The 68,562-nt window shown below is 38.7% G+C and overlaps 2 protein-coding genes across 2 annotated transcripts; both read right to left on the reverse strand.

Moving 5' to 3' along the window:
- Positions 1-6,198: 6,198 nt before the first annotated feature.
- LOC149256628 (10 kDa chaperonin 1, chloroplastic-like) lies at positions 6,199-43,608 on the reverse strand. Its single transcript, XM_089460803.1, has 7 exons — positions 43,319-43,608; positions 43,140-43,225; positions 42,970-43,020; positions 7,207-7,272; positions 7,055-7,102; positions 6,739-6,768; positions 6,199-6,590 (listed from the first exon to the last, which is right to left on the reverse strand). Exons 1-7 carry the CDS (start codon positions 43,428-43,430, stop codon positions 6,522-6,524), a joined length of 462 nt encoding a protein of 153 aa, XP_089316929.1. The 5' UTR covers positions 43,431-43,608; the 3' UTR covers positions 6,199-6,521.
- Positions 36,888-39,709, reverse strand: LOC149256629 (uncharacterized). The gene is made up of 2 exons (XM_089457481.1): positions 37,944-39,709; positions 36,888-37,783 (listed from the first exon to the last, which is right to left on the reverse strand). Exons 1-2 carry the CDS (start codon positions 39,700-39,702, stop codon positions 37,137-37,139), a joined length of 2,406 nt encoding a protein of 801 aa, XP_089313607.1. The 5' UTR covers positions 39,703-39,709; the 3' UTR covers positions 36,888-37,136.
- Positions 43,609-68,562: the final 24,954 nt, after the last annotated feature.

Genomic DNA, 68,562 nt, shown 5'->3' on the forward strand with positions numbered 1-68,562 from the left:
CCAAAAAACACAATGTTTGCAAAAAAATCAAATTCAAATTCAAAGATTTTAAATTTGTAGCTTAAAATTTGTCAAATACCTTTAACCCTCTCTCACTCATATGACTAAATCACTATTTTCATAAATGGGTGATTCATTTGCATCCTCAGATACCATTTTTGCTTCATTTATTTGAGTACCCCTTCCAACTTGTAAAGGTCCTCATCTTTGTGGCATTCATTACCTTTACACCCAATAGGCATTTTTAATGCTCTACTTTAACCTCTAAATTTATAACCACCAAAATCCAAAATTCCTAAGGAAATTAAACTATTTTTGAATTGAAATACATCTTACCTTTGTCAATGTCTTTACAATACCATCAAACATTTTAAATTCAATGCTCCCCACCCTAGTAATCTTACAAGCAACATTGTTTCCCACAAGAATAATACCACCATCAACAACTTGGTAAGAAGAAAACCAACACCTACATGAACACGTGATGTGAAGCACTAGAATCTAATAATCATTCTTAACGAAATTTTAAAATATTACAAACGAATAAAACTTCGTCAACCATACTTGAACTTGTCTCAACTGGATTTGTTTCCTTCTCGCCTCTTTCACAAATCTTTCTTGACATGTCTTGATTTATTGCAATATTAATATCTTGACTTACCACTTCTACATTTTGACTTCGAACTTGATGCACCTCTCAAATTCTCCCATTTTTCCCTCTATCAACCCCTAGCCACCATTGCTTCTAGTGTGAAGGTTTCTATATTGAACCCTACAAACATCCTTGAGCACAAGGCTCCCACAACATAATCACAATAAAGAGTGTCCTCTCAAATTCTCCCATTTTCCCTAGTTCAACCTCTAGCCACCATTGCTTATAGCGTAAAGTTTTTATATTGAACCCTCCAAACATCCTCAAGCACAAGGCTCCCACAACATAATCACAATCGAGAGTGTTTGTTGTGTTAAAAATAATACAAGTGATTAAGTAATCCCAATATTCAAGTAACAAACACAATAACATAAGTACCTTGTCTTCATCTTCAATTTTTACGTCTATATTAGTTAATCCAAATTAAGAGTACTAAAATAGTCAAATAACCAACAATTATGATACCTTTATCATTTATAGGCTATATAGTTGCACCTTCAAATAAATTTAATTTGTCAAGAATATTATCATGTAAAAGCTCTCTATTCCACTCCAAGCATCTATTGTTACTTCCTCTCCAACAATATATTGAAAAGAACATAATCTACCAAACATGACAAAATGATGTTGATAGCCCTTACATGTTGATCTTCGTAGTCATCATCAATCATATATGCAAGTTTTTTTTTCTCTTGCCTCCAAAGGCCCTTTGCAATCATTGTTACACCAAATCATGCATCCACAACTCAAAGCTATTCTTTTCATTGAACTTTTTTACCTCGAACTCTACATTTGAGATTTTCACCGTTGGAAAAAACACCAAACTCTTAACACAATCAATTTATTTATTGTCTAGAGAACCATCGCACAACTCTCAAAACCACACACAAGCCCCCCACCATTTTTATTTTCTGTTTAAATATACCTCCGCCAAATCAAAAAACTTCCTCTGAATCAAGCCTTTGAATTGACACACACACCAAAGTGACAAACCAAGTTGTAGCCTCCACTAAATCATGCACAAGTAAATCTCTAAACTCTAAAACTTTCACCAAACTGAACAAGGTTTCCACTTAACCTCCATGTTTTGAATCATGATGCCACTTGTTAGAAACATGAGCCAAAATTATAAACTGCTATATGAGATGAATGTGAAGAAAAAATGAAAAGTAAAACACCAAAAACATAAAAACATTCAAATAAAAACACAAATTTACATGGTAAAACCCTAACAATATGTCAAAAGAAACATCTACAAGGCAAAATATTAATATTCTTATTGCTCAAGAATAAAGATAACAAATAAATATTACAATCTTTTCACACCAAACACATAAAACTAACAAATATCACTTTAATACATTTAATTATCTTCTAACATAACTCGCACCACTAAATTTATTATATGAACTACCACCAAATGTTTACCACTATCATAGATCCATCTTAATTCTAAAACTACCAAGCACAAAGAGGAATAAAATGTCTCATGCAAATTTCTTTTCAAGTGCAAAACTTGAGAAAAGATTTACAAAGATTTTATTCATTTCATCGCTTAGCATTAGTCAAGATAGATTTATGCTAGTTCTTAATAATATTATTTATATTATATAAATTTCTCATTTTTTATTTAAACTTTGAAATAATATCCATAGAATATCCATACAAATATTCTTAGCTAGAAGATAGTGTTTAAATATATATCTTTTTTTTTTGTAAGCTTAGGTGGGACCTTCTCATTTTCGAGTTTTTACATGTCCGTTATTCACCCCATTTCCAGGGAGGGTAGCACAAGAATCGAACCCAAGATCTCCGGTTCGGTGAGACTTCATTTCCACGGCCATTGCCACTTGAGCTACCCCATGCGGACATGTTTAAATATATATCAAAAGTACTTATAACATTATTTTTTTCAGAATTAATTAAAAAAATGTTGAAAAACTAAATTAAAATGAAATCTTTATAAAACATTTTGCTTGTAAAATGAATTATGGTTTTGAAACATGTGATATTGATAAGTCATAGTATTGTAAAAGCCTCATGAATAAGTCATGGTTTTGTAAAAGCCTCATCGATAGCTCAATTGGTAGAGTTTTCATTGCTAAGTACCTTGTCAATTGGGAGGACATGGGGTCAAATCTCTTCAACGCCCTTGGGATTAGGGCCGACTAGATTAGCCGACAAGTAGATCCCTTCAGGTGGATCTACCCATAGTATTACTCGTGGATGTAGCCGTTGTAACCCACAATTGAAAAAAAATATATCTATGGTAAAGCAAAGATAGTTGGATGTAGCATTTGTAACCCACAATTGAAAAAAAAAATATCTATGGTAAAGCAAAGATGAATATACGTGATTGAGAATGTAATATTGTTATATTGTAAGCTTATTGTAAATATTAAGCCTTTGTATTCCGTGACCCACAATTGGAAAAAAAAATCTACGGTAAAGCAGGGATGACTATTGTTATATTGTAAGTTTATTGTAAATATTAAGTCTTAAATCTACGGTAAAGCTATTGTTATATTGTAAGTTTATTGTAAATATTAAGTCTTAAATCTACTGTAAAGCAGGGATGAATATTGTTATATCATAAGCTTATTGTAAATATTAAGTCTCTGTATTCTATGGCCCACAATTGGTAAAAAAAAAAAACTACGGTAAAGCAAGGATGAATATTGTTATATTGTAAGTTTATTGTAAATATTAAGTCCCTGTATTCTGTGACCCACAATTGGACCAAATTAATAAACCCAAAAAAAAAACTACGATAAAGCAAGGATGAATATTGTTATATTATTATATTGTAAGTTTATTGTAAATATTAAGTCTTTGTATTCTGTGACTTAAGAAATTTAAACCAACAATAAATAAAAATAAAAAATCTACAGTAAATAAACAGGGATAAATATATGGAATTAAGAATGTACTATTGTTATATTGTAAGTTTATTGTAAATATTAAGTCTTTGTATTTATTATTTAAATTTAAATATGGTTACAAAAATATTATTTTAATTTCTATGGTAAAATGAATCTTAATTTATAATTACCATTTATATGTTGCATATTTTAATGTGATATATATATATATATTATGATTTTCTTTTGTACAACAAGTATGGAAAAACATAAAACCATTTACACATTTCTCAGGGGAATGGAGCGGTACTGATCTAATAAATGCCTGGATAGAATGGGGCAATCAGAATAAGGGCTCGAAAGCAGTGAACCTTCCCATTATAGTCAATTGGTCCATTTGGAAGACAAAGAACCAATTGATTTTCGAAGAGAGGACTATCCATTGGCCCCTTATAGAAGCTGGCATTATCTCAGCATTCAACGAGCTTCCTGATCCGCCTCCCCCAAAACTGCGCAGAACAAACCCTCCTCCCATCATCGATCAGGGTACCCCATGGGCATTTTTTGACAGAGATGCCAATGTTCAAAGCTGTGGGGGTGGCTTCATCCTGCATATAACTGAAAATCACTCCTACATGATAAAAGCGGGATTGGGTGTTGGAACAAACAATTTCGCTGAGCTCATAACCTTGCGACATCTGCTGCACTTTGCATTAAGCCATCATTGCACTAGCATCAACATTTTCGGAGATTCACAGATTATCATAAATTGGTTCAATAGAATTTCTACATGTCACTCGCACACACTCAGCGTCATTCTTGATGAAGTCTTTCAACTCAAAGAGGCATTTAACCACATCACTGTTTCTCATATCTACAGGGAACATAACCAGGATGCTGACAAATTTTCCAAGGAGGCCGCACTGATGGAGCAAGGATTCTGGGAGATAACCGAGTTTTTGGATCAGCAGGAACAAAAATTTTATCATCACCCGTATATAGACCCGGCATACCCTACAACGGGTCTACACGCGACTTAATTATATAAGCAGTATGACAACAGCATTATATATGTCAGTTTAATGTATAAATCTTTTTTGTAACAGACTGAAGGATGCCAAAAAAGGCATCGAAATCTATACAGCCTACATAGAAAATCTGAGCAGAAACCAAAGCAGCATAGACATGCAATTTTGAGTAAAATGTACAGAGAATCAGTGAAACCAAAGCAACATAGACATGCAATTTTGAGTAAAATGTACAAAGAATCAGTGAACATGGCATATGCGTTAAGCATCTACATATGTAATCTTTCATATTAATGAAATGTTACAGATTTTTCCAGTGGAAAAAAAATATTATGATTTTCTTTTATCTTAAAAACCGTTTGTAATTTTATTAATAAAAATAAAATTATATATAACAGATTCAATTTTATTATTTTTATTACTTATTAAGTTTTTATTATTAAAGCCCCAAGAGTTAGCTCAATCGGTCAAATCAAGTGCCTCGCCAATGGGAGGTCACAGGGTCGAATCCCGAAAGCTCTTGGGTTGTTGATGCCTTCGGGTGCGTCCACTCAGTGTTGAACAACCCTGGATGTAGCGGCTACCCATTGACCTGGGTATCCGTGAACCAAAAGTGAAAAAATATATATATATATATATATATATATATATATATATATTATTAACTATTATTAATTTTTATTATTAATTGAAATTGAAAAAACATTTATTAATTAAACAAACATTTAAATAAAATTATATGTAACAAATTCAATTTTATTATTTTTTTAGTACTTATTAACTTTTTATTATTAATGGAAATTGAAAAAGCTTTTATTAATTAAACAAACATTTAAACTACAGCCTAAACATCTCCACCATTTTGGACTTATATTACTTTTAATTTTTTATTTTTTTAATTAAACCCACATATAAATTAACCATTTAGACCACGACAAGTTCGCCCCATACTGAATTTACTTTTGGTTTAAAAAGTAAACTCAAAAACCTCCATTCTGGACTATATATTATTTTTTATTTTTTTAATTAAGCCCACACATCTAAATTAAACATTTAGACCACTACAAGTTCGCCCGACACTGAATTTACTTTCGGTTTAAACCATAAACTCAAAAAGCTGCCCCATACTGAATATACTTTTGTTTTAAACCATAAACTTTTTAATTGTTGTCATAATCGCTACAGGTTTGATCAAAAGCAAGTTATGTACGGTAGCTCAAAACTCTGCTAGCAAACAAAGCTGTAAGTCAGAAATTTAGTTTGAAATTCTCTTTATTTTGAGTGCAACTCGCTTTTATCAGTAATAGTAAGTATATAGGTGGAATAGACTTGGCCAATTGCCCAAAACGCATAATATCCTACTAAGAGAAATATTATGTTCTAAACATTGGCCCGAAGGTCCACAACATAAAATATGTATGGGCAAAGTTACACTGTATATGCATCTCCTGCACCGCACATTGCATGAAGCAAATGATTTGCAAGTATGAAGAGGGTTCATGGCACACTCTATTTTCCACTCCAACTTGGAACGAATTAGCCCTCAGATTTACTGGCACAAGCTTTGCTTGTTCATAAAAAATCACAACATAATAACTGTACAAGGTCTCGGGGATCCAAAAGAGACGGAACAATTTCTAACAATAGCACCCACAGATTAGTAAATAGTAAACCTGGAAGAAATGCTCGCCTTCTGGTTTAGCTTTCTTAAATCAAGAATGAATACCAGCACTCATTTTCTGATAATAAAAAAACTAGGATCAGACCTTTGGTACAAAAAGGTACTGAATTAAATAGCGTCGGACCCTTCGTACGAAAATGGTCATTTAGAAAATGGAGATTTTATTAACTTCTTTAACATATAATGACACTAGCTAGAACATACTACAACGGGCAGTTATACAAAATCATGTTACAGTCTTTTGCATGTAAAACCCAAACATTTGTTCCAAGAACATGTTACGGCAATGACGATAATTGTTACTCGACCACTGCCAATAAATCCCCTGCACGGCAAAAGCAATGCTTTTCTGGTGTGCCCAAGTTCACCTACAATTGACATTCCACCATCTCAACACGGAGAAATATCAAAAGAACGACCAAATACCAAAAGGTATTTCATTGTTCTGTGATGCCTGCATGCAAATATTGAACAAGCTCTAAGATCCGATACAAAAGCGAAAAAAGTAATACATACCTCGTAGGCATTTATATCTGAGAACATAACCTGCAAGCACCAATAATTATATTAAATCTCTGATCATGTTAGTAAATGAACCTCTTTAGTTTTGTCGGTTGGGTTTAGCTCGGGTGGTTGGCAGGAATGATTGTTATCCTCCCCACCCAGAGTCAATCCCAACAAGTAATATGATGATGTTTGATAGAAGTAACATGATGATGTTTGATAGAAGTAGCATGAACCTTCTTGTCGAATTCAAAAGTCCCTAAAAGACCAAAACATGTATATTCTCATGAACAGATTTTACAGAAAAGCAAACAAACAAAAACATCACCTTTTTCCCTGCCTCGATACTTCCGGCCTCTGACCCTACTGAAAGAACCTGCCACAAGAATCAGCAATATCAATCGAAGAACTGCGTTCCATCAGAATCATCCATTCTGCGTTAAACTACAATTCAATGACATAGAAATGTAGAGGCCACACCTCCCCCATTAGATAGTGTTCAAATTTCACTGCTGCTTTGGGCAATAACACACCTCCAGCAGATTTCTGCAAGCAAAATTATTCGAACCAACTAAATTCAATCATTCAAAGATGTAAAAACAAAGCTTGAAACACACTATGAAATGGCCAAATCGTTCAATCATAACACTGCATTCAGACGTTAAGCAGGGCAAAACCAAAATGCACCACCAACCAAATGATAATAAGAAAAGCTCGAGTGCTTAGAAGAGATGGTGTACAGTAGTCAATGTTTGAGTTATATAACACTCAACAATCTACCCTAATCAACTGAAAGCAGATGGTGTGCAGTAGTCAATGTTTGAGCTATATAACACTCAACAATCTACCCGAATCAACTGAAAGCAGAAAACCTACATAAATTTCAGTATTCAATGTTGTAAGCAAAAGTTCGGATGCTCATTCTAAGTTTTTTTCTCAACCTCTTGTTATTCCACATATTGGTTTAGAAAATCACATGTATGTTTTAAGTTCCAACCCCCAATCTCAGCAAAAACTTGATATTAAAATCGAAGTTCGTGTAGTTATATTGATTCTGTGAACATTTTAAACATGGCTTTCTTCAAATGAAGCCTGCATAAATCCCAACTACTATATACAAATGTCAGGGTCAATGGCATTTATCTCAAGCCCCGAATCAACTGAAAGCGGAAAACCTACATAAATTTCAGTATCGACATGTATGTTTTAAGATCCATCCCCCAAATCTCAGCTCAAACTTTATATTAAAATCTAAGTTCGTGTAGTTATATTGATTCTGTGAACATTTTAAACATGGATTTCTTCAAATGAGGCCTGCATAAATCCCAACTACTATATACAAATGTCAGGGTCAATGGCATTTATCTTAAGCCCATAGACACCCCTTTCCAGAAATACAATTAATTCAATATTCCAAAAGACCATGATATGCTAGAGCATAGACTTGAAAAGCATAATAGATTTCAATGAAAGAATCAAGGCGAGGTCTGCAACACACGTAACAAACAAGTCTCGTTTTGTTTGTTTGCATGTCAAATTTAAACCAAATCACAAATGCACCATAACTAATGAGGATAAGATTGTGTAACCATGATGATAAAATGGGATAGATTCCCTTTTATAATTTAAATCGAGCATAATAATACCATTAAGCCCAAGAATCATACATGGCCATTAAGATACGGTCTAGTTACATGTCAGTGAAATATTTTTGAAACAAAAGAAACGACTGGAGGCTGGTGTGAATCACAAATGAACCTTCGATTCCTGTAATGTAACCCTCGACTCTTGCCTCAAGACAAGTCTGGATTGAGCAGGGACAAATGCCAGGGTGTCAGTGTCGGGCAGAGAAAAAAAAAACCAGCGTCGAGCTTTGAATACTACGTGTGCTGTTGAGGAAATTTGAATGAAATCTAATCTAGCATCAGGTGGATCCAGTGGAAATGAAAACCATGCGGGACAGGTGATATGAGTTTAATTTTCTTTTCACTTTGCCGAATCCCTGGTCGAATTTCAAATTTTCAACAAAGACACATAGTTACAGGTTAATTTATTCACCTCGGAATTAGGGTTTCAGATAAAAGTTTAGGATCGGTTTAAGATTCACCAAACTAAGGCCAAATTTGTTTGGAGATCCTTCAGATTCAACGTTTTTTTAATTTCAAACAAAAAATGTGTTTAATGCAGTGACACAGGATTACATCATGGTCAGGCCAGTCAAGGCCATACAACAAAATTAAACCAAGAGATTGTGTGGTAGATACTCATCGAGTGTAACAAAGCCCTCAGAGATGGCTGCACATTTGAACCCTAGGGCAACTCCCATATACGCATGAGACCCAAGGACCGTAGTAACCAGATTTGACTCTTGGACTATGCAGATGGCTATTTTGCCAGGAGGAACAAATTTAAAATACACTCGTGATGTAGATATTGTAAATATTTTGTACAAGTTCCCAGTACGGAGCCGAAGTCTAAGGCCCATAGAATGATAAAGTCTTGTGTTATGATATCAGTGATTACCGTGATACATGAACTATGTATAAAAATGACAAAATGAAATATAATATAAAGTGCATATGATGGATGTCTTGCTAGGAGTCAGAAAGGCCTTTGAATCAGCGAGAGGGATTATAATGTAGTGAGAGAGAAAACACAGGAATTTTTCCTTTTGCCACGAGTAACAATAAAGAATTCTCTCCTTTAACTTTGGAATACTTGTCCTTAGCCCGGAAAAGTAATTTGACAATTTAAAATACAATCGTGATGTAGATATTGTAAATATTTTGTACAAGTTGCCAGTACGGAGCCCAAGTCTAAGGCCCATCTAGAGAATGATAATGATAAAGTCTTAAGTATCATGTTAAGATATCAGTGATCACCGTAATACATGAATTATGTATAAAAATGACAAAATGAAATATAATATAAAGTGCATATGATGGCTGTCTCACTAGGAGACAGAAAGGGCTTTGAATCAGCGAGGGGTTATAATCGAGTAGTGGGAGAGAAAACACAGTTTTTTCCTTTTGCCACGAGTAACAAAAAGAATTCTCTCCTTTAACTTTGGAATACATGTCCGCCTGGAAAAGTAATTTGACACCTCCCATATGCATGCAAAGCTTCATGCAAAAACTGCACCGTCCATTTGGCATTCTTTTCTGTTGGATAAGCTCGCCCTCCCATCCAACTGAATCTCATTTTTGGTCCTATCGGGAGAATGGTATGCTATCATGGGCAACAGGCATGACTGCTACGTAGAAATCTGAACTTATTGGAAGAATGGCTGCCACAGAGTAAACCGGTACTGGTATTGAACTGTAAATATGCCAAACATTTCCCAAATTCACCAGTGGTTGCCCTGGCAAACAAATTTTGTAAGGCTGCATTACCCTGCCAGTTCTCCGAGCAAGATACCAGCAGCCTAGGATCCTCTGATAGAATATTTACCCGGACAATGAAGGATTTCATGAAATAGTGTAAGCACAGAAGGGGAGTGCCCGAGCCAGGTTTGAGAGGTGTCTGAAAGGAAATATGCCTGGGCATTGATGAAGTCTCATTGAGGAACCTCAGAGGTAGGTGTTAGATTTTGGCAAAAGTTCTGCAGCACTGTACACAGTTTGAGTCAGATAGGGTGCCTGTAGGCAGACTTCACCCTTGCTGTTTCATAGCCTGGCACCAGGGTGGTATCCACGGCAATACCTACAGCTGGGATGAAAATCATTCCTATGCAGTCAGTCTCCTTGTGCACAGCTTGATGAAAAAAAAGGTTTTTACATTTAATTGCATTATACAATGAATTATTTTATAATGTTTAATAGTATGCTATGAATTAGCCTCAAGGGATAGCTCAAGGGATAGCTCAATTGGTCAAGCCCCCGTTGCTAAGTACCCTGCCTTTGCTAAGTACCCTGCCTTGGGAGGTCACGATGTCAAATCTCCTCAACCTCAATGCCCTTGGGGTTAGGCCCGATATATTAGGCCGCCTTTGGTGGATCTCTGTGGATTATTGCCCGCGGGCATAGCGGCCACTATTGCCCGCGGGCATAGCGGCCACTATTGCCCGCGGGCATAGCGGCCACTCAGTGGCCGCAAACCATGGTTGCTTGACAAGTTACTAAATAATATTACAACCAAAACGAGTAAAAATTAATTTCAAAAAAAAAACTTGAAAAATAAATAAATAATTATTCTAAATAAATAAATAAAAAGAGTATGCTATGAATTATGAATGTTATGTGAAAATGACAGAATGCTATATGCTTAGCTGTTGTGAGCTTGCATATTGCTATGCATTTTATGTTAATGATGAATATCATGCAGTTAGATTTGTAAGCTGTAGTTGAATGAAGAATCGTAGAATTGGAGTTACGGAAATGGCATATAGAATCAAATTTCTGTCAATGCATATCAAATTCCACACATAGTATGCATCAAAACTGTGGTAAGAGTCGTTGGAAATTCTGGATGGAAACCCAAATTGATTTACAGTCAGCAATCAGACTGGTTATACAAGAAAATTTTGCATTCGGTAAAGTGGGTACCCTACTGGAATCATGAAGAGAAGGGGCAGGTACACCACAAGGGTACTTCAAGAAAATGCTGAACATATAAGCAGTAAATTGGGAAATATTGCATATGAAAGTACTAACAATATTCAAAAACCTACTCTACACAGGAACTTCATTTGAACCATAATTACAGCACCTCCTCTATATAGCTGAAACAACGATACTCAAGGGAGATCTTGAGAAAACAGTTGTTGCAATAGGTATGTCGTATGCAACATTAGTTCATCAAGCAAACATGTAGCATCAAGACATCACGTATTACAACAATATCTGAACCAACATGTTCCACAGATACATTTGTCCACATGAACCTATGTAGTACCAATTGAGTTCCTACCACAATCAGTCAAACCAAGTCTACTAGCTTAAACAGTTTCCCATTCCAATTATCATGGGCCAGGAACTTAGTGAAATATTTCCATCTACCTTGGCTAAGTACAACAAAAACATGCTTTCTTTCTCACATAGAACACGAAATCAATAAGATTTTATACTATTGCATGAGCCTAGCAATTTGCAGTGCTACTGCTACTGAAGAGCTCAAGGACATTATCTATATTAGAACAATTTCGGAACCTTGCTTTTGTGGATTGTTTCAGATATCACTTCTCTGGATCTTGAATGTTTATCTGTAAAGGTGCCCTCACTGCTCTACGTCATAGACCACTAGCACCCTTAAATTATAAAACTGCGTATTCAACATTTGGTCTCTTTCTAAGAGCAAAAGGCTAGATGGATAAAACAAAACGACAGAATTTACAGCTGTTGAGAGGACTTTAATGAAGTACACAAGCAAGTACCATAATACCAACTTCATATAGGTGAAGCACATAGATGGGTGTATACAAAACGATGTGCATGCACTAAATAAGACAGTAACAAAGATGGGTCGTTAACCAAATTGCCCTGGTAAATCAATGAATGAAGATACAAATAATGGCCATTGAGAAGACAAAACTACATGAGTTGTGATATAACTTTTTAACTAAACTCGTAAACTCTATGCTGGAGCAACAGTTGCTTTATTAAACAGACAACTGACAATTAACTAGGAAGGTTCTGTCCAATACATGGATGAAGTATAAATTGTAAGAAAACAAAAATCATAATCAGTTGGTTTGTGACATAAAGACCATTTGGGTGAGAATATTGAAACACCATTCCATCAGAACCAGGGTATTGCGGAAAGGATATATTCACAAATAATGGGTTATAAATTTGAGATTACTGTATCGCATTGTAAAAAGGGCCTATTTTATGTTGCATTTCAATTATGAGAAATGTAAAATGTGTAAGTAGAATTTAATTGACTAGATATCCAATTGCCCAATATATAAAACTGATAGGCTAGTTGTCATGGCTAGTTAGATGTATGATGTCCAACTAAGAATAGACAAAATCCTAACAGACCAACCTGAGGTATTAATCAGGTTAGTCCAAAGCTTATCAAGATGTGGCCAAGAAGTTTAAAGCTACAATCAAACAAAAATGACCATCCCTGAAGCAGAATGACTCATAAAATAGGGGCAGGATGATACTTCAAGTATACATTTGCACCTAGCCCAGTTATTGCCATTGCTACTGCACCGCTGAATTGTAATCCATCAAATGTGTAGATTATGCTCACAAGCATCAAAGAATGCCTGAGAATCAATTTCTATCCATGAAGCCGGGTTTCAATCTTCACATTAAATTGTCTCTAGTTTCTAAACAGCAGCTACGAACCATTTAACTCCAGATCTATCAAGCACCAAGAGGGATCAAATGACTCAAGGTGTAATCTTTTTCAATGGTGCAAAACTTGTGAAAAGCTTTGCACCTTGAAGGATTTGATCCTATCATGGCTCAATAGAGCCAGGGTTAAGATGGATCTAGGCTGGTTATTATTATCAAGGTATATTATTTTTAAATATGAAATGTCAACATGATGTCAGCATTACACTCACTCACTCGTAACACAAATCCTAGGCTGCAGAATGCACCTCTCAGCTCAGTTATATTACACACACATATGGATCTGAACTAGAGTGTAACCACATACAAACATAGCCCAATGGTTGGCAAATAACTGCAAAGTTCATGCCATAATAGTGGAAATCGACCTACACATAAAATGATCCGGATTTAAACAAGAACGCAACAAATGACAGATATAACCATAGATACAGAGATGCAGCAGAAATAATACTTCATTTCATTAATGTAAAATACTGATATATGCTTACAAACAGAAATTGAAATAAACTAGCTCGGGCGATGGTAGCTTATCTCTAAGGAGAGATGTGGCGGCTACATGCCTCTGAACTGCGTTACAATGAAGCTCAAGGGCCTTTTCATTATTGAATAATAAGAGAAAACCCTAAACAACCAAAACCCTAACCCGAAGAGATGTAACACCCAAGAGTTTATGGGCCCCATTGGGGTTAGTTGGGCAGCCAACTTCTCGAGGTCGTGGCTTGGTCATATTATCTCCGTTTGACGCGCATGATACTGCATTGGAAAGATCTCTAATGATTTTATTAAAAAATCATTGGTAGTAGATTGCCAAAAAAACGTCATTTAGGGCCTCAAAATGGCCCTAGAAGTTTAGGACCCAAAAAACTACTAAAAATAGTAAATTGTGCTACAATTAAGGAAATTGAAAAACCGAAAGAGACAGTTGTGGGCTAAGTCACCGGATTCGCCGTTTTTTATCCATAAAATTCGAAATTCGGCGTATTTGAAGGGCAAACGAATAAATTCGTTCGAGTTCGCCATTAAATTCAGCGAACTCGAATTTCATAACGAATTCGAATTTCAGCCGAATAAAATCGCGATTAAATTCGTTTTGATACGTTTAAATTCGCCTGAGCTGATTAAATTCGTGTTTTTTTTCGCGCCCGCGGGTTTTAGTTAGGTTTCATTGACTCGGGTTGTTTTCGACTTTCATTGCCGCCGCTGGTCATTGCAATTTGCAGACGCATCGATTAAATTCGTTTTTTTCACGCGTTTTACGCTTTAGGTTGCGGCCCGGGGGTTTTACAGTTCGATTAAATTCGTTTTCGAGCCCAGCTTTGGACGTGGTGTGATAGCCTTTGGTGCTTAACTATAAAGGGTACCGTCGTAATACGAATTTACAATGCAACTCAACTGTCCACGATACGTCGATGTGAGCTTAGTGCTACTGGTGGTTTTTGCTGCACTTATTCGTCCGTGAAAAGCATTTCCCATTTCATACTATGGTCCTTGTATAAAATATAAAATGTGGTTAACCATTTTCATTTAAATGAGAGTTTTGAGAACGTTTGTAATTTCATAGAATATATTATAATACAATATATCTTAAAATATGTTTTAGTATAATAAATTTTCATTAAGATCCAAATGGTTTATTTTATTTTTATTAATTTTCTTATATTTATTTTATAAGAAGATAAAATATATTGCAGTTGTTTTATTTAGGTGATTTTTTAGGATTTACCAAAAATAATAATATAAACCTATTTTGAATAGGTACTAAAACCTACAGGGTGTCAGTAAGTTGTAACCACAAAAAGCTCAATTCGATAGATTCAAATTGCTCATTGTTGTGTGTTAACTCTTAGCTTTTTTTTTTAATTTGAGTTTGGAAACCTTGTATCACCCATATTGGACAATGAAAATTCTTTAAAACTATTTTTGTATATTTTTTTATGCCAATCTATCTTTAAAAGATTGAATATTTTAAGATTCAGATGTATTTTATTTTTTGAACAGTTATGAATGGTTGCTCACAGGACTTGCTGGTAGCTGCCATACCATTTCTCATATGCATATCTATCTTTAATATACATTTTTTTTTCGAATTTCTATATGTCGAATTTTATCGACAAAATTTTAGTTGCCGAACTTTATTCGAATTTCATGGTCGCCGAACTCAAACTCGAACTCGAACCTGGTGACTAAGGTTGTGGGGGTCCAAGTGGGATAGGCGGGTGGCCATCAACATCCACCTGGATCATTCCTCCCCCATTAGGAAGCAATGGTCCCCATTGTGTTGAGTGCCTCCATGAGATGGGGAAACTTTTGTTGAACTTGGTCCCTAGTGAGCTGTTCTGCAATCTCTGATGTGTCCAATAATGGTGGGAAGCACGGTCGAGAGCGGTCCACATTGAACACTCGATATAAGCCAAGGAATGGGTGAATGTTGTGCTCCAAATCATTGTTTTCCGCAACCTTGGTAATGGTGTAAGGACCATATCAGAGTGGTCTGAGCTTCCGATGGGCTCTTGTAAGGCGTTCTTTCTACAAATGCAACCAGACTTTGTTGCCCACTTAAAACTTGTGTGGCACCTAACGCTGATCATGGCGCTGCTTGTACTTGGAATTTTTCACAAGGGAGCATCGATATATCGACCTGTTGGGTAGAGGTGCTCCGGGAGTCGGATCGAACGAATGCTTGACCTGACAGTGTAACGATACCCCTTGTCAGTGAGGAGAAGATTCCCTGTATCCTTTCATGATCGTATCCACCTGCTTTTGCTACATGGAGGAACCCTTCCCAGGGGCCAATCGATGTGGCTATGATCTTCCCCTTACTTTGAGAGTGAACCAGGAAGAAAATAAATTTCCTAGTCTCGGAGATGATCTTACTGCCTTTCTTAGCAAAGATCAAAGAAGTGGCGATAGGTGGGGCTACCTCCGGTATCCTGTATAATGTATTACACAAAGAAATAATAACAGCATGAGGCCTTGACTCATACACAACATGTCGCTTCCACAAGTAGGGCTGGCCTAATAATACATGACAAACATCAAGAGGTGCAACATCACACAATACCTCATCTGTGAAGCGCTTGAGGTTGTAGGGAAGGCATCATTACTGGCGGAGTCAAAGATCTCGTCCTTGGTGAAGCCACCCGATGTTGGACAATTGTGGGTGTGGTATGGTCAGTATTCTCAGCCGCTTCACGACCTCTGCTGAAATGAGGTTCTTTTGGCTCCCACTGTCACCAAGGAATTGCAGCGGCGAAACCTTCACCCACATTTGTGAGTGGAAAAGACGCTCCCCCTCCTCTGGATCTTCGGGCTCATTCTTTTGGATCTTAGCGGTGGCAACAGTGATGCTAGGCTCCACATCAATGATCTGCTTCCCTTTGTCATTCTTCTTATCGGGTTCTAACTCAAGGTTGAAACATGCATCTGATTCTGAAGCCTTCAACTCGGCCACCAGCCACTTCTTGGTCTGACACTCACTTGTGTTATGAGTGGGGCGCTTATGGAACTCACACCACTTTCCTATGCCCTTCTTTGACTTTGTGGTGTTGTTCTTTTCTTGCGGCTTCGACGAGTTGTCTTGGGTGCCTTGTCTTGGCTTTGTCCTTGGTTCTGTGGTTTGGGGAAGCCTTTCTCGTGCTTCGGATTCACAACTCCAAAGTCTCACTTGTTTTGTTTAAACTTTTGCTCGATCTTGACAACATATCGGTATGTCGTGTCGAGTGATGAAATGTCCAAGAACTCCATCTCGTCCTGGATGTACCTGTGTAGGTAGTCGCGGTATTTGAGTACCAAATGCCGCTCAAAATCCTTGATACCCAACTTTGTGCGAAGTGTATGAAAAATATTGGTAAACTCTAGCACGTCTTGGTCCCTTCCCTGCTGCAGTGTGGTCCACTTTATGTAGTTATCCTCATAGCGTCCGACAAGGTGGTACTGCTCCTTGATGGCATCCCGGAACAAATTCCAAGTAGGTGCGGCTAAAAACAGTGAGGTTGTACTCTCATCCTTCTACTCGCAGTAGGTTTCCCACCAGTGCTTTACGTGGGGGGCAGCTTTGAGAAGAGCAAAATTAATCTTTTCCCGGCTGGAAAAATCATGAATAGAAACATATCCTTCTAGCAGATTTAACCATTTATCTACAGTGGCTGCATCTATCTGACCCTCGAATATGGGAATATCAAAGTGAACTTGTACCGTAAAAGGTGTGGCACTTCGGAGTAGCTGTTGGAAGTAGATGTGTTGCCCATGTATAGCCGCTGAAGGATCTAGGCAAAGTTGTCCATCATCGCATTCGTACGTCGCTCGAGGGCTTCTTTGAGCAAAATTTTGATAGGATCTCATGCCCCCTCGTCTTTCTTTTCATCCGCCATGGGAAGTCGTCGGGATTTGTGAGACTGGTATTGCAAAGGTTCGACTAGTTCAAGCCCTAGCTCCTTATGTCCCAACCTCGTTGGGGACATGCAAAGAAAAACAGAGAAAGAGCAGACCGCTCTGATACCACTGATCCGGATTTAAACAAGAACGCAACAAATGACAGATATAACCATAGATACAAAGATGTAGCAAAAATAATACTTCATTTCATTAATGTAGAATACTGAAATATGCTTACAAACAGAAATGGAAATAAACTAGCTCGAGCGATGGTAGTTTATCTGAGGAGAGATGTGGCGGCTACATGCCTCTGAACTCCGTTACAATGAGGCTCAAGGGCCTTTTTATTATTCAACAATAAGAGAAAACCCTAAACAACCAAAACCCTAACCCGAGGAGATGTAACACCAAGAGTTTATGGGCCCCGTTGGGGTTAGTTGGACAGCCAACTTCCTAAAGTCGTGACTTGGTCATATTATCTTTGTTTGATGTGCATGATACCCCGTTGGAAAGATCTCTCTAAGGACTACGACGGAAAAGACAATTTTATCAAAAAACTCGCTCACAGTAGATTGCCAAAAAAACGTCATTTAGGGCCTCAAAACAGCTCTGGAAGTTTAGGACCCGAAAAATTGCTAAAAATAGTAAATTGTGCTACAATTAAGGAAACTGAAAAACTGAAAGAGACAGTTGTGGGGGTCCAAGCGGGATAGGCGAGTGGTCACCAACATCCTAGATCATAAAATAATCATTTACTGAACAAAACAAATTTGATATGTCAATAAAATTAAAAATTTATATGGTTGTTGCAACAATTACAATTCTAAGTTCAACACTTGAACACCCAACTCACCTTCCCATATCTGCATCCATGGACATAAATGTAGAAATAGACATTTTAGAATGATGGAAAGGGCTTGGGATAATTATAATGATATTCTACAGAATATTTAAACCTGCCATGTAGAAGACAAATGATTATTAGCAGTTGTTAAAAATGCAATCAGAAGATGACCCTCTGCTTGAAAACAATGTTTACCTCGGGTCCCTGTTGAACAAGGACCCAAGTCTACTTGAAGATGATGATCAAGCCAAAAAGAATACAGAACCTCAACAACTGGCACTCAACTCTGTTGTTTTTTCATTTTGTGGAAACACCATTGGACAATTTTTGTTTATACTAGGTTACAATTAAAAATCATTACTACAAATATGTTGTCTTTCTATTAATGACTTATATGAATGACCATTGATGAAATGTGTTGTTTTTATGATTTTGGAAGCAATCTTCAATGTTGAATGTCAATTGATGAATGGATTGGTTAACAATGGATTGATTTGAATCTAAAAACGAATCTAAATATTGTAGATTTACAATTTTACATTAATTTCGATTCTTTACCTATGTTGTTGTTGAGCATGCATGTAACTGACCTCCAGATACAATCCCAAAAGATGACCTTATGCTTGAAAGCAATGATTACCTCGAATCCCTTTTGAACAAGGGCCTAAGTCTACTTGAAGCTCATGATCGAGCCAAAAAGAATATGGAACCTCAACAGCTGGCACTCAACTATGTTGCTTTTCATTTTGTGGAAACACCATTGGACATTTTTCGTATATAATTGGTTAAAAATCAAAACTTGTAATGACCAATATGTTGTCTTTCTATTAATGAATTATAAGAATGAATACTGATGAAATTTATTGTTTTCTGACTTTGGAAATGTTACCGCTCAAACTAACAGGGGGCTCCTAAAGGGAAAACCGCTAGATCAAAGGCAACAATGGAGACTTAGCCCACTGTAACCTCAGCTAAGGCTCCCTACTCTTTACAGACTTTCACCAATGGGAGGAGACCCAATGTATGGAATGTCACTTGTGAAGGATGAATCAACAAAAGGATGTGAAGTGACCTTAATGATCATCTTCCTAAAAGTAGGTTAAGAATGGAGCTTGCTTGCTCTTCAAACAAGGTACAAAGTTTCTTAAGAGGTAAGGATTTAGGGCTAGGTTTAAGGAATGTGTCTTGTAAAGGAGTTTCCCAATCCCTAAAATCCTTATTGAATTTGATTTCCCAAGTGGTTCTTGCAGAATTAACTTTTCAAATGTATGGGACCACACAGGACCATGTGGACCTAGCCTAGGTTAAAACAAGAAGGGGAAGGATCAAAACAAGAATTTTCACTTAGAGGTGTCAAATTGATCCTATGAGGTACTAGCTTAGGGAACACCGGGGCAAAGTTTGATCTCAAAGCTAGGGCTTGGGATATCTCACACTCCCACCATCAAAATTTCTTCAAATTTGGAGGAGACCTTGAGGACACACCAACGCAATAGAGGCTAGGAGATTGCACTTTTTCTATGGCTACTTTGTCGGGAAAGCGATGCCCTTGGATCAATGCCTAATTCCTTTTGGGGATATGGAGTTAGGAAGAATTGTGAAAAAGGATCTCAATTCTAGATCAACAAGGCTCTATGAGCAACTTCATCCAATGTTAGGGCAGAAAAAGAAAGTGACCCTAAAGCGTTTATACTTTGCTTGCAAATGAAGATGGCTTATCAAGATAACTTCGATCTCTAGGACAGTTCGTTAAATAAGCATGGCCCATACATAGAGATATGCTATATAGAAAAATAATTCCACAATGAAGCAGTAAATGCATGCAGCGATTAGCCCTAAAATAGCAAAAATCTCATCCATGCTCCAATTCATCCTCCAAGAAAGAAATGTGAAATTCTCAACAAAGAGAATGATCCAATCCAAGTGATGATACAAAATGAATTCATGTCTCTCCTATTTATACACTCATTAGGAGTTTGAATTACCTAATTTGAGCCTACATTAGCCCATCAACTAAAAATAATGTGCAAATAACTATTTATTGGTGACAAGCCCACCAAACTAGCTCATAAACAAAATAACAAGCCTCCCAAGAGGTCGAATAATCAATAATGCATGTCGTTGGGCTCTCTAAGAGGCCTAATGAAGTCCATAAGTGCCAAAATGATGAGTTGGAGTTCCAAAAGTAATGGACAAGGGGTTAGCTAGGCAAAGGTAAACCAGGTGCATCTTCCTTGTCCAATAGGTGAATCTCGAGCAATCTCTAAACATCTTTGGGGATCCATGGAGTGTTGCCTACTATCGTGGAGACCCAAGGCTCTCAATGCACACCCTACATGTGCCAATGTAGCCCTTTGGAGGGTTAGGACCCCGTATAGGGAGACTAAACCCAAGATGGAGACCATCTACAATCCTACATAAGATCCAATGTGTTTCCTAACCTTCCAGTACAACAAGTCATAAAGGAAATAGAGTAAAAGAGCTTACATACCATGGACAACAAGTGGGGACTTCATAATGGTATGCCCTTCCATAATGTGCTTTCGCATGTGCTAATGTCTCCAAGCTCCAAATGGGGTTAACCAAGTATCCCGTTAGGTGGTTTCTACTTCTAAAGGGGATAATATGTCTGAGGTACATCCTTTAAAAGGTGGTGGCATGTGGCAAAAGATGAATGGAGTAGGGAATGAAAAGGGGTAGCCCTGTGCCACATGTTGGGGTACAAGGGTAGCTAGTAAAAAGGAAGCCCACACTTCGGTATATAATGTATAGGAGGGAGCAATCATTGTACATGAGGTGCCTCGGCCTTGATTTTTCCACCCTTCTTTATGTCTTTTTCCTTTTATGATTTTTCTTTAATTAATGGGTAAGAGCATGATGTGTGAGATATAGCAGTGGATATCGTTTTTAAGGTAGGGCAGTTCATTGCCCAGCGGGAATTGGGACAATCATGGTTTCCTAAATGATAAAGGAGGCTAATCTAGGGCCTGTAGGAACCAAGGTGATGACCATGAAGATGTGGTGGAGCTCATGTATTGGCTTTTTCCCACGTGCTAAATGTGCTTGTCCTGGCCATCTTTTGCATTTTGTGGTACATTTCCTGTTGAATGTGGCCAATTATACTTTTACTTTTCTTTTTAACTGCATCAACCTTTGGGGCGTCATTCCAAGCTTGACCCAAGGTGTGGGCAAGGGGAAGGGGAGAGCTAACGCTATGTCGACCCAGTTGAGGAATGTGGAGCCGAGTGGGAGAAATGATGTATGGGGTTATAATGAGTCGAAAGGGGGCAAATATATGTGGATGAGGGAGCGGGACCACACAACCAAAATCAAGGTTTCCCCTAAAGTAACATCCCTAAAGCCAAATGGTTAGTAAAATAGATCCCACGAGACTAGAATCCAAGGTTAACATCCAAAAGCGGTCTAGTGGACGAGCACAGACCTAACCCATTTTTTCCGTCGAATCCCCCCATTAATCCATGCTTAGAAGTATCCATGATAAGCAAACTACAATATTCAAGTACCAAATGACAAGGCATACCTTTAGGTTCGAGAGGCCCACCTTCAAACATACAATCATTGGCGGGTGGGTAAGGGACCACATCGCTGGCTCAGGTGGCAGAGAAATGGCACAACGAGCTAGTTGGTGGCTGCAAGAGGTTGTTGGCTACCGACTAAGGACCGTCTTGGAGAAAAAAATTCTCCTAGGGATATCACCCACAAAATGGTGGGTAACAAGAAGCAATGTTCAATGGTGAATGAATTAGTAGACAGTGGATTTGACTCAAAACAAAACTGAATATTGTTGATTCTCAATTTTACAATTTTATATTTATTTCAGTTATTTTTCATTCATTCATTCGTACGTACATACATACATATATGGTACAAGTACCCTCAAGAAGCAATGTTCAATGGTGAATGAATTGGTAGACAGCGGAATGATTTGACTCTAAAAATGAAATTGAATATTGTTGATTCACAATTTTACAATTTTATATTTATTTCAATTATTTTTCATTCATTCATTCATATGTACATACATACATATATATGGTACAAGTACCCTCACATACCCACATCCCATGTTTCAAAAAGTATTGTACCCATATCCTAACAACTTGGGACAACAGACAATAGTTCTCTCTCTCTCTCCCCCCCTTATATATACATATTTTATACATACATATATATATGGTACATGTACCCTCACATACCCACATCCCATGTTTCACAAAGTATTGTACCCATACTCTAACGACTTAGACATCACTCCACACCATAGTTTTAAAACTCACACTCAAACTTCGATTTGGCCCCCTATCAACTCAGGTTTCAAATTGGATTCTATGACTCGATTTTCCCATATCCTAACAACTTGGGACAACAGGCAACAATTCTCTCTCTCTCTCTCTCTCTCTCTCTCTCTCTCTCTCCCCCCCTTTATATATAGATATTTTATACATACATATATATATGGTACATGTACCCTCACATACCCACATCCCCTGTTTCACAAAGTATTGTAACCATACTCTAACGACTTAGACATCACTCCACACCATAGTTTTAAAACTCACACTCAAACTTCGTTTTGGCCACCTATCAACTCAGGTTTCAAATTGGATTCGATGACTCAACTTTCAACTCAAATTCAATGACTCAACTTTTAACGTATATTTGACTCCAATCATTCAAGCAAGTTTGGTACCAAAGTGACACAAACCAACCCCCCGAAGCCAGGTTGAAAGCCGACTTAACTCGGTGCCTATCAACTTGGTCAATTTAACTAGTTACAAATCAAACCAGTCTAAGTTTTAAAACTATGGTCCTATACAGACCCCTCTGCAATGTGCACTCTCATTGATCCTTCCCCTTGCTTTCACCTCAAGGCCTTCAAATTTTTCTGTAAACCTCCTCTCAGAGATAACCATTTAGGAATGCAATATACATCACATGTACCTCCCAATTAAGAGGTTACCACTGCCAACAATCACCTACTAGAGATCATCCTTGTGATTGACGCATTAGTTTTAAGGAATTGAATTCCCTCTCTTTAGAAATACCCCGTAGAAACCATTCAAGCCAAAAAAGACATTCACATTATATTTCCTTTCCAATGCCCACTTTGATATCATTTCGAATGATTTCCTATACAGTTATAAACATTCTACAAGAACTCCTCAATTGTCTCACAACATTCATTGAAGACTCGTCAATCTCAATAACAATAATTGACCTTTCCTTATCCACTAAGTAAACCATCAACTCCAATTCACCAACTAGAAACAAACCCGTCGCCTTAGCAACAAACTTAACCATCATTCCAATTCACAAACCAACCCCAAAACGACTACCTCAACAATCAACTTAGGTAGGGTCTTCGACCTTTGGAATTCATGGAACACCATAAATGTACTCTCCAATGTGGACATGGCCTCAAAGATCATAAGACCTAAATCTTCTAATGCCTTCACTATAACCTTAAAAAATACATCTTCGACTTTTCATTTTCAACCTTGGTTGTTTCTCCTTCAATATCAACGCATAGATATTATAGCTAAATAATCTCAAATGCACCACTAATAATTGGTTCCTAGGCCAAGCCCTAATGCACCACTAGTAATGTCCTACAGTAACCTAATTCATACCCAATTCTCGACATGTATAACTGTATCCATCGCCTCAGTTCAAAAACTATCAAATTGTCAAGTCATGCTTGTGCAATAATAAACATCACACACTCATCACAATCATCAAATACGAGGACAATTCCCCAAGCTATTATTCAAGAACAGTATGCAACATCCACCACCTTCAAGACTAAAACCATATTTGGACTACTTTCTCTTTTGCACTCGGTTCAACGCTTTACGGATTCCCAACTTGACAAGGATCCCTTTCCCTTTCTTAGCTATTGCTCCTTGTAGCACCTCTCTTCAAGCTTATTGTTGGTTCACAGGGACTACTCATCTACATCAGTTAACGGGTATCTTTGTAGGCCACCTACCTTCATTCAAATACTGTGACACCCACAATCAAACCCTATCAAATAAACAATTGACACCCACAATCGAAGCCCATCAAATAAACAACAATTCAATAGAATCATTAGAGAGGACATCACCGAACAACATATTTGGGTTACCTGGATTGGACCACCACCTAAGCTAAGCCCCAAGATAGCCTTTTATGAGAAACACTTCTTTGAGTTGAAAGCATTGTTTTAAAACTCTGACTCCGGTTCGGAAACGGCCGCGGGTCGTCTCCGACTCCGACTGGGTATCGACTCGTCGGGTTTGATTTCAATGACTCGGTCATTGTAAAAAATACATTAAATATTTATTTTTAATTTAATTTAACTAAGAAAGAAAGAAAAATCAAAAAATAAAACAAACCAAAAAAATAAATAAATGAATAAAAAAAATAAAGATTTTCATTCATGTTTCCAAACACAAAGCTTTAAAATATAGAGGGAAGACAACATATGATCAAAGTAGGCTCATGAATATATCCATTATATCAAAATGGCACCCAGTGCACTGTCCAATACATATATGAATTCCCAAGAAGCTCCTTGTTAGGGTCCTATAATTTATAGGATCAAATGATGATTGAATGATTTCTTTCAGTATTTCAGATTGTAAATAATATTGCATACTGCAAATGATTTCAAAAAAAGATATATAAATGAAAATAAAAATAAAAAATGAAAAGAGGGTATATAAATAGAAAAAATAGAAAAAGAAAAAGAAATGATAAAAGAACCCCACAAAAAATGAATAAATGTGAAAGTGATGCCAGTTGAAGTGCCACTGATAGTCCAATAATTTTGTAGAGAATAAATTCATGAAATTGTGTGCAACTTGTTTAAAATGCCACAATACTTCTTTTTGTTTGAAACATACAGTTTAATCATGTTCAAACAAATTTCAATTTATGTCAATTAGATTAGAGTGAATAACTTAGCCAAACAATGTAATCTTGGCTGAGATTAGATAGGTAGAATAGGTGAATAAATTAATCCAACAATTTAATCTGGATTAATGCAGTTGTTAGATTAGTTTAGTTGTTTGAATAGATATTTTTAGTCCTTTAAAAATGGCAAAATAAAACAAGGTTTGCACTTTTAAATGCACCCTAATTGGTTTAAGTTACATTAGTTTAGGAAAATCGGATTTATTATGTAAATGGTTAATATGGTCATTTGTCCAAAGTTTGGACTTTATAGTAAAAATATTCCCCGAGATACGATGTGGGACCATTGGCGATAAACCTTGTACATCTTCCTATGCCCGATCACGTTTACCTTTATATCTGTAGCTCTAAAGCCTTTTCGGACCCCCCCGCTGGGTTTCTCTTTAACGACGAGGGGGGGAGCAGGTCCAAAAAGCAGTTTCCCCCGTCGCTATGTGTCATTGCCTCGTGATTTCAGACCTGCCCTCTAATACCATAAACAACTCTGACCCCCTCCAAAAACCGGTTTTTCCCATCGCAACCCACTTTCCCGATTACGTCACCCCCCACTTCCACTCAATCGGCATTCCCCTACCACCATGTATCCCTTCCACCTATCACTTCCCGCCAACGAGCCCACACCTCCATCCACCTATCCCTTGCCGCCATGTCGACGACCATTACACTTTTTCATTGGGACTCCCTTCCGTTGCCTCTGTCTCGTCGCTCGGTAAATGCAGTTTCCAAATAGTCGTTTGGCTAATGGTCCCCCTCCATTTACGAAACTATAAAGCTCGATTTTCTCCCGCGATCACGTTCTATTATCGCTTTCCTACTGTTACACTGCTCCCAAGCCCTTTATTTCTTGCATATCAACGACTATTCATAAAGAATTTGTCTCCTAGCTTTTCCCGTGCAATTAACCGTGGTCCTCTACAATTCTCGCCTGTCAGCCTCTCCAATTTCACTCTGTTATCACGATGGCCCCAAAAACTGCAATTGTGGTAAACCCCATGCTCACTCCCCCTATGGATTTAGACCACATCCCCCTGGCTGACTGAGATTACAAAATTGTCGAGAGACAGTGTGAATTCAACCTCTTCGAATTACATTGTTGGTTTCGTGACACTTACCTTGACTAGTATGACAAGATTAACCTCTAGCAGTCTAGACTACCCATGTTCGTCTTGCCCTAGTCCTACTACCCCCCATTGGGTTTCTCTTTAACAGCAAGAGGGGGGCGAGGTGGTCCGAAAAGCGGTTTCCCCCACCGTTACATGTCATTGCCTCATGATTTCAGAACCCCCCCCCAATACCACAAACAACTTTGACCCCCCCTTCCGAAAAGCGGTTTTTCCCACCGCAACCCGCCTTCCCGATTACATCACCCCCGAATTCCACTCAACCACTATTCCCCTACCGCCACGTATCCCTTCCACCTATCACTTCCCACCAACAACCCCGCGCCTCCCTCTGCCTATCCCTTGTCGCCACGTCGACGACCGTTACACTTTTTCGTTACAGCTCCCTTCCGTTGCCTCCGTCCCATCGCTAAGTAAATGCATTTTCCGAACAACCGTTTGGCCAACGGTCCCCCTCCAGCTATGAAACTAAAAGCCCAATTTTCTCTTGCAATCACATTCTTTTATCACTTTCCTACTGTGACACTGCTCTCGAGCCCTCTGTTTCTTGCCTATCAACGACTATTCATAGAGAAATTGCCTCCTAGCTTTTCCCGCGCAATTAACCGTGGTCCTCTGCAATTCTCGCCTGTCACCCTCTCCAATTTCATTATGTTACCACGATGGCCCCAAAAACTTCCACTGTGGTAAACCCCATGCTCGCTCCCCCTGTGGATTTAGACCACATCCCCCTAGCTGACCGAGATTACAAAATTGCCGAGACACAGTGTGAATTCGACCTCTTCGAATTACGTTGCTGGTTTCATGACACTTACCTTGACCAATCTGACGAGATCAACCTCTAGCAGTCTAGAATACCCCTGTTCGTCTTCCCCCAGTCCTAATATTTCCCTGAATTCTTCCTCAAGTGTCATGCCTCTTATCTCTCAAGTAAGAGGGCTATCATCTCCCCTAATGGTGAAATCCTTTTCACCATCACCTCTGAAAGTATAAACCAAATGTTGCAAGTCCCCTATAGTGACTCTCTAACTCCCTTTTCCCTTGAAGCTCTTGAAGAAATCTATCAAAAACTCACCTTCCCCCAAAGAGCCAGAATTTTCGAGGTTTTCTTGCCGGAAGATTTTCAACTCCCCAAGAAGACTCCCCCTTATCCCTCTTCTATTTCCCCCAAAGAACAAGACTTATCTCTGTCTTGTCCTACCTACTTGGTTACTTTTCAGATGAATGGGTAGATGAGCCTATTTTAGGCTTTCTATCCACCCTTTCTACAGAAGGACTATCAGTCACCTTTGACTATGGTCACTTCCTTGCAGATATAATTCATGAATAATTCCTTTAGTTTTTAACTGAAGGAATGTTCGGATATTCTTCCATTCTTATGCACATGTTCATTTTCTTCCAGACAGACAGGTTTCCCTTGGCAATGCAGAAGCTCAATCAGCAAGGAATACAGTTTTAAAGAGTTTATTGATCAGTTTGTGCATCCAGCAACTTGTTTGCTGAGTGGCCAACAGATTCCAAGAATCAGTGAAGATATGATAGATATTTGGCCTACAATACAAATCATATTTGAGCAAAACTAATTGAAATATCTACTGAAGCCACTGATCAAAAAGGTCAAAGAGGTGTTGACTAAGAGAAATTTGATGAGGCAGCTTGAAGAAAAGTGTCAGATTCTAGACATTGGCGTACAGAGATTCTTCAACAAGCTGGAAGCCCTCTACAAAAAGGGACTTCCTAATTTATTAGTAATAAATGATAAGCTTAGTACATGGTTCGATTACAGTGAGAAATTAATGACCAAGGCTAAAGACAATTCCAAAGTTACAGGAGGAAGAATCAGCATGACAAGAAAAGCATTCTTGGAAGCGTTGGCATATGACCTGGACATTCAGTATGAAATTAAACACATATTCATTTCCAAACCAACATTTGCTAAATATACTGAAGTGGATAAGGTTTACAAAAAGTTATTGAAGACAACTATCCCGAGTGAGCAACGCTGGGATAAATTATGCGAATTACTGGAGTAAGCAAAGGATTTGGTTGTACAGCTCAGCATCAACAGCACAGCAGGATTCGAAGGGCCAGACAGTCAGCAATTCCACAAATTTAGTGCCAACACTTCAGACAGTTCAAATTTTCCTAAATTTTTGTAATAAGTTAGATAGATTCAGTTTAGGAATTCCTAAATACATCCTAGTCGGTTTTGACAGGATATTTTGTAAATATCTTATAAATACTTCTCTTTTAGAAGTATCAAGGGTTGATTTTTGCATGGATTTTTGCATTCCAGAACGTTATTGTACTATTTTCATTTGATGGGCTGATCAGTAATAAAAAGGACATTCTTCACAGGATTCATGTGTTAGACTATCTGGTGATGTGCTTCTTTCACTGTTAATGTGTTATTACTTTGTTTCCATGCTTATGTTTTCTGAAATCTGAATTATTTTACAGAAAGTTGATGAACATAATTTGTTGAAAAATACACTCTGCTTCTGGCTATAGATAATTTCAATGTTTTCTTCTAATATCATGTTAAGGAATTCTTAATTGCTCTTTAACTTCTATTGAACTTATATCTTTTCTTCCATTCCATTTCACTTAAATATAAAGGATCCATTTAGTTTAGCTACCTTGCCCTATGAAACTCCTTTTAAAATTTGAAATAGACCCTTTTTAAACTGTAGACTCCATAGCCCAATGGAAGGTTCAGGCACTTAATCAACCAATCAATTTAAAACCAAACTTCAAACACTCATAACTAACCTAATATCTAAATACAACAAAGTTAAATCTCACAGAAAGAGCCCTCTCTGAAGCTAGCAAGGCTAGATTCCAGCTTCCAAAGTGGTTTGTGGTTACCTTTGCGATTTTCTTCTGCAATCTCGAAAAATTACAGAGTGCTAACACTCCTCACTGCTGCTCCAATTCTTGCCCAAGACTCCTCACTGCTGCTCCAATTCTTGCCCAAGACTCCTCACTGCTGCTCCAAAAACAAACTCCACAACTCTTCATAAACTCCTCACAGATTCTCACACAATGCAATGATATAGTTGTGAGGAAATGAGAGGGGTTGGGTAGCTTTTGTAGGGTTGGGAGAGGTAAATGGACCTCAAAATAACCCTAAGGCAAATTAGAATTGTCTATGCGTTCCACTTTTCCCCCAAAAGAAATTCACTGGCAATGCTTTTGCGTCGGTGACTGAGTCGATCGAGTTAACTCGAGCTCGACCGAGTCGATCGGGTTGTTACCGAGCCGCCCGAGTCAGTGAACAGCTCGGCTGACTCGATAACAACCTGCCAGCCGATCTGTTTCGGCCATCCAGCCGACCCAGCCAAGCACTGGCTCGGCCGAGTCGAAGTCGGCTCGGCCATTTTTTAAAAACACTGGTTGAAAGACAACCTTATTGTTCGACACCCCCTACACTCTTCGACGTTGAATGCATGCTCTCTTGATTTCCCTTGGGTAGTTTCAAGGAGGTTCTTGTAATCTTTATGTTGAAACCGACCACCATCTCACCTAGGAGGATGGGATCTACCAACTTTGCCATCTTCAAGTATCCTATCTATTACGAGATCAAATGACAAGTTTTCCTTTCTTTTCTAGTAGTCCCAAAACTCTCTACCACTCTCTTCCACTTCCCTAACCAAAAACACATGAAAGGAGGATTTTAGTATTCGACCTCGTTCACTCCACACAACTCGCCGTGAACAAACCTTCTTTGATCAATTAAAAGTTTCTTTCTAGTACTTCTAGCAAACAAAGATACCAAGAGGCACACAAATGGCAAGCTCTACCTCATCCCTCAAATTTGTCAGGCGTGAAGAGGTTTTTCATCCTTTACCAACAAAAACCTTAAATCTCAAGACAGTTCATACCATAACACTAATGAGGATACCTCTCCCAAGTTGCAACAACACGACAACAACACATATCTCAAACCAATTCTTCCTATTCTTCCAATGCTTCCTACCAATAATTTCTTAAAAGCTTCTTCCCTTTGGCTTTGGAAGTTAAGAAGGAAAGCAAGAGAGGATGTCGATCACCCCCAAAGTGAGCCATCCCCCTTGTTTTTGTTCTTTGACTCTTTGCAATACTTGCACATACCTATACTTTCGCTTTGTTTTCTTGCTCCATGCTCTTAGGCTTTTGACTTCATATCATGCTTTTCTATAAGCAATTTTTGCACTCTTACTTTGTATCTCACTATTGTACCCAACAATCCAATTAACCTATTTATGATCATTTGCTAGAAATTATTAAATTTAACTGATCTTATCTTTATCTGACTCTTCGAATAAGTGTTTTTAGTATTGCAAAAGCAATTGAGGGTGGTGTGATTCCACCCTTCGAGCATTCTCTTTCAATTAAGTTATTATCTTAGAGAAGCAAAGCCCCAAAATCATGCCCTATCCGTGTATTTTTGAGTTCACTGGCATAAAGTCCTTTTTGGTTTCTGGTCTTTTTTCGCTTGGAAATGGCTTAAATTTCCAAGGATATTTATATGACTCTAAGGAGGGCCTTGTTTTTTTCTTTTTCAACTATATATGATCAAAAGAGAGCTTATGTACTCTTGGAGCATAGTAACCGCATGGCACCATGTATATTTTGATTTCTTCTTGAAATAGCAAATATATGTTTCTATTGGAAAAAAATGGTTAACATTCAGTTGTAATCTTCCTTTATGATTTAATAGAATCTTTGCTTTTGCACCTAAATCTCATGTTTCTTTTGGCTATGCATGATTTGCTCATTGTGATTTGCATACTACTAACAAACCTATTTTTATATTTAAGGCCTTATTACATTCATATGCAAGTTAAAATTTGCACTATATTTTGATTTTCTAGTTTGCATTGGGAAATTATTTGGTAGTAGTATTCACAATTGCTATAGGGAACAACCACTTGGCAAACTTTAGAAACACACAAACAAAAACCCAATGAACATTCATCATGTACACTCACCACTCTTCATCCAACTTCCCATGCTAGAAGTGCCACTCTTGGTTTAGAGTTATGTCTTCATCCAACTTCCCATGCTAGAAGTGCCACTCTTGGTTTAGAGTTATGTGTTGAAACACCCCAAAGTTAATGTATCAACGATCTTGACCTCTCACACAAAAGCAAATATCCACGCTTAGAAAAATATTGGCCAATCAACCACCTTCATCCACCATGTTTGCTTCAATCTTCTTCTTGTGCTTCTTCTTGCATTGGTCAACCACCTTCATCCACCATGTTTGCTTCAATTTTCTTTCCAGCCTTCTTCCATTTTTGGCATTGGCTCAATAGTTCATGCCTCATAATTAAATGTCAAAACAAAAAAGAAAGAATATTTCTTTGTTTTGAAGGCCACCTTAGTGAAAATTAATTGTCCAATAGGCTAATAAAACCACACCATGGAGGAAGTTCCAAGGATGAGCTATCTCACTCAATGATGTAACTACCCCCAATGCTTCAATTATTATACAACCATATTTTGACAAAAATAAAATTGCTTAATGGGGTAGTCATCTAATGGTTCATCTTTCCATCCTCTCTTTTGATCTCTATTAACGAGACTTAGTTACCCCCTTCATTATTTCTCATATCAAGAACCATTTCCCCATGAATTGTGAGTATGAAACTCTTCGAAACAAACTAGAAATGGTTCATCAATGGTTTCATCAACAACCTTTTAGGAAATGTTTTTAAAGCATTTCTCAACAATATCCTATATAACAGAGAATTTCCAACCCAACAAAAACCAATTTGTTTTTTATTTTTCCTAACTGTCATGGAAATGCCATTTCATTGTTTCCTAAACTTCAGAAATGGTTTTTGGTAACCCATTCCCAAGTGAGATAGATTTTGATAATAATTTTCCTTTGATATCATATAGTCTTCTTAAATGGTATCTTGTTTAACAAAATACCATTTAACAACATTATGTAACTTTTCTTGTCATTTGGGTGTAGCTTGAGTGGTTGTGAAGAAATTTATTAACCCCCCCCCCAGTTTAAGTCCCACTTTGTGATATGTTTGCTCTAAGTGAGTCTGTTGTTGATGAGATATATATGATCCATATATGAGTCATCGACCTGGCCTAGCACCTTGAAGAATCTAAGGTTTACCATGGGTACCATCCTAAAAATGACAACAAGTGTCAAGGTGATTTCCTCTAGGATATGTTACCTTGGAAACAAAATTATGTACCTCATCTAATTATCATAAATAACCCAAAACACAAGTTTTATCATGATCAATGACCTCAAATTTCCACAAACAACTCTACCCAACCCATCCATTAAATATTTGTTTAGAACTTCAAAAGAAACAACACACCTTGTGGAATCTTTCTATTTAAGTCACCAAAATGGATAATAATAGTTCCAAAATTCAAAAATGCAATGCTCTAGATACGGTTGTGTGATTACAAGACTATCACATAATGCACCTAATACCAAGCACTCATGGGTCACAAAAACCCTACCCAATGGCTTAAGTACAGTAAAACTTGTCTAAATCTAAAATATCATATTTTAGTAAGGTAAGTTCAAGATGAGGCACATAGGCAAACTGAACCCTAGTCTAGACTCTAGACGAGACCACTATTGATTTGGGGTAGCACCAAATGTGCTTTAGGCCTCAAATTTTGTAGGGAGGCTTGGACCACTATTGATTTGGGGTAGCACCGAATGTGCTCTAGGCCTCAAAGTTTGTAGGGAGGCTTGGGCACATGCATTCCAAAGAACCCAGAAACCGTTTTGGGAAATTCCACCCAAAGACGATTATATTAAAATAAATATTTTTAATGAGGTTCTTAAGTCTAAACTTAGGAAAATTAAAATATTAATGGGTATTAATCTACTTGTGGGTGAATCTTCTAGATAAAGAGGGACAGCAAGTCAAAACGATCTAAGCCTTTGATTAGGAGTTAATCTAGGTAGTTGGTTGTCCAACAAAAAGATATAAGAAGGGGCTTGAGGGTCATTTGGAAAATACACCAAGAGAAATCAACAAATCGATTTTTTGAAGTGAGAAGTTCTCAGGAGGAAAATTCGGTTAAGGAGATTTCTTGCAGTAGAGGGGCATAGCTTCCATAGAGAGTGATTTTCTCAACCAGAGAATCATCAGCAAAGAGAGGCAAAGGGTAATTCAGCAGTGGCAGCAGTGAGCCAAAGGGGTTGACGCAGAGCCACGTAGAAGCAACGCAGAAGCCAGTGAGGAGTCTGAAATTTGCAGAGGAATTCAAGTTTCAGAAGCCAGGAGGCAGAGTGTGAGCCTAAGAGGCAAAAATCAAATCTCCTGGGCATCAAAATGACCAAACCAGAGGAGTGACGCAGCACCCAGAGAGCGTGACGCTAGGTTGACGCAGACACTGTGCAGAGGCAGCCAGAAAAGTCGGAGGCAATCAGTCTGGAGTTGGATCAGCCAGGATTTCCAGTGATTGTGTGAGATAACCTCACAATTCTTTCTGCCAATATTTCTCTCTCTGTAACTGAATAACCCTGTGAGGTATTCAGAGATGTATTCAGATTTTGCTACTGCTTAATAATAATAAACCCTCAAAGTTGTTGCACTGGTTTTCCTGCATTGGGTTTTTCCAGGGACATTTGTCCAAAAATAACGGTGTCCTATGTGTTAATTAATTAGGTGTAGGTTGCTTCGATAATTTACTTTTCAAGAAGAAATTTGAAATAAGTTTGTAATATAATTTATGATCTAGGTGAAGTAGATTCCGCTGGTTGCAGTAGAATTCCATAGATTGTTAGATCTAGGAATTTTCACATGATATCAGAGTTGTTGATTTGAAACAAGAAGAGCAGATCTAGCACTGAAGCAAGGGCCAACTTGTTGCAGCAAGCAACAATTCAAATTCCCTGAGGGATTGCCCATTTCTAGCTAGGAGGGCTATATTTTCGGGGTTGTCTCTCTCTAAGTGAGCGGATAGAGAGGTAAGGTTGCCAAATCGAAAATTTGCCAAGGCAGAGGGAGCCATGCAGAGCTAGAGGGACACAAATTTCTACAAGGTGAGTGCTGGGCAAAAAATTCGTCGAAAGAAGGAAGCAAATCGCATAGTAAGGGAATACTTCCTCAATGGTTTCTTGCCTAGGAAATCAGTATTTCTCATTTGCTAGGCAGCAAAGGAGTAGCAGACTTACCAGCTCTATCATGGAGTACGTAAGCCAGCCTAGAAGCTACGTAGTACGCAGTAGGGAGAAAGAGGGAGTTGTTTGACAGCTTTCAGAGGATATGTCAACCAGTGCCTTGAGGAATCAAGAAAGGTTGTATGGAGCTTCCATCTACGTCATCTAGAAGGCTAGAATGTCTTTCCTTCTAGATGAGCATGCCCTCAAGGCATACATCGACAATGTGGTGCTTGAACCTACGGATGCAGATCCGCTAAAAAAGCACAAGGCTCAGATGGCAAAGGCCAAGAGGATGACCTGGATAGAATCAAGGATCACATGATGTGCCATGTTGCTAGCAGAAGGACTGCTAAGGAGATGTAGGACACCTTGGCCATGTTATATCACGGATCTTCCGAGCAGTGGAAGATGTAATTGAAACAAAAGTTGAGATCTGCGCAATGCAAAGGGGAGATCGTGTGGATCCATTCCTCACGAAGCGAAAGAGACCCGTGATGAGTTATCAGCTGCGGAGCATACACCTCAGGATTCAGAATTAGTGAGACTGGACCTAAATTCTGTCTCAGATGAGTGGCAAGTCTTTGTCCAGAGTATCCTAGGCAGAGTAGCATTGCCCAGTTGGGATGAGATGTGGGCAACTCTAAAACAAGAGGAGCTGAGGAGAGACCTGGTCAAAGTCAAACTTGACGAAAGCAACAACAACAGTGGGTCGAAGCCCAAGGAGGAAAAGGAGAATGCAACCCTTGCATCGAAGGGGCAGCAAGGGCAACAGAGACGAAAGAAAGACGTCTCCAAGGTTAAGTGTTTCAGATTTGGCGAGATGGGCCACTATGCATCCCAATGTCCTTTAAAGAAAAAGGGCAAGGATGAGAAGCACGATCCTAAGGTTGCAACTGCAAAGATCAAATACGAGGAAGAGTTCGCCATGACAGCCAAGATACCTCCAAGGGGGAGGTGGGTTGATTTGGAGTTGTAGTTCGAAAGAGCTACAGATGGGCAAGATCATTGAGAAGTCAACCTCTTGGATCAATACCTTGCTACGGGAGCCCAGTCTTGCAATAGCAAGATGGACTAGTGTCGGGTGATGACATGGAGTGTTGGGGCGACAAATGCAGTAGTTAGCAGTGCCAAAACTTGAGCAACACAGAGCAGAGAGGTAGCAGTTCGTGGAGACATAATGCAGAGCTTCAGCATCGCAGCGGCTTCAGAAGACAGCGTGGGACTAGCAGCAGTCAGGCTTTCAGCACCAAGGTGTATCCATTGGATACTTGTCTAGTTTTGGGTGTTTTCAATTGCTTCTCTCAGCAACTGAGTTGCAATACAGATGCAGTGTTAGCAATGGTAGTGCTAGCAACATAGTAAATGCAGCATTTGAGGGGGAGCTATAATATAGATGTTGCATTAGCAGTGGCAGTGGCAATGTCATAGGCAGCAGTACAATAGCAGAAGCAGCGCAATAGTTGGTGGACAACATGTCAAACATCAACAGCGCAGAGGACAATGCTTCAGAGCCAGCGCAGTATGCAGCAATAATATATTACTAGAGCACATACCTCGCTAAGAGGGAGTATTGATTTGAAGTAGCATCATATGTGCTCTAGGCATCAAATTTTCCAGGGAGGATTGGGCACATGCATTCCAAAGAATCTAGAAACTGTTTTGGGAAATTCCACCCAAAGACGATTATATTAAAATAATTAATATTTTTAATGGTGTTCCTAAGTCTAAACTTAGAAAATTAAAATATTAATGGGTATTAATCTAATTGTGAATGAATCTTCTAGATAAAGACAGAGATCAAGTCAAAACGATCTGAGCCTTTGATTAGGAGTTAATCTAGGTCGTTAGTTGTCCAACAAAAAGATATAAGAAGGGGCTTGAGGGTCATTTGGAAAATACACAAATAGAGATCAAGAAATCGATTTTCTGAAGTAAGAAGTTCTCAAGAGGAAAATTCGATTGAGGAGATTTCTTGCAATGAGATAGCTTTCGGAGAGAGTGAATTTCTCAACTGGAGAATCATCAACAGAGGGAGGCAAAGGGTAATCCAGCAGTGGTAGCGGTGAGCTAGAGGGGCTGACGCAGAGCCACGTAGAGGCAGCGCAAAAGCCAGTGAGGAGTCTGAAATTTGCTGAGGAATTCAAGTTTCAGAAGTCAAGAGCCGTGGTGAGAGACCGAGAGGCAAAAATCGAATCTCCTGGGCATCAAATCTACCAGCTAGAGTGACACAGCACCCATAGAGCTTGACGTTGGGCTGACTCCAATGTTTTACAACTCGGACTCGGATTCGGACTCGGCCGAGGATCGACTCGGACTCGGATTCGGACTCGGTAATGACTCGGCCAGCTCGATTTCAATGACTCGGTCGTTGTAAAAAATACATTAAATATTTATTTTTTTATAAAAAAACATAATTTTAAATATTTTAAACATAATTTTAAAGATTTTCATTCAAGTTTCCAAACACACAACATTATAATATACATGGAAGACAACATATGATCAAAGTAGGCTCATGAACCAATCCATTATATCAAAATGGTACGGTGGTACCCAATGGCAATAGTAAATACATAGTCAACTGTAGTCTGTCATACATGATCAAAGACTCAAGAGTCAAAACAAAATACAAATAACCAAGGAGGCTAGTAGCTACTGCCAGAGGAGCCAAGATCATCTCGACCAATCTCTGGATCATCATCATCAGAGTCAGACAAGGGGCCCCATGGCTCCTCCTCATCATCATCGTCTCCAACTGCAACTGTAGAAGTGGTGCCAGTACCACTAGGCTGTGCAGCAGATGCAAGCTGAGATAGAGTACAAATGCGGCTGCGCTTCTGTCGTGGCTGAGCAGAGGAAGGCGAAGCACCTACAACTGGAGTCCTACTAGCTGGCTGTGAGACTGAGGCTGGTGGATCGGGATCTGCATTCAACTGAACACGCTGCAGTGGATCTTCAACATCAATTTCATCAAGATCCTCATCAGGATCAAACTCTGGTAGACGACTCTCCACTACCCAATCTGATGTTGGATCAATGTCTTCCAACACAATGGGATCTGAATCAGGTCTTTTGTTCAGCGATTGGTTCCGTCTGAGCCGAAGGTTGTATTGGACAAAAACTAGATCATTCAACCGTTTTTGCTCCAAACGGTTTCTCTTCTTTGTGTGAATCCTCTCAAAGACAGACCAATTGCGCTCACACCCAGATGCACTGCAAGTTTGACTCAAAATACGAATTGCAAACCTTTGCAATTCAGGGCACTGGCCACCAAAGGCCTCCCACCATTGTGCTGCAAAAAACATAGGAGTGTAATGAATTATGAGTTAGATGAAGGCTGAAGCTCAACAAAATCACAAATTATATCTAGCTTTCAAATTATAAACGATTTAACAAACTTTAATAAAAAAAGTAAAACCATTAAGAAATTGAAAATTGAAATTTTTGTTTACCTGGCTCATCTGCTTCTCTTGCAATCTTTGCTAGGTTCTTCCCAAAGGTACCTGTTGCATTGCTGAAGGATGTGACCTGCTGATGTATCAGCAGCTGATCAGACTCCGATGGGACCATGCGCTCAATGCAATCAACCAGTCCATCTCTGACCTCCCCCCTCCATCCTGACTCAGCTTTATAATGATACCGTGGGTTCAAAAAATACCCAGCTGCATGTATAGGGCGATGGAGTTGATTGTTCCATCTTTCATCAATGATTGCCCAAATGGGCCCATACTTTGCCACTCTATCCTTGTATGCTGTCTTTATTTGCTCCTTTGCTTGATCCATAGCCTCATAAATGAAGCCCATAGCCAACCTTTCCCCATCCACCAACCGCAACACCTTAACTAGTGGCTCAGCAACCTTCACAATCTCTGCTGCCTTTCTCCAAAAAGTTTCATCATGGACTTTCCTTTTCAATTCTCTGCCTTCTGGTTTGTTAGACCAACTGCTTTGATTCCAATCATCACTGGAAAACATCTTTTGCAAGTTTCTATGTTGGGAAAGCATAGATTGCAATGTCAAAAAATGTGTAGCAAATCTAGTGATGGCAGGCCTAATAATATCCTTGCCTCCAGTGTGTTTCCTCATGAGACTCAAAACCAGTGTATGATTGTAGATAAATTTTGTTATGCTTTTGGCATTATCTACAGTGTTTCTGACCCAATCTAATTTTCCAATATCCTCAAGCATGAGGTCTATGCAATGTGCAGCGCATGGGGTCCAAAAGATGGTCTTGTGTTTTTCCTCTAACAGTCTACCAGCAAGAACATAGTTAGAGGCATTGTCTGTGATGATTTGAACAACATTAGCCACCCCCACATCCTGAATAACCTCATCCAATAGCTGAAACAACAAGTGGCCATCTTTTACCTTATCAGATGCATCAACTGATTTTAAAAACATGGTTCCCTGTGGGCAGAAGACAAGAAAGTTTATGATGGTACGGTTTCTTTGATCAGTCCATCCATCTGACATGATGGTACACCCTGTTCTTGCCCATGATTCCTTGAAATCTTGCAAATACTCATTAATTGATGTAATTTCTTTCTGCAAACGAAACCCCCTTAGCTCTTGCATAGTAGGGCCTTTGAAGCCTTTTCCAGCAGCATGTATGGCCTCAAACATAGGCTCATAATATGGTGAACGAGCAGCATTAAAGGGGATATCAGCATCATACCACCATCTAGCTATGTAGTCACAAGCAGTCTCCCTCAATTCTTTCTTCCAATGGTCATCTAAAGTGGGCTGAGCAAGACCTTTACTAACTTCAGGACCATGTGCATCTGATGGAGAGGAGCCTGAGTGAGTGAAAAAACTTTTGATAGTCCCATCACCCTTCATTCTACCCTTTCCCTTATCTTGAACAGAAGCAAAAGAGGGAGGAACATAACGGAAAGGGTTTGATGCATCAGTTTGAGGGATAGAGGAAGAACCCTCAAACTCATAGTGGGGGTTGGCCTTGGCAGCCATCATTCTTTGTATCTCCCTCTTCCTCCCAATTTCAGCCTGTATCTCTTTTTGCCTAGTCTTTTCTGCATTAAATTTTTCAAAGCTTTCCAACAAATTCTTTCTAATCTCCCCAATTTCATTAGATTTACATGCAGTAATATTGCCTTTAATCCCTGCCAAGTGTTGTTTCAGCCTATTAATCCCCCCAGGACCTGACTTAATTTTCCTATGGCAAAACTTGCAACACATCTCATCATCAACCATTTCAACATATGCCCAAGCAGAATCTTTTGCTCTAGGTGCCATTTTTTGACTAGGAAAACAATCTGAAAATGAAAAAAAAAATAAAAATTGATTCAATGTTCATTTATTTGACTAAAAACACTCTCTAAGCTATCTTGATATGCACCTAAAATTTACTAAGTAAAAACAGATTTATAGAGGTAGAAAAAAATACCTCCAGGCACAAACTGCCTCCTCAAGCTTGCTCCAAAAATCAGCTCCTCAATGCTGCTCCAAATGGCTGCCCAAGAAGCTCCTCACTCCAGCTACAATGCTCCTCCAAGACTCCTCACTGCTGCTCCAAAACAAGCTCAAGAACTGCTCACTAACTCTCAAAGAAGACTCTCACTCAAATGCATAAGACTGCTGTGAGTGAAATGAGAGCATTTGGCTGTCTTAAATAGAGTTTGGGAGGGGAAATGGACCCCAAAAGCATTAAACAAATCACAATAACCCTTTCAGCTCCACAAACCCTAACTCACTTTATTAAAAAACAGCAAAAAAATCATTTTTTTTGGGTTAAAACGCTGCCACAGCCGGTTTGTAACGGTACGGCCGAGTCATGACGGGACCCGGCCGGGTTGACCGGGTCAGCTATGACTCGGCCGAGTCATTGGATGACCCGGCCGAGTCATAGCTGACCCGGTCAACCGAGCCGGGTCAAGGGCCGGGTCAATGCGGAGGGGTTTGAAACGGAACGAAACGGCCGTTTCCGTTTCGGTTCGGCCGTTTCGTAAAACTATGGCTGACTCAGACACTGCACGGAGTCGAACAGAAAAACCCGGGGCAATCAGTCTAGGGTTGAATCAACCAAGATTTCCAATGATAGTGTAAGGTAACCTCACAATTCTTTCTGCCAATATTTCTGTCTATAGCTGAATAACCCTGTGAGGTATTCAGAGATGTATTCAAATTTTGCTACTGCTTAATAATAATAAACCCTCAGAGTTGTTGCACCGGTTTTCCTACATTGGGTTTTTCCGGGGACATTTGTCCAAAAATAACGGTGTCCAATGTGTTTGTATTTCCTTGCTCAGTTTCTATGTTTCAGAATCATAATTAATTTGGTGTAGGTTGCTTGAATAATTTACTTCAATATTTCAGGAAGAAATTTGAAATAAGTTTGTAATGTAATTTACGATCTAGGTGAAGTAGATTTTGCTGGTTGTAGTAGGATTCCAGAGATTGTTAAATCTAGGAATTTTCACAACCACTCCAAGAGTGACAATGGATCCTAATACTCATTTGCTAATAACATGAAAATTATTATTAACCAATTGGACATGGCCTTTATGGTGGAGAGTATTCTTTCCTTTTTGAAATTATTTACATACACCCTTGCATAGGAATGATGGAATATTGACAAAATACACGCAATGGTGGAGAAATGACAAACGCCCATGAAAGATTAACTAGATAGGTCATTATATCCAACTACAAAGTAACCTCAAAATCTATTCATTTACTAATTGGGTTAAGTCATCTACCTACTTGACTATCAATACAATCTACTTGTGGATGTTGAAATTGTGATCACCCCGAACACAAAGAGCCCCACTTTGTATCATAATTAAAGAATTCAAGGATCAATACCAGATGACCTTGCTTAACCCACACGAACAACAATGTATTCTAGAAAAGGCATGCCAAAAAAGTGGGAATTTCTTCATTGATGGAATTTGTGCATAGTTTTGGTGTGAAACATACTTCTAAATGAGAAATAAGTTGTGGATGGGGAAAATTTCCTATAACGCAGCTCGATAGAGCTATCTTCATCCATTCTTGAGTGCAAGAAACTAAATAAGTAGTATAGGTAAAGATGAGATACAATAATTTTATTTTTGCGGGGAATTTCTTCAGTGATGAAATTTGTGCATAGCTTTGGTGTGAAACATATTTCCAAATAAGAAATAAGTTGTGAATGGGAAAACTTCTTGTAAAGCAGCTCGCTAGAGCTATCATCATCCATTCTTGAGTCTAAGAAACTAAAAAAAAAATTATAGCTAAAGATAAGATACAATAATTTTATTATGTCCAACAACCGACCACAAAGGTCCAACACCCATTCTTGAGTGCAAGAAACTAAAAAAAAAAAATTATAGCTAAAGATAAGATACAATAATTTTATTATGTCCAACAACCGACCACAAAGGTCCAACACCCGACCACAAAGGTAGATCTATGGGACAATAAGATATATCAATGTCAATACAATGTGGGGTTGCAAAAGCAGCTCCTAACTAAGGCTAAAAGTAAGATCATTGTTTTAAACAAAATGCATGCTGAATAGGTGTCCAGCTAAGCTAATGAATGGGCCTAAACTAAAACCAAACCCAAAAGATGTATAATAATGCCTAACAAAAACCAAACCCAAAAGATATATAAATAGTACCTAACTAAAACCAAACCCACAAGATATATATTAGTACCTAACTAAAACCAAACTCAAAAGATATATAATAGTGTAGTACTAGTAGGTGTAGAGATACAAGAGTGAGAGTGTACATCTAGGTGCTTAACAAGAAAGAGACAGAAATGAGGAAGATATCAAAATCTCCTCGTCCGGATGCAAATGAACTAAGGGGTCAACGGGAACACTGCCTCGCTGCCGGAGTCGTTGGGCACCATAGTTGAATCCGGCTGTATCACTAGAAGGAAACTAGCGATGCAATACGTGCATAGCTCACATTGTGAGTGGGGAGGTGAACACCAAATAATAAAGTGTTCTGTCACTTGAAGATTGTCATATTCAGGTTTTCAAGAATTTATTTAACTTAAACAACAACTAAACAAAGTAAACACTAAAATAAAATAAAAAACCTCTATAATGGATATGCAGCTTCGATTTTTGGTACGAGAGCTTTCAACAACAATAATCGTCATATAAGAGAGGAGACCCCCAGGGCATACAGGGACATCTAAGCAACATTGTTACGAGAATGCGGGAAAAAAATATAAGAAGAGAAGCTACTGTTACATCAACCCCAAACTTCCCATCCCTTTCTGATTGGCAAAAGCTTTAGCGCACAGAGTACTTCATATAATACCCTTGCACAATGGAAAAATCCAAGTTGAGCAAAAGTCTCTTGATAATAATCCCATTCCAGTTTCTCCAATATATAAAACATTTATTCTCGGGTATTTGAAACATACATAGTAATACAGGATTAATAAAACTATGGGTATCAGCAAAGCAAGCAATTTGAACTTTTACCAATATGAAACAGAGGGCACAGAACAACAACTCACTTCAGGCAACTCTTCGAGACGAACGAGAACCCTATCAGCTTGGGGCACTACCTGCACATCATCCAAATGAAACAGAAAACAGATCAAGCCCTAAACCCCAGACACCCCACAACTGCTCTTAGCAAGACAGTAAAACAAGAACAAATCATTCGGTAAAGTATTATAGCGACCTTTGAGATATCCACATTTTGAGTCAAGGTGGCTTTGATGGAAGCTGATGGTGCTCTGTGCACCCTGGTTGGCAGAGTGCAAAAGCCTAGTAAATGCCCAAAACAGTCATCAGAATCACGACTCTGCAACCAACATTGGGACTTGAAGAAAACAATGGTTGCATAAGCTGAAATCTTACCGCGGAAAGATGAGACATTGTAGCGACTCGTGGGTATTCGAACGTTTGACCTTGCGCTAGAAGCAGAAATGGTGGAGGTCAAGGCTGTAGCTCCGACCAGTGCAGAAGCCATGGAACTTGACAACAGAAAAACCTAGAAGTGATGAACGTAGAAGCGACTGATGTGGTCTCTGAGTTCAATCGAGAGAAGAGGGTACTTCATTTGAGAATTGGGTAAGAATAGGTCACATCTAATATGGCATCTAGAAGATGGATCTAGAAGTTTTGGTTGGTTGATTTCACCATTAGAAGATGGATTTAGAACATTCGATTTCACTATGCGTGTAATGCCACTCAAGATGATTGCATTACTTGATAACTTAGGGTTAAAAAGTCGCTTTGCATTTCATAATTGAGATGAGAGGCTAAGTCTACAAAAAGTGGAATGGAGGAGATTTGCCACTAAAGTGAGTAAAGGATCGAGATGTTTGATTAGAGGAAAACAGTTTTTCAAGAGAAGAAAAGTGCAAAATTTATTATATATATTATTGAATGCAGTAAGTTATTGATTAAAAAAAAGTTGCTTGACATAAATTAATTTGTTTGTAAAAAAAAAAAATCAAAATGTTTATGGGTTTGGCAAGTTAATAAAGTTTTTTTTATGAGATAAGTTTTTAAAATAGAAAAAATTTATCATTGAAAATAATGTTGAGATTATATAATTTTATATTTATTTAATATAAAATTAAAATTGAAATTATTTTAATTTAAAGTTTGTTTATAAAATATAGAGTAGATAATGATGGGGTGTTTAATTAAGGCATTCTACCGTGTAAAGATTATTGGTTCTAAATTTTGTGGGCAAAAACTCGGCTATGCTAATGGTTGTTGTGGCTCAAATGAGGTGCAATCCTCAAGTGATTTTGATAGCTTAGATGCCCCTGGGTCTGCCCCTGGGTCTATTGGTGCCGCAGATTAGTCATGTCAGTGTTCTCATGATTGATTTGATTTTCCCCTTTGTTTCCTTTGCTTCTAATTTATTATTTTCCTTTGGTTCTCATTATTTTTTGTTCATTATTTTATTAATATTTTGTTCATATTAGTTCACTTATATTTTATTTAGTTTTAAATTAAAAATAAGATGTTTTTTTAGTTATTAGGTTATATTTCTCAGTTTAAGTTCTAAAAATTTACGCTTTACTTAGTTTTATTAAACATGATATATAAATAAATAAGTTTTATATATGAGCATAACTTAAAGAATTATAAACATATAAACTAATTAATTGATTAATTGATGAACTATTAGGTTTAATCCCTATTTATCCATCCCAGTATACCTTTAGTAAATGAAAATAAATATATTTATTAATCAAATTAACTGATTAATTATAAAACAGTTATATTTGTATTCTTGTTTTTCCATAATACTTCGTATAATAGAATTAACATAAATTTATATTTTGTTTAGTTTTTAGTTAAAAGAAAGAACTACATATTTAGTTACATATATAGTTAAATAAATAAACTTAGTAAATAAGACAACTAATTGTTTGAAGGTTGATTTGTAACACAAGGGGATTACAACTACAAGAAGTAGAGCCATGGCAAATACATGTTTCCCACTGCAACGGGCGCGGAGGGAAAATAGTCCGGAGATGGCAAGCGTTTGAAGGGGTATGCGCACCGCAGCATTGAAGTGAAGAATGGATTTCTGAGCTGTGTGCAGGGGATTAAGAGCTGTTGGGACATCATCTGTACCGAAGGCCGAAGGGCTGCCCCTCCCTCTAGAATTTCTGCTCGCAGTGCTCAAGAAATCCCAGTAACACCGCATCTTACCACTTCCGGTTCATGCAAGAGGCATGTGGAAACAGGGGAAGGAGCGAACACGAAGGAGACGGAGAAGGGATACAATCTCAGTGATAGATCAGTTAGCCAACATGCCATCGGCTCTAAGGCCTGGGATAACCTGCCCTTCACATATCTTCGCCATAAAATAGAGCCTGACATCGCTGCCCCTGCATGGCTATTGCATGGATCCGGGTTGATCCTTCTCATCATGGAAGGGAGTATTAACCTTAGATCCGCCATTGATCTAATAGATCTGGCACTCAGCAGACAGAATGGCCCATCCCAAATCCAGATCTGGTGGCCTGTGCACACCAAGTCTCCTTTCTACCCCGGATCACAGTCCCAAAGCACAGAGAAAGGTAAAATATGGGTAGCGCTGTCAGGAGCATGGAAACCCCCAATACTAATGCCGACCCTCACAGATCATGTACCAGATCTGATAATAATGGATCTCAAATGCCCAAAAGGCTTGATAGGCAAGCAGATCGGCAGCGGTCTAGTAGGTTGGAACAGGATCTGGAGGCATGCAATAGACAAGACGCCTCTCTGTCCTGAAACCCTGGTCATCAATGCAGAAGAATGCCAGATAGGCAAACAGAAAGGTGGTGATTGATTTTGGGGCACAAACACAGCCGAGACCGACAAAGGTCGTGTGAAACAAACTCTGGAAATGTTCGCCACCCTACAGGCTAAAATACCTGATGCCAGAAGAGGTGATATAAGGAAAGGGGAGTCCGAGAACGCAGAGGGCGAACCCTAGACCAGCAAGGATGATCACCTCGGGGGTAGCAGTAGCCATAGAGTAGGGAACGCAAAGCACACTCTGAGGCGAGGAGTATCTGCAGATCCTTGGACAAGCTATCCTCAGTTGGCAACAAAACCTGGATCTCCGGTAAGTACCTTCTGCTTCCAAGTATTTGTCAAAACCCTTGCCGGAAAGTCACATTTACTTTGGATAAATGGGGCCGATTCTGTGAAGCAACTACAGAATTTTATCTCGCAACAAGTGGGATATGCCACCAATTCACAAAATTTGATACATGGGGGCAGAGTACTCTAGGACACCAAGTACCTCAGGGACTACAAAATTGCATCTCTGTCAACAATAATTCTCAATCTGAGAATAAGAGGTGGCATGGCAGATAACAACAAAAATTCTTATAGGGGAGAAGGAAGTGGGAATTGTAGAGCAAAAAATGCAGAAACACATAAGGGGAAAAAAACTGGAGGTATATCCTTCAAAAACATTCTCCAGGGGAAAAATGCAGCCGCAGCAACACCAAATCAAACAGGAGTGGAACCAAGGCCATATATTGTGGAACAGCTGAATTATACCCCATAATTAAGCATAGATATACCAGAAATAGATGAGCATTGTACTATATATGAAAAGCAAGCATTAATTTGTAGATTCAACTGTTTTTGGCCCAAACCTGTCGAACTATTTCATTGGATTTTCACAAATTGGACTACATAATGCGAAATACATCTCTATTACAATGGTTGTCTCTAGGATGCCAGTTTGGGTACGCATGCACAAGCTCCCAATACACCTCTGGAATCAACAAGTTCTTGCAGGAATCGATAATACTATTGGGCGTTACATCAAAATGGACACCCAAAGACTGGAGGAAAGAATCTACACTTTTGCACGAATATGTGTGGAAGTAGACCTCAGCAGAGGTTTGCCAGATCAAATTCAACTGAAGCATAGATAGACGTGCTCAACATAGGTTTTAGATTTATGAAAATACAGCATTCCGATGCAGAACCTGTCGACAAACAGGACAACTACAAAACACGTGTCCAATAGCCAAAAAAGACATTAGTAGGAAGAAGAAAATAGGGAAACAAGCCAAGGGATGGAAATTTCCTCCACCACTCTCGGATGAGGAGGAGGAAGAGGATGTGGAACATGTCATTCCCAATGAGAACAATCAGATGCATAAAGAACCAAAAGCAGAAGACATAAACCCATAAGAACCTATGGACTCACAGTCGGTAAAGATACCAGAAACAATGGATATCAGCGGATCCAAACGACAACACATATCAGACACTTCAGATTCTGATAAAGACAACCCCGAACCTGTGGCTGACACAACGCTGGCACTTGTATCTTCATCACCGACTCAGGGGGGTGGAGAAAGGTTGAGAAGAAAAAAGGGCGAAAAGCTTGACTTTTCCCCATTTGTACATTATTTTCTTGTTCTTTTTCATGATCTTTGATCAGCAACAATACTACTGATGAAATGCGCCATAGCATCTGCAACATGTAATTTTGTTTTAATTAATAAAATTACGATTTTTCTCTTCGAAAAAAAAAATCAACTAATTAAGTTATCTAATTAATAAACATTTATTATTTTTTCCTAATTTATCCTATAATAATACAAGTCTTTATATAATTTATTTAGTTTTAAAATAATAAATAGGATAATAAATTATTTATTAAGTTTCAAGTTCTTATCAGATATATTTAGTTACAAATGAAAATAAATAGATCTAACAAACTAACTAATTAATATTCCTTTCCCTATCTCTTGGTCCAGTCAAATGTAGTTGTTGTCCAGTCCATTGTAGTCGTTTCCTTGGTCAAAAGTAGTTGTTTCTTTCTAGTCGTTGAATGATTGGTTCTCTCTATTTAACTTGTAGCCATGATTTGGTTCTTCATCTTGTCTTGACGATGAACCACACTTGCTGGTTCGAAACACGTCGACAAATGAATTTTGATGTGATTATTGCCAAAAACATTTCTCAATAAACTTGATATGGATCACAAAAGCCTAAATTCAATAATATAAAATAAAGTTTATGAAATACCTACAACAATAAAATCTTTTGAGATCTAAACATTTGTTGAGTTTTTATACTCTTGAAAATGTTTGCCTTCAAGAGATTTCATAATTTTTTATGCTTTATAAGTTCATGATAAGATAGATCTAGGTTGATATGCAAGTAAAATAATGTAAATAGTGTATTATTATATTGTCATTAAACTCAAGTAAAAAGTTCTTAAGACTTAATAGTATTTCTATGCTAGTTATGGATGATAATTTGATATGTTTTGTAATATTGTATCAGCAATTTGTTTGTTAGGCTTACATGACTAGTTGGATGTGCTAGTATGTTTTGTATCTTTTTTGTGAATTGGGCTTAGTTGAAAATTTGAATCACTCAGTTACTTTGCGAGTTAATAGTGGTCTCCCTGGTGATCTAAACAGTTCCAGCGATGTAATATCAGTGTTTTTATGTTAATACAAAGTTTTTAAATTTACAAAAATAAAAAGAATAGTGTTATTCTGCTTGGCTATGAGCTCGTCTTCCTCGTACTTAAGGAAACAATTAACGACCCAAGACCCAAAGGCATCTGGCAGGAGTGAAAGACTGCCCTCTTAAGGACCACCAACGAGTTATTCCAAGTGGCGTGGTTTTCCTTTAATAACGGTGATGAGTCAGCCTGCATTCACGGATAGTAGCCAGAGATGGTTGTCCTCACTTCTAGTTTGACAACTGAGTTATGATAGGTTTTCCCACCTTTAAAAAAAAAGACATAAACAACCATCGCATGAATGAACTATAGAAATTTTGAATAATTTAACACATATTCACAGAGATTATCTTGATGATACAATTATAAGCGGAACATGTATAATACATAATCTCCTCTACGTTGATCATCAATTTACAGAAGCAGAAACATTCACAGGCGCACATAGAAGCATCAATCAAACTCATTAACATAGTATGTATCCCCGGGAAAGCATCTCGCTAAAAACCCCACACTATCTGTATATTATATTGATTGAATCATGTAACATTACAAAGTACAATGCTTATCACAAGCAATCCAGTACCATCTCCACCTGTTACACACAATACAGCTCAGATCTGATCTCCAAATCTATTCCACTGCTTGCCTGCCTCCACTGCTCAATACCTGCTCAAGAACTGATGAGAATGGCTTCCCAAACTCGTATTTCACCTCAAAATAGTCACTCACACTTTGTTGGACGTGAGCAAAGGCTACAATACTGGGAAAATACGTGAGCAAACTCATTGGCATACTCAATCCCTTGATTGTGCAAGATCTAGTGCACAACTGATAGCAATCTGATTCTCTACCACCTGTCCCTGCTGAACTGAACATGCACTGACATGCAACTGAGTTAACTGATGTATTCTATAGTTGTATTATGAGTTAATAACTTGTGAATTAATTAATAACTAATTCACCCAACTCATCTCTAGTCTATTGATCAGTTAGACTAAATACAACTAGTTTAACAAAGCTAAACTGAACACAACTCCATCAACTGCACCTCCAGTCCACTAAACTCAACTCACTTGAGTTCTAACTGATGTCCTGCATGCAAATATTAGGCATCCCATAGGTAACCACGTATTTCCCTCTGGGATCTGCATGTACCACATCTGTAGCTCATCCTGAAGTGCTCCAAGAGAATAAGATCAAGTTTATAGTCCAAATATTATTATCAGACAATAATATTTGACTTTTCTATTTTTGACAGCCAGTCTAAAAATAGACTTTGATGACTCACACTTTCATCAAAAATAGAAGTCCATCTATTTTTCCCAACTTGACCACTCATCCATAAACAGCAACCTGCAATCCATAGACATGATCCATATGTCTAAAAATAGACATAGTCTAAAAATAGACTTGCGCCAAAAATAGCCTGCGGGCCCACTTAGTGAAGGCGACTCTTTTCACTAAGCTCCATCATCTTGTTGCACTCTCAACAAGCATTTCTTGTTGCACACTTTTCAACACTCCCTCTCAACAAGAAAGGCTTCCTCTCAAACCCGATCCTGTAACTCTGGAATGTTTTCCATGCAACACATCTGGCCGGTCCACTTGCTCTGTCATCAAAGTCTCTGACTGCTATTGCCTCTGTCGACTGAAACTCTGCATCTCTGTGCTCTTCAGTATCTGACTGCTCTAGCCTCTGTCACTTTGATCTCTAACTGCATCCGTGCTGCTGTTGGTTCTATCTCCCAGCATTGCATCCGCACTGCACCTCCCAACTGACCTCCCTGTTGGGATAGAAACATCCTCTGATGCTGAAGCTCTACCTGCTGCTGACAAGTGCTCCCTCTCTGACATCTGTACTACTGCAACATCTCCATGCATCTCGCACCATTGCACACCTCTTTGTGCCACCTAGCACTGTGCAAAACACTTGTGCCTCTCGCATTGCTACAGCCTGCTAGCTATGCACTGTCCTGGGATTCCCTGCATTGTCGCTCTCTCTACCGCTCCATCTGCATCTGTCTCTACCCAATCAGTCAGTTCCTGCTACTACACATTTGGGGCTCCCGTAGCAAGGTCTCATCCAAGAGGTTGGGTACCTCAAGGATCCTGCCCCTCCTCCTTGGGAGTAACAATCCACATCACCCCACCTCCTACCTGGAGGTATGGCTGCATGCGATCCCTCAGCCCATTTGGCTCGAAGTTTCCCCCTATTGGGTCTCTGGATGAGTAGATGTCTCTACTCTATCTCCTCTTAGCTTCCCCTGTTGTGGCTCCTCCACAACCTCCTGAAGCTGCTGCACCAATCGTGGCTCCTCCACAATCGTCTGAGACTTCTTCTAGCTCTGCATGTTGAGAGGTAATGTATGCTCCCTCTCAACCACCAAGTCTCCATCATGACAACGAAAGCATCTCACCTTCAACTTGTCAACCTTCTCCCCATCATTGGAAGAACAAGATTCGGAAAGAGAAACCTTCTCCTTCCCCTTCTTTGCCTTACTCGCTAAGGCACAGTTCTCCTCATCCTGCATGGATGAAGAACCGTCTTTGGTGCTCCGTCTAATCTCCTCCTGCATCAAATCCGACCATAGTCGTTCTCAATTTGGCAGTTTCTCCCTTCCATTCACCGAGTCCTGGTAGCTATGCCAACTCTTAGGAAGGTCAAGGAGTGCTAGACTCACCATCCTCATCCAACAGTCACCCCCACACTTCCCAGCTCATCCCGGCATTGGGTGAACTTCGTGAGATACTGGGGCATACTGTCTCCATTCTCAAACTGAATGTTTCTGAGTTTATCTCTTGCTTCAGAATTAAATTCGAATTCCACCAGCACGAAAACTCAACTGCTTCCGATCTAGAATTCGTGAGAACACAATATTTCTTGTACAGAGATCGACTGTATGGGCATTCACCGGATATCTCACCTTCCAAAAGAAGGATGAATCTAGAGGCTACCTGGCCCGATTACAGACTCTGCCTGAAGAAATAAAATGTAAACACTTTTTGAATAATAGATTTGATGATCAGTCCTCGCTTGATATCATGTAAAAATCTCTTCTACAAATCAAGCAGCCCCTATACCATGTAGAAATTTTTTCTACAAATCATCTAGCTCTGATACCATGTAGAAATTTTGAATAATTTAACACATATTCACAGAGATTATCTTGATCATACAATTATAAGCGGAACATGTATAATACATAATCTCCTCTGCGTTGATCATCAATTTACAGAAGTAGAAACATTCACAGGCGCACATAGAAGCATCAATCAAACTCATTAACATAGTATGTATCCCGGGGAAAGCATCTCGCTAAAAACCCCACACTATCTGTATATTATATTGATTGAATCATGTAACATTACAAAGTACAATGCTTATCACAAGCAATCCAGTACCATCTCCACCTGTTACACACAATACAACTCAGATCTGATCTCCAAATCTATTCCACTGCTTGCCTGCCTCCACTGCTCAATACCTGCTCAAGAACTGATGAGAATGGCTTCCCAAACTAGTATTTCACCTCAAAATAGTCACTCACACTTTGTTGGACATGAGCAAAGGCTACAATACTGGGAAAATACGTGAGCAAACTCATTGGCATACTCAATCCCTTGATTGTGCAAGATCTGGTGCACAACTGATAGCAATCTGATTCTCTACCACCTGTCCCTGCTGAACTGAACATGCACTGACATGCAACTGAGTTAACTGATGTATTCTATAGTTGTATTATGAGTTAATAACTTGTGAATTAATTAATAACTAATTCACCCAACTCATCTCTAGTCTATTGATCAGTTAGACTAAATACAACCAGTTTAACAAAGCTAAACTGAACACAACTCCATACAACTGCACCTCCAGTCCACTAAACTCAACTCACTTGAGTTCTAACTGATGTCCTGCATGCAAATATTAGGCATCCCATAGGTAACCACGTATTTCCCTCTGGGATCTGCATGTACCACATCTGTAGCTCATCCTGAAGTGCTCCAAGAGAATAAGATCAAGTTTATAGTCCAAATATTATTATCAGACAATAATATTTGACTTTTCTATTTTTGACAGCCAGTCTAAAAATAGACTTTGATCACTCACACTTTCATCAAAAATAGAAGTCCATCTATTTTTCCCAACTTGACCACTCATCCATAAACAGCAACCTGCAATCCATAGACATGATCCATATGTCTAAAAATAGACATAGTCTAAAAATAGACTTGTGCCAAAAATAGCCTGCAGGCCCACTTAGTGAAGGCGACTCTTTTCACTAAGCTCCATCATCTTGTTGCACTCTCAACAAGCATTTCTTGTTGCACACTTTTCAACATGAACAACATTGTCCTACTCCTAGGACCAATGAATGGCAACCCAGAGTCAATTAAAGGATGGACATGTAGGATGAGAAAAAAGATCTCTTTGGTGCTCCGTCTAATCTCCTCCTGCATCAAATCCGACCATAGTCGTTCCCAATTTGGCAGTTTCTCCCTTCCATTCACCGAGTCCTGGTAGCTATGCCAACTCTTAGGAAGGTCAAGGAGTGCTAGACTCACCATCCTCATCCAACAGTCACCCCCACACTTCCCAGCTCATCCCGGCATTGGGTGAACTTCGTGAGATACTGGGGCATACTGTCTCCATTCTCAAACTGAATGTTTCTGAGTTTATCTCTTGCTTTGGAATTAAATTCGAATTCCACCAGCACAAAAACTCAACTGCTTCCGATCTAGAATTCGTGAGAACACAATATTTCTTGTACAGAGATCGACTGTATGGGCATTCACCGGATATCTCACCTTCCAAAAGAAGGATGAATCCAGAGGCTACCTGGCCCGATTACAGACTCTGCCTGAAGAAATAAAATGTAAACACTTTTTGAATAATAGATTTGATGATCAGTCCTCGCTTGATATCCTGTAAAAATCTCTTCTACAAATCAAGCAGCCCCGATACCATGTAGAAATTTTTTCTACAAATCATCTAGCTCTGATACCATGTAGAAATTTTGAATAATTTAACACATATTCACAGAGATTATCTTGATCATACAATTATAAGCGGAACATGTATAATACATAATCTCCTCTGCGTTGATCATCAATTTACAGAAGTAGAAACATTCACAGGCGCACATAGAAGCATCAATCAAACTCATTAACATAGTATGTATCCCGAGGAAAGCATCTCGCTAAAAACCCCACACTATCTGTATATTATATTGATTGAATCATGTAACATTACAAAGTACAATGCTTATCACAAGCAATCCAGTACCATCTCCACCTGTTACACACAATACAGCTCAGATCTGATCTCCAAATCTATTCCACTGCTTGCCTGCCTCCACTGCTCAATACCTGCTCAAGAACTGATGAGAATGGCTTCCCAAACTAGTATTTCACCTCAAAATAGTCACTCACACTTTGTTGGACATGAGTAAAGGCTACAATACTGGGAAAATACGTGAGCAAACTCATTGGCATACTCAATCCCTTGATTGTGCAAGATCTGGTGCACAACTGATAGCAATCTGATTCTCTACCACCTGTCCCTGCTGAACTGAACATGCACTGACATGCAACTGAGTTAACTGATGTATTCTATAGTTGTATTATGAGTTAATAACTTGTGAATTAATTAATAACTAATTCACCCAACTCATCTCTAGTCTATTGATCAGTTAGACTAAATACAACCAGTTTAACAAAGCTAAACTGAACACAACTCCATCAACTGCACCTCCAATCCACTAAACTCAACTCACTTGAGTTCTAACTGATGTCCTGCATGCAAATATTAGGCATCCCATAGGTAACCACGTATTTCCCTCTGGGATCTGCATGTACCACATCTGTAGCTCATCCTGAAGTGCTCCAAGAGAATAAGATCAAGTTTATAGTCCAAATATTATTATCAGACAATAATATTTGACTTTTCTATTTTTGACAGCCAGTCTAAAAATAGACTTTGATCACTCACACTTTCATCAAAAATAGAAGTCCATCTATTTTTCCCAACTTGACCACTCATCCATAAACAACAACCTGCAATCCATAGACATGATCCATATGTCTAAAAATAGACATAGTCTAAAAATAGACTTGTGCCAAAAATAGCTTGCGGGCCCACTTAGTGAAGGCGACTCTTTTCACTAAGCTCCATCATCTTGTTGCACTCTCAACAAGCATTTCTTGTTGCACACTTTTCAACATGAACAACATTGTCCTACTCCTAGGACCAATGAATGGCAACCCATAGTCAATTAAAGGATGGACATGTAGGATGAGAAAAAAGATCTCTTACATAATAAGAGGAAGCAATGTAGAGTCGTGCCATAAGTAATAGCTCATTGTCAAACAATTGGCATAATGGTGATCAAAGATCTCATCCTTCATTGCCTATGACAATGTTTGACTTATACAGTTGGAGATCTCACATGTTATCATATGAGAATGAGAAACTTGTAATTAAGTGTGTAATGATAGAGTCAGAAGCCCCCATTGAGTGGCTTGTTTCAATCCTTATAGAGGAAAGGAAAGTTGGTCATAGGAAAATAGTAGGTAACGAAAAAACAAAGGCATTTGGTGACAAATGAAATTCAAAACGTTTAGGTGACCACAAAGGAGATAACATTATGAACATGAAAATTTGATATGGGAATTGGTACATCCTTGGGGATAGGATTAAAATGGGATATAATTGTTACCAGAGGATCCTATTATATGATAGAAATTGGTCTTGTTCTCTCTCATGCTATACGAGAGGTAACCATGTGATTCTCATCACATGTTAAAAAATTTAAGAGTAATTCATGGGGATGTTAATGGACCTTCTACTTTTTTGCTTGGAGATAATACATATTAATTGTACATGGTGATGGTTGTAGATCCTCTTACTTGTTCTTGATGTTGCATGAGATGTTGATTTAATGGATCATGTGGTTGATTGTCTTGGTTCTTATTTCTCTCTTCGTGGTCACTCTTGATACTCATATGGATTAGTGTCATGGTATTTGGTGTTGATGGATGGTCTAATTATTGATGATCTTATCTTCATATTACATACCTTGTCTTAATTGATCAACTTGGTTGATGATGATGCTAGCTTCCTTGTAAAGGATGAGATGTTGCTCTTGTAGAAGAGCACCCTACCACTTTATATGTCTATTTTTCATCCTCAAATGATGTTTAATGCAATGAGAAACTATTTACATGGAGTGCTTCCCATCTTGCCATGTGGATTTCATGCACACTATTTGATGATTTAATGGAGTGACTTGAGATTTAGGAGGCTAACTTGGCATAGCTTTAGCACTTATATTTGCAGAGTAGTTCACATTTCATGGTTGACTTCATGATATGGATACTTTTCAAATATTTATTACCTTGGGAATCATGACAAGGATATGGCATTGTGTCCCTTGCCTTGGGCATTGTGACATGCATTTGGAATCATGAAATTGCCTAGAGTGTTAGAGGATCTTGGTCACGGGTTTTGCATGATGATATTTCTTCAATGGATGTGGTATTGGCACTTTGGCATGGAATTCAAATGGTTTTCATCATATGCACGAGGATTCATGACATGCCACTTTGATGAGGACATGTAGTGTTTGATGTGTTTATCATGACCCTTTTGTGATAATTGATTGGATAGATACTCACTCCCATGGGGTGAACCATTTCTCCATGGTATTTTAGGCTTACATGTTGCATAGATACATTTAATTGTTAGAGTGATTAGTTTCATTGTTGTGTTTTGATGTTGAGGTTGTACTTTGTGATGGACTTACACTATGTTCTTTTGGAGCTCCCTCTTATTACACATGTGTGGAGGCACTTCATGTGATTTGAGGCCAGTTTATCATTAAGCATTGGTCTCATATGCATGTGCAAGATATCAAAGAGTGAGTTTTATTAGTTTGACCCTTGATCCATGGTGTATTCTATAATGGTCAACCTACTTCTATGAGACCCACTACACTTTCCTTGATCTATGGATGGGTGTTACATCTTAGAGTCATACATGTGACTTGAAGGGTTTGTTGTACATCTTTTGGGTTGGCTACACTTGGAGCTTGAGCCTTGTTGACTATACTCTTAAATGATCCACCTTTGAGGCATATTTTCATCTCTTATCATGATGATGAGGAGGACATCCACTTTGATCTGATAAATTTTCATGAGTGCTTTCAAACAAAAATCTCCATCTTACAAGACCTTTTACTGACAATTACATTTGCTTGTGAAATCATGAGCAATGTGAATTCTTAAACAACACTTTAGCAAACCATCAACATGAAACAAGGAACAAATAATCATGAACAACCAAAACACAACGATATGATAACGGAGTTCATCTAGTGTGGACTACATCTCCAGGCTGGGTGTCAAGAGTGGGGAGGCCACTTCATTAGTTGCTGCAAGAATATGATGAGTGCATGATGCAATCTTTGTCAATACAAGAATGAACCCCCTTAACCAAAGTGGTGTGTCTCTCCATGAGACATTCTCCCATAGAACTCTCACTCACAAGTGTTCTCCTCCAGCATGACAATGGAACAATCTCTCACATAAAGTGGCATACAATGATCCTCTCACAAAGTGGCATACATGGATCTCAAATTCAAATCATCATCCCAACAAAATCAAATGAGCACATGGCAATAATGCATTTTATACCTCCAAATTTGGGGACGGCTTGAAAATGGGCTACTCAGATGAAGAAATAACATGTGCCATCTTTGCGAAAAACCGTGAAATCTAGACATAAACACGACCCTTTTTGCCTCAGCCAAATCTGGGCTCCCCAAGAATCTTAAAGATTCTCTTATGCAAGTTTACTAAAATTTGGCTGCTCATATGAAGAAACTGGTCACACCATCACGTTCCTTGCCAAAAATCGTGTCAGATGGGTATAAAGTTAGCCTGGTTCTGGAACTGTTAATTTTGGGCCTCCAATGAATCTTTCAGATTCCATGTAGATTCCTACATCAAGGTTCCAACTTCATGGTTTCATCCTCAACATGATGTCCCTGGAAAACTTGTTATTAAGATCAGAAAATTGATCACGCCATTAGACTCGTGGTGAAATTTTAATCTCCTGAGTATAAACTTGGCATAGTTCTGACTCTGTAAAAATCAACTCCAATGGAATATCCAATATTCCTTAACGATTCTGTATAGGAATATTCTATAGAATATTCCCCTAGAATATTATTTGAAAGATGCTCTCGAAAACTATGCCCCACTTAGGCTGGGTTTTGCGCAATCTTGTTCGTGGTTCCTCCGTTGGTCGAGCGAACGAGCAAATTTGTGGGTTTATATGTGAATTTTCTAGTGGATTTCCCAGTGACCCAACTGGGCTCTCCTGGTTTGCAGACTAATTAAACAAGTATTTGATTGAGGTGGTCGAGGGTTCAAACCCGCCAACCCCCCATATGGCGATTAGTTTGGGCAGTGATATTTTTGTTGGTGGTTTGTTATTGGTGTTGTACAGGGTCACTTGTGGGGCAAGCGGGTTCAATCCACATCGACCCCCCAATTCAATCACATGGTCGCATTTTATGTGGTGGGTCCTCCCATTATTATTATTTTTTCATTTATAATAATAACAATCAAACAAACCACCGACTAGATTTTTAGAGGTCACTAGGAAAATTAACAAGGTGACAATTTCGTCATTTTTTACCACCAATAAGTGCCAATTTGTCTCTTAGTTAGATGCCCCCAAATTTGGCGGCTTTTGTCAGATTAGTCAATCTGCCAATTTTAGTTGTGCTCCAAATTTAGTTGGCACTCCATTAAATTTAGCTTATGGGGTCAATTTGACCAAAACTTTTAATGCAAATATCTTCGGCATACAAAGTCAGATTTGAGTGTCATCTGCATCATTGGAATCAAGATGATGAGCTCTACATTCTGGCCTTGGTTATTATGAAATTTAAAGATTGATGTTTTAGCCTTTCCGGAGCCACCTAGACCATTCCTCCCACTGAGGAGCTTTTGGTCCTCCAAAAGAAAAAACACAATCTGCAATCTGTTATACTCCCTCATATGCACAACAAGTGCCCTGACAGGCCACACTTCCTTCTCCTTCACCTTTGTACTTCAGAGTCATAAATGATGAACCATCACCTACATTTTATGCAAACCTGTAGTGCATCTTGCAAAATACATCTTCAATTACAAGACCTATCATGACCCAAGGAAACCCCTTACTTATCAAGACTTTATAACACACACTTTGGTCAAGTTTACATCAGAATCATAACAAAAATCAATACCCCAGCTACCAACAAAAAGGCCACACACAAAAAAGCAAAAGAAAATAACACTATGTTGCTTTCATAAGTGATGGAAAACATTTCATCACTTTTACAATCATTTCGCAACATGTGATTTACAAAAAGGTGGCCATGTTCAACTACTTAAAAATGCTACCCATCTCTAGTAAGATGTTTGTAAAAGAATTCATCGTTTAAGAATGAAGCCTAATGAATCAGAGGCTTTGTTGATCAGTTCCTTCACCTCTGTTGCGAAATTCCTGCAAAAATAAATAAATTTGAACTTATATTTCTTGGGACAAGAGTTTAAATGCTTGGTTCATGTTTCCCAATACGGTGAACCTCTTGATTTCCCTTCTTCCCCAAATCTTGCAAACCATGAGATATCTCAGATTGCAGAGGAGGAGCCCAACACCGCATTTTTCCTTGTCCTCCTCCTTTTTCAGTCCTGATGTGGGTGACCCCTTGCAGTGAATAGAAAGATGAAAAATCTACGCAGCATGTCCCTAACCCATCTTCTCATCCTCCTCCTGCTTCTATGGAGGAAGTTCTGGAATGGCTCAGGAATCCTATAGCGAAGTCTCACTCCTCCATTCCGCAAGAGGACGTCGCCATTCATAGCTCAAGTCTCGAATCTGATTTGCATCTCTGCCATCTTCCATCATCCACAAGCCATGACTCCTTGTACCATGACTCGCTTGATTAATTTGTTCACCAGCCAGTTTTTCGCATTCTTTTGTTTCTCAATTTGTTGGCTCAAATTGTGATTAAGCGCAAGGCAGTCACATTACACAGGCAAAGGAGCATAAAAATGAGGACATAATCAATCTTTCCTCTCTGATTCAAGATTTTGCGCATCAAAACAATGAGCTTCCATTCTTGAATGATTCTCAATCTACTAATATCAATGGAACATCCTGTACAATTCATTCTTTCAATCAACCCCCAGTCTTGGGTAGTCATCACCCCCATGCTTCCATATGCCATGGCGAACACCCAAACACATCATGTGATCTTTCATTTTCTCATGAAGACTCTAACTCAGATCTAGAATGTGCCCCGGTCAAAGAAGACATTCGGATCGAAACTTCGTCTTCACCTCACTTGCCCGTGTGTCTTACCCTTCACAACGCATCCACATGCATCGGAGATACTCCATGTTCTCTTGTTTCTTCATCCGGTGAGTTATCTCCTCAATTGACACAATACAATGAGGTTGTCCATCATAAAGTTTAAAACAATCTAATGACAGAGTTTCCTTCCCATCCACCGTCATCTCTTTTCTTGCATAAAAATAATTCTTCAAGTCAGGTTGCTGAAGCTTAAAATTCTGCTGAAACCTGTCACAGAGATGGTTGCCATCCTAAGAGAAATTTTGAAATAAGAAGCAACAACCATCCTCAAGCCATGCATGATCTGGTTCAAGCTTCAAATTACGATTTTGCAATTATGGAAAGTTCTGGGACGTACAAGGAGTCGAGGCACTTCAACATTTGTTGATGGTTATGTCAGGACCTCGCGACTCTAATAAATCCCTTCAACCACATTAGATCTGGTTTCTCACGCACAATCTATTTATCTACATATTTGCACTCAAAGTGGAATCCCGTGTGAAAATGTTTGGTATTCCGAGTGCGATCTTTCAAATTTTCGAAATTTCACTTATGACAAAATTCACGAATCTGTTACAACGCGTCCATCTTCATGCACATCTCTCACATCAAACTCAGCTTGGGAGTGTCCGTCTCTTATGAAATCATGGAATTTTGAAGTTGATCATCTCAAAGATTATCTTTGCTCACAATCATACTTATTAAATTTTCCCTCTCATGATCAACTCCTTGGTCTTCTTGCAAACCTTGTACTGCAAACATGTCCATTCATCACACTAGAAACCTCCTTGGGTGATGATGAGTGCACAACCTGTCATATGAATCAAGTTGCTCTTCATTCACCATGCCCCAACTGGTGTCATGCATTCATGGTGCTAACATCCTTTTAAAATTCCTATGATAACTATGATGCCTGCACAATTTTCGCCAGTTGCATGGAGGTGTTCCATCATGTCTAGCTCGAAACAAACTTGGTCCCATTGTTCAAAACATTCATAAGATTGTTCAAATGAACTTTTCTTTGTTCATTTCAAACTGGGAATTTGACGTCTCAACCAACTCATCTAATCTTTCCTCTATCTTGAGTGACTGTCACTCGGCTTATCATTTTCCCATCAACACATCTAATCACAGTTGCTTCGTGTCTCTGATCTTCATTGTTTAGCATCTTTCTCCTCAGATTTCTGTCAAGCAGGTGGGGCACTTCAGCCTGCGATGATGGTCGGTCCTCACTATCTTGGCATTTTTATTGAGAATGATCATATTTATTTTTCCTTACGAGATTCCCATCGTGATCCCGTAAGTCAAATTGAAAATTCAGCCTTTCACAAATGACGAGGTTGTCCAAACAACCATTATGAATTTTCGTTGAATGGCTGGAACAATCTTACTTGGCAAGCTATGTTGCAAGCAACAAGTTTCAACCCTTCCTTGCGCTTGCTAAGAAGCTTGGTGCAGACAGGGACGCATCCGCAAGAAGCTTCCGAGGATTGTTTAGAAAAGGTATCCATCAGAAAGGTAAACATATGTATTGGGGGTTTGTGACACGTCTTTCTACCCATAGGCAAGACCTTCCTTCCCATGTGTAAGTTTTTCAAGTTTTTGTATTTTCTCTTGCACACCACGTTTTATCTGTTTTAATCATCTGTATCTTTGTGGATGCAGGTCGAGAGCGACTACGGTAGCTTCACAGGGAATTTCATTTCATGTAACCTCGACCATTTAGCTATTAGGTTATGGTTTTCTTATTTTACATCTTGTTTCTTTAGTCATTTTGCTTTCTTGTCTTTTGGTTTTGTTTCCTTGTTGTGTACGCCTTTCCTCTCGTCTTGGTTTCCTTTTGTGTTGAGTTTTCTGTTTGTTTGCACTACGCGAATAAGTGTTGTGCCTGCATTGTGTTTTGGTTTCTGAATGGGTATGTGGTTGAAGTTCAAGGAGTCTTGTGACGCTACAGTGCTTGGCTAGTCCTTTGTTTGTCTTCATTGTGCTTGATTGTAACTTCTGGCCAATGAAGTCTTAACGGAAAATATGATCCGTCTGTAAGGAAAATTTTGGTCGAACCCTAAACCGTGTCTAGTCTGGGAAATCTCATGCCTATACTCAGTTTTATGCTGTAATGTGTTAAAGCTTATCCAACTAGTAAAAATGGAGAAGGGGAAATCTAAACGATCAAAACTGAATCAGAGGTCTTTATATGCTTCTTTGAAGGAACAAAATCTTATGCTCTCAATAAGTTGGGATCCCTCTTCTGCCCCAAAAATAAATAAGTGCCTATGCACAGTTCTCTTTTTAAAAAATAACAAAGGCAAAAGAAGAGAAAGGCTTCCTGCACAGAGAGGTGAAGCAGGCAACTCCACCAAGGTACTGTTTAGGCTCGTTAGCAGTGGAGCAATGCTTGTGTTTCTGCTTGACTCCGTCAGGGTACTATCCAATCCTACTGGCAGCGGAGCAACACGAGAGATGAAAAACTATACTTTGAAAATCCTAAGCTCGCAAGCCAAATTACCCTTCCTGATTTGAAACATTGTGATCTAACTGAATTTTGTGTTGTGTTCAACTGAGTTGGTACAAGGTGAATTGTGTCTATCCACGGGGTAAGTGGGGAAGCCAAAGTGATCTGCACAACAAATCAATACTCCTCGAAAGGCAAAGGCCCTGCACCGTAAACGAACCAAAACAAAGAAGCTGGTATTCAACCAATGTGTCGCCAAGTGTTGTAGTGACTACAACAACCTCCAAAATTTTGGCTTACATCCAAATCAGAGCCTTCCTTTGTTTTTCCTTTGATGGTTGCAAACACTCGAGCTCACCCCATGAGCTCTTGTGAAGTCTTTTCACCCTTTTGCTTGTTTGACCAACGGTCATCTTTTGGCATATTGATTGCTTTGTCATGCTTGTGATCTTGTTCTGGTGAGTTTGAAGGTTTGTCTTTGTGTGTTTGGGTTATCTTCGCTATGTAAACATTCGTCATACTCACACACAAAATTGTAAGCACTGTAACGCAAGTGTCATCATGGTCATCTGAAGGTCTATCTCAAGTGTCATGCTTATTGCTTTAAGCTCTAAGACAGTCTCACCGAGGGCATGTTTTGTCTTGTTGTACTAGTGGTCTGTGTTATCTCGTCGTTGAAGTATGTTAAGTGCATGATCACAATGTCAAGTCTGCACAAGTTCACTTGCTTTCAACACTTAGCCATTTTCCTGAAAATCTATCCGACTAGACAACCCTCTTCCATTGGATCCCGACTGAGCTGCACTGCGTAGTCTTAGCCCTCAGTGACCTTGTTATGTTGCCCAGAAACCGCCTCCATGTCCAAATAGAACCCCGCATTTCTCAAGCATAGTCATCAAGCCTCCTTCCAGCCTGCTCAAACCCTGCACTGCACCAAGACTTGGGTCTGCACTAATCTCCAAAACTGTGTAGACATGTCCTACTGGTCCTCTACTACCTTGCTCTGCACTGCATTCAGAAACTGCGCAGACATGTCCAATAGGCCTCCTACTGTCTGTCCTGCACTGATCTCCAAAAATGCATAGACGTGTCCTGTTGGTCCTCTGTTTCCTTGCTCTGCACTGCCTTCAGAAACTGTGCAGACATATCTAGTAGGCCCTCTGCTGCCTATCCTGCACTGTTCTCCAAAACTATGCAGTCATGTCTAGCAGGCCCTCTGCTACCCGTCCTACATTGTTCTCCAAAACTGCGCAAACATGTCTAGTAGTCCCTTTGTTGCCTGTCTTGTACTATTCTCCAAAACTGCACAGTCATGCTCAACAAGTCCCTTACAACCCTGTCATGCCTTTCTCTTGAAAATTGCACAAAACTATCCAACACGTCCCCTGCAACCCTATCTTGCCTTCCCTCTAGGAACTGCGCAAAAGTGCTACTTAGTGTCCCACCTTGCAGCTGCCACTAGCCATGTTCACTACGCAATTTTGCCTCCCAATGACCAATGCACGGTTTTTACGGACAGTGTCCCAGCCTGAGCTGTGCTCTGCACTATCTCAGTGACTTGTCCTCCCTCCCTGTCACCCGAACACGAAAACAATGCATCATGCTAGACTAGGAGGTTTTGGATTTGATGTCATCCTGTCATGCTTGAATTTCAAGAATAGGTACATTGATGGAACATGGCGAGGGGATGAAAGAGATGAAGAAGGAGCACACATGCTAGAAGACTTACTTATAGTCGGATTGACGAACAAAGAACATCAAGCAGCTAGCGAAAGGAACACATTCATGGAACCATCTTGCATGACCAAGACCATTGAAGACCTCAAAGCATAAAGCCATGCGGACGAGAAGACAAAGCACGTCCAAGAACACATCTATCACTCAGCAGCGCAGCAACTTGACATGGAAACCACAATCAGACAATACATGTCAACAGTGTCATGTCGAGTTGTGTCATGAGTTGTCTCGTCCACATAACTATTATGGGCCATACTTGTTGTAATCGAATGTAATGTAAAGTGAAAGTCTAATGAACGCACACATGAAGTTGAAGAGTCATTTCAGTTGAAAAGTCATAGGAAGTTAAACGGTCATGAGGGAAGTCCAAGAGTCACAAGGGCCAAGCATCACCCTTGGTTATATATATATCCCCTCATTGTATGAGCAAAGGACTTTCACCTTGGCTCCTCCCACATGGCCATGAGAGTTTGTACTATGTTCTTTAAGGAGTGAGGAATGGCTCTAATGTCTGACTATTGGGGCTAGTGATGTATGGTGTACAGACGTGTCTTAGGACTTTTGCTTAATTCAAAAGCAAGTTAAGGCCACAACGATTTCACGCATGTTTTGTATATGTTTGTAAGACTACTCTTTAAACATTTTTAATGCGTGTTTGCTTAACCTGTATTAAGATAGTTGAACTACTTTGGTTGTTTTAGTACTTACATTGTTGAAGATGTGTTGTATTACTTATCACTGTTGTCTCATCCTTATGGACTACTCCGCAAGACATTAGACATATCTGTCTTGTTCACCTTGGTTTTAACGACTGTCGCATACGCTGTGGACTATTCCAGTGGGTGTTGGACAAAACTTTTTGGTTCGCTTGTGTCTCTTCCTGGGTGGTACTACTACCTCTCATTTAGAGGCTCACTTTACTCCCCCCCTTATAGTAAGATAACCTTGACACAATTACATTACACGCCCACCGACCACACATACCTTACTATTTGAAGATACTAGCATAACACTCTAATGTGATGACAACTAGAGCCAAGGCAGATCTCTAAGTATATGTCAACCAAGTCTTCATACCAGATGGGACTCCTACACTAAACGGTGTGAGGTCTAGTTGGGACTTCACATCGGGGAGATCCCCTTAGTTGACAGATTTCCAGCACCAACAAAACCTTAGTATTAAATATTGCTCAAAGAGATCTCAGGACCTTTCGTGCGATAACATTTTTATATGTTCGTTCCCCTAGTCCTTCCAAGGCATTTTTTACTTTATCCACTCGTTGAAAGTAAGATGCAATGTTTTTGTCTTCTTTCATCTTCAATTGTTCAAATTGAGCTCTGCAAATTTGAAGTTTCGATTCTTTAACCTTTAAATATCCTTCATATGTGTTTTGAAGCTTGCCCCAAAGTTCCTTTGTTGTATTACAACCCAACACCTTAACATAGATAGATTGAGAGAGTCCACTCATAATGGCATTCTTCTCTTTGCATCATATTCAGAAAGTTTCCTACCTTTTTCATATGTTAGAGGAGAGGCTTTTGCATCATAGCCTTATTCGATTATTTCCCAAGTATCATATCCTTGTGCAAATATATATACTTGCATCGTTCCACTCCATAGTGCATAGTTTTTCCCATTAAACAGAGGAACTCCATTCTTGGTGTACTCCATGATCTCCCTTTAGTGGTTATAATGATTGTACAAGGACCTGCTCTGATATCAATTGTTGGAAATATTGAGAAGGGGGGTGAATCAATATTTCTTAGCAATTAGTAACTTATTAATCCTTTTAAGAGCATTAATTAATTTTCAACATCAATTCAAAACGTAAATGAGCGGTAAACAATAGCCACGACAATTTTTAGGTGGAAAACCCATTCCGAGACAAAAACCCATTGAAAACTTCTCTAATAATTTATGAGTACATCAATGCTTAAGCTCCAACTAAAAGGGAAGCCCCGACTCCCTAGTACTCTAGAAAATAATTCAATTTTCCAACTCCAACTAGAAAGATGCTCCAACACCCTAGCTTTATTAACAGCCATTTGAACGGATGCTCCAACACCTTAGTAATCACCAACTCGCCCTACCACCACTCTACCACCCTTAAGTGTTTTCAGGCTCCAACTTGAAGGTGGCTTTAATCACCTGCCTAATGCCACCCAACCACCCTGAATATGATAATAAATTTGATATAAATTTGTGGGCTTGCGTACCACGGACAAAGACCCACTTACAATGAATAGACTTCTACAACTCTATTAGGCTCTTGTACCAGGGAAAATGGCCCATCTACAATGAATCATGATGACAACCCTTACAATCAACCTACAAGACTTTTGTTCCAAAGACCCTACTAAAAACCCTTATTTGCCAGACTTGAACCAAAACATCCTTTCACTAGACTATTGTAGTAATGAACAAATGTACCTTTATATGGAGTAGTTGTTAGATAGTGTAAGTGATGAAATAAACCAGACATCTGACGATGATACTGAAATTGACTTGATTAAATCCCTGATGTTGCTATAGTAATATTGTAAAAGACCACTCTTGGAAGTATTTTTGAAGATGTTAAATTCAACATAGGAACTCCAATGTAATCCTTTTCATGTTAAAGAGAGACATTGTTCCTTTGTCCAGAATAATACAAATTCCTTACAAATTCTCATAGTGATTCTGAATGATGTCATAGTGGGATCCTCTAGAAACTTCCAAGACAATGATGAAATAACGTGTCAATGATTCCATGGCCTTTCTGACTTCTTCAAATGTTCATTTTTGTTACTATTGTTATAAGTCTTTTGAAGATCAAGGCTGACTTCTGGAACTTTTGATGGTTGTCTCGACTCTTGAGAAAGGGATCAACATTATGCTTCAGAATAACGAAGATTTTAACCCTTGAGAAGATTAGGATAGATCTTTCGTAGTGATTGTCCCTTCAGGATCCTTTCCATGGAGAGTTGTCGCTTATACTCAGAATTTTGAACCTCCAAGGACGTTGTTCAAAATTATTTAGTTATGCATAAAGATATATAAGTAAAAAAAAGTTAGTTTCCAAGTGAAAGTGCCACTATATATTGTTTTTTGCTTCGACCATAATCATGGGAATATTGCTGAAGTTCAAGATCTTGTTAATCATGTCTATGTTATGAAGATAAAATATGGTTTGATATAGTAGTGAATTTTTGTTGCCCTTCAAGAACACTCAAAGATTGATATGTTGAATACACCTCACATATAAATATATTGCTCAATCTATCTTGGCCACAAACATTTAAGGTCTTTAGAAGCTCCACATCATAAGACTGATACTACAATACATATCGTTACAACAATTTGAAATGTTTCTTGAGTTATAACCTGATTATTGCCTTACAAGTCTTTCAACTATTACTTCAATGAACCTTAATAGTGATATGAGCTTTATACCCTTCAAGGATTATGTGCTGGATAGGTCATAGATGTAAGCACCTTAAGATGATGTCATTAGTTTATTATGCAACGAGGAATTGCAGAGATATCTTATGACCGCATGTCTGTATGCAATTTGAGGTGAGGTTGCATGGATGTGATTCCTTACAAATTATTTAACGAATCCCCAAAACCCTTGTAGGGCCTGATTATGAGATTGAGCTTTAAAAGATGGGTTGTACGTGAATTTAATACCACTTGCTGACCTGTAATGATGAATTCCCCGGAGGGCTGAATCACAATGATAAAGGCTACCAAATGCAATTCAAAATGGTCCAGATATATCATAAAAGGTCAAACCTCTACCTGCAATAAACACTTTCCCGATGAATCCTACAATTCCCAAAACAAAATTTAACTCACCAAACCCTCCATTATGATTTATTTGTTGTCTCCATAGGGGTCAAAGTTATTTGAAAGATTAATTTCTTAAGGGATGATCATTCAAGTGCATACTTAAGTGATAAATTACATGTCCTTTTATAGACTTAGGAGGGGCTTCAAAGGATGAGCCGTTGGAGGGATTTTAGGGTCATCATCGCCATTTGAAATTTTGACTTTCAATTAAAATAAAGCCCAAGGATGAGAACGGTGCCTTTGGGGTAGATTTTAATTTTCACTTGAGACAAAAAATAATTTATGAGACCCTCCATGCAATATTTCAAGCATAAACATTTGATAGAAACCCCTATTTTCATGATCATATTGTGCTGGCCAATGATTGAGTGCCACATCACTACCGTTTGTTTTTTGTTTGTTTTTGTTTTTACCCACAAATTGGGTCCTTCATCTTCAATTTGATATAACTCACAAACCGTGAGGCCTCTCATGGCGTGCCACATACCATTGGAAACAACTCGACGAGGAGAATCCATCAAGGATGATCCTTATATGAAACTCCATGAACTGCCATGTCATTTTTGGTGATAAAAGGTGGGGCATATCCTAGTGTTGCTTAGTTTGACATCAATGACAACCATATATCAACATTGGGCAGACTGAGGCATTGAAACAAAAAGTTCAGGAGGGATATACCTTGTCCCATTGTATGTGTGTACATATATATATA

The sequence above is a fragment of the Pinus tabuliformis genome, chromosome 7, assembly GCF_031772625.1.
Source record: "Pinus tabuliformis cultivar Carrire ecotype Pingquan chromosome 7, CPIR1, whole genome shotgun sequence".
NCBI lineage: Eukaryota > Viridiplantae > Streptophyta > Pinopsida > Pinales > Pinaceae > Pinus > Pinus tabuliformis.

What these genes read in the sequence shown, in the direction of transcription:
- LOC149256629 (XM_089457481.1), bottom strand. Translation starts at nt 39,702, where the DNA reads ATGGTTGATGATGAGATGTGTTGCAAGTTTTGCCATAGGAAAATTAAG. An exon ending in AAGAGAAGCAGATGAGCCAG is followed by an intron (nt 37,784 to 37,943) that starts GTAAACAAAAAT and finishes TGTTTTTTGCAG; the next exon opens with CACAATGGTGGGAGGCCTTT.
- LOC149256628 (XM_089460803.1), bottom strand. Translation starts at nt 43,430, where the DNA reads ATGGCTTCTGCACTGGTCGGAGCTACAGCCTTGACCTCCACCATTTCT. An exon ending in GTATCGAGGCAGGGAAAAAG is followed by an intron (nt 6,769 to 7,054) that starts GTGATGTTTTTG and finishes TGGTGCTTGCAG; the next exon opens with GTTATGTTCTCAGATATAAA. An exon ending in CAGATATAAATGCCTACGAG is followed by an intron (nt 6,591 to 6,738) that starts GTATGTATTACT and finishes TGTCAATTGTAG; the next exon opens with GTGAACTTGGGCACACCAGA.